The sequence below is a fragment of the Nelumbo lutea genome, chromosome 2 (assembly GCF_056320005.1).
Source record: "Nelumbo lutea isolate HS-2025 chromosome 2, American lotus-T2T, whole genome shotgun sequence".
Classification (NCBI taxonomy): Eukaryota; Viridiplantae; Streptophyta; class Magnoliopsida; order Proteales; family Nelumbonaceae; genus Nelumbo; species Nelumbo lutea.
In genome coordinates, this window is record NC_142685.1 from 106,527,214 (window position 1) to 106,599,302 (window position 72,089).

The 72,089-nt window shown below is 37.1% G+C and overlaps 2 protein-coding genes and 1 non-coding gene across 6 annotated transcripts; 2 read left to right on the top strand and 1 right to left on the bottom strand.

Moving 5' to 3' along the window:
* The first annotated feature begins 13,598 nt into the window (after nt 1-13,598).
* On the top strand, nt 13,599-44,032 carry LOC148872550 (putative disease resistance protein RGA4). Of its 4 annotated transcripts, none has more exons than XM_088972279.1 (2): nt 13,599-17,544; nt 43,453-44,032. In XM_088972279.1, exon 1 carries the CDS (start codon nt 13,712-13,714, stop codon nt 17,462-17,464), a length of 3,753 nt encoding a protein of 1,250 aa, XP_088828405.1. In that variant the 5' UTR covers nt 13,599-13,711; the 3' UTR covers nt 17,465-17,544; nt 43,453-44,032. The 4 variants fall into 4 exon arrangements, with proteins under 4 accessions (XP_088828405.1, XP_088828404.1, XP_088828403.1 ...); XM_088972278.1 differs by lacking the exon at nt 43,453-44,032 and adding an exon at nt 34,503-35,504; XM_088972277.1 differs by lacking the exon at nt 43,453-44,032 and adding an exon at nt 17,640-17,897 and having other exon boundaries at nt 13,600-17,544.
* Nucleotides 21,281-24,917, top strand: LOC148872551 (putative disease resistance protein RGA3). The gene has a single exon (XM_088972281.1). The coding sequence runs from the start codon at nt 21,803-21,805 to the stop codon at nt 24,527-24,529; it is 2,727 nt and encodes a 908-aa protein (XP_088828407.1). The 5' UTR covers nt 21,281-21,802; the 3' UTR covers nt 24,530-24,917.
* Nucleotides 44,033-59,411: 15,379 nt separating the features above from the next.
* LOC148872552 (small nucleolar RNA R71) lies at nt 59,412-59,518 on the bottom strand. Its single transcript, XR_016108548.1, has one exon. It is a non-coding gene; the product is annotated as a small nucleolar RNA R71 (small nucleolar RNA).
* Between the last annotated feature and the right edge of the window lie 12,571 nt (nt 59,519-72,089).

Here is a 72,089-nt window from a genome sequence, read left to right on the forward strand (position 1 = left end):
TTTCTAGTTTTGCCCATTAATCTCCAAGGTCCAGGGCAATACTGGAAATCTGGTCCGATTCAAAGATTCAATTGATCTTGCACTGCATATGCCTAGGGTGTCACCTTGGCAGCTGAGACAGGCCACCCCAACCGACTTGTTGTGAACATTCTATACTAACACGAGTCTCATTAAGTGTCCAGTTTAAGGGTATTACACAGAAACATACCAAGGGAACATGAATCAAATATGTACTTTTATTCATTTACAAATATGTACAGTTTTGAAGCTAAGGGCATACAAAACTGTCCAACAGTCTTATCCCTATTGTCTTTAATTCGAGACTCTTCTTCAATATGAAGGTGTTGCTGAATTTGCTCTAATGTTAGTTCTTAAGCTTTGTGTAGAAGCTTCTTCATATAATCCTTCCAAGAGGGTGAAAGTTTTGCAATGATTGCTCCCACTTGGAAGGATTCAGGAAGGATGATGTCAAGGGATCAAATTTTGTTGACTATCACCTGTAGTTCATGAACTTGCTCCAGTATGGGTTTATGGTCGTTCATGGTGAAGTCAAAGTATTTTGCAATAGGATACTTATTTGTACCTGCTTATTGCACCTTGTATTTGAATTCCATGGCCTTCCAGATTTCTTTTAGAGATGTAAGTTCCTTGTAGAAGTTGTGGAGTCGATCTGACAAGACATTCAATATGTGTCCTCGGCACAGAAGTGAGTCCTCTTCTCATTTTTCTCTTTCCTTCTTTAGTTTTTCTGAGTCTTTAATAGTGGATTCAGAAAGTGATTGCAGATTCAGGTCCAGCAGATAGTATAGTTTTAGTGTGGTCAGAAAGAAGATCATCTTGTCTTGCCATCGGCTGAAGTTTGCTCCATCAAACTGGTCCAGTCGAACAAGATGTTGGTTCATCATCTTGATTGAAATAACGTTCTAAAATTGTTGGGAAATGGGGTCATTAAAACTTTGGAGGAGAAGCTCTGAGGCACGTCTAAAGACACTATTTTTAGAACGTTATTTGCCCTCACTCAGTTTCACTGACTTTGCTGTTGGGTTACAAGAAAATCCATTCTCATGATACAACAGAGCCTTGGGCGAGAATTTGTAGCCAAAAAAGTTGAAGAATCTCTTAAATAACCTTCTGTGAGACTGTAGCAGACCGAACTGAAAGAGAGAAAAAAAGTTTATTTCGAAAATGTGTGTTTTTGAAGTCTGATCCATGCTCCTAAAACAGTTTATGAAGAGGTATGAAGAAAAGGTAGGTGCTGGTTCGGAGAAGGCACCTTGAACAGTCACAATTTCAAACATTGTGACTATTTAAAAGGTAGTTAATAATTAATAATTGTTAATTTTTAATTGTGCCTCTTGATCACACTTGATCGAATCGTGACTGTTGATCTCATCAACAATGATCAATGGTCAGCTTCGCACTAGAACCAAAGCTGCCATTCGCGAGCCACGCAGGTGCATGCGAAGTGCGAGCAAAGTGTGTCTCTAAAGCGCTTCATTGCGCCGCACACATGTATGCACGCGCATGCACGCATGTTGTGCATTATCAAACCTCTATACTCTCCTCTACTATTTCTAAGGAGTGTAAATCAGCTCCTATTTAAATACTAAAAACAAAGCTTATAATTTTCCAATGTTGGAGAAGTTCAAAACTAGGTTTTGTAGGAGAAAAGATAATTTTCCAAACAAGTGTGCAGGTGCAATTTCTCATGTAATTGACAAATCAAACCCATTGGATTTAATCTCTTATGAGATCAAAATTCAACAATCGCCCACATTGATCGATCAATTACATAGTTCTCTCTCAATCCAAACTACTATGACATAGTTATGCATACAAAAAGTGCTTATCAACTTGTCAAAGTTATTGGTGGTAAGACCATAAACCAATTACTCTCAAGATAGATGGGAGACACCCATACACAAAAATGTCCAGTCTCTGCAAGAGTTTCAAGTTTCGCTCAACACTGTTATGGCCATGTGCTTCTTTCCTGGTTTCATGAACAATTCCGAGAATAAACCCAAACTCTCATGAGAAGCGGCACCATTTCTATGTTCATATAGGTGAAATTCCATTATGTGTATCATTATTTGACACATTTTAGAACTTCATTAAGAGTTTAATTCAACATCTCATCATAACGGACAGCACTATTTATGTTGTGATGGGAAATTTCTCAGTGTCAGTTTTAACAGTCATATTGTTGTAACTTGTTGTTACCCATTAAACCCAATACTAATGGTTTTTCAGTTCAAGTTGGATTACCATTAAAGGTGACTATGTAAAGGGTTTTAATCTCATTTCTTTGGTTGTCATTCTTACAAATTCTCTAGCCAAGCCCTTAGTAAGAGGATCAACCAAGTTTTTACTTGACCTCACATAGGTTATAGTGATGACTCCATTTTGAATCAGTTGCCTAACAAATTCATGTCTCAGACTTATATGTCTAGACTTACCATTGTATGTACCACTGTAAGCTCTTGACAGAGTTGCCTCACTATCACAGTAAATGGAAATTGGAGGCATAGGACTAGGCCAAAGTTTTATATCCAATAATAAATCCCTAGTCCATTCAGCCTATTTTCTAGCAGCCACCAAGTCTATGAATTTAGATTCCATGATTGAGTGAGCTATACAATTTTGTCTCTTGGATGCCCAAGAGGTTGCACCCCCACCAAGGACAAAAATCCATCCATAGGTGGACTTGTTATCTCCATTACTGGTAATCCAACTTGCATCAGTATACCCTTCTAGTGTAGCTGGATAATCATAGTAAAACAAGACAAGTTCCAATGTTCTCTTGAGATACCCAAGAACTCTCCTAATTGCCTTCCTCTTCTTCCTCCTCTAGTTCGTAATCACTTTATGTTATCCTCAGAACCAATTTATTGGGCTTATTTTTATTATTAGTTAATAGTTGATGTTATTGCCTTTCTTTTATTTTTAATGTTCAACTGTGACAGGTATAGACGAGGAACACCGCTTATTATAACAACTCGAGAAACCACTTGATTTAAATTTGAAACCTCTGATTGTGGACAACACTCGTTAGGGTTCAAGTGCGCTTTGTAGCAGTTGAAAGTTTATCCCTTGATGCATATAATGGTAATAATTTAATTTCTCTATTCATTCACTCGGTCCATACTTCAAAATTTAAAATATATAGGAAAGCATATTAATCATTTATTAATTATTCATTAATTTCTATATTCTTCCCACGGGGAAATTGATGTATGAACACTTCACGGTATGAAATTTGTGAAATCTGCATACATTCCATCTACTGCTTTCTTTTCAATGCTAGCAAAAGAAGAAACACCAAGTTAACTATTAATAATTTCTATGCTATTTCTTGCCTTTTAGTTTGGTTGCATTTTAGTTTCAAATTTAATTAACATGAAACTATAGTTGTTTGGTAATCAATGTTGTGTTAGACATGGAATACAAATTCTTGGTGCATATCCTAAATAACTAAAATAATTCCTCTTAAGATGAACATTTATGAATCCTCCTTTGACTATGTATAAGTAGAGTGTTCCTTGCTTTTGTCAATGTAACAAAAAATGTACTAAATATATCTAAGATTTATTTACTGTATAATCAACTAGAATCTTTTGTTAATTACTTCCTATCTTTGTCTGACTCTGGTGATGCATTTTCTCTTTTGTAAAATGACTAAATCTACCATCAAACCTAGAGGCCTCCATAGACCAAAGAAAGTTCTCCAACATGACAACCACATAGATGGCCTATATTGGTATGTAAACATACATACAAAGTCTTTGTACTTGTAGCTACAGAATAACTGAAGCCACTATATTCTCTATTTGCATAAAGGGACTTCGGCTAAATCTAAGCACCTGTATAAGGTTTCTTTATATCACATTAATGCACTAATTACTGAAAGTCTTAAATAGATTGAGAATAGCAAAATATTTAGCCTGTTTGTTTCTTGAATTTACATCAATGCTCCATCAACAAATATGATGTTAGAAAACTATTCAACCTGTGAGCTCTATGCTATTTCATTTTGTTGATCATTAGATTACTTTTGTGCATTCTGCTTTTTCTTCCTAGTTTTATAAAGTTTTAAATCTTCATTGTTATTTGGAGTCTAGAAATGTTATCATGAAAGTAAGTTTCAGTATATCAATATTCGATCAGTAATTGATGGAATCAATTTCTGGTTCTATGTGTTAACCAAGACAGGCACATAACAGCAAGGTGATTGTAACAGAAAAAAATCTAAACACGTGGCCATTTTGTTAGGCCCACTTGTCCACTTGATTGAAGTCCGTTAGAACTTGTATATATATATATGTATCGACTAATAAAATATTTGCTAGTGATTTCTTCTCTCATTCAATACCATTTACATGGTATCAAAGCCAACCAATTCTGATCTGTGGATTTCTCTCCTTTCGTTGATCCTAGTTTGCATCAACACTCTATTAATAGTGACAATAGAGGCAGAATCAAGCTCACTATGCATAAATAATTCTATTGACATCAGGTTAGATTCGATGAGTTTTCCATAGTATCTTCATCCGTCAAACAATCCAGGACTTATTTTTGTGTCAGATCCACTCATAGGTGATAATTTCCATACCTAGCGGCGTGCAATTGCACTTCGTGCAAAGAATAAGTTTGTTGGCGGTTCTTTACCGCAACTGCCATTGTCTTCAATAGAAGAGGAGATCTGGAGTAAATGTAACTCCATGGCTGCCTCCTGGATTCTCAATTCATTAACAAAAGAGATCCATTATAATGTCACCTCCGGTGGAAATATGGCATGAACTTGAGGAATGATTTATTCAAGGCGGCATTCCATGTATCTATTACCTTGAATAGGATCCTGCCTTACTTTGACAAGGAGATCTTTCTATTTCTACTTATTTTACTCGTCTAAAAATTATGTGGGATGAGCTCAACAATCTCACAAATCTACTTGAATGTAGTGTGATGAAATTCTTCCTTGTCAATTGAAAACAAAGAAAGAACCGGTGTCCGTTGATCAATAGAAGTTCCCGTGTGAAGCATGCCTTAAAGAGTTCCCACTTTCGTACATCATACGTTGTCTTGGCAAGAGCTGAAGGATGACTCTTCCTTTCATCATATGGAACTGAAAGATTGGACTCCACAGACCTTCCAAACTCAGAGTTTCTGAATGCATCTGCAATTTTTGAAACAAAGAGAAACACATATGGTTTCAAAGGATCGGCCCAACAATGTGCTTGACCCTTTCTGGAGGTAACCTGGATATAAGATAGACAGATCCATTTGGGGAGAGAGGCCTTAGATCTTGGAAACTGGCTAAAATATTGAACATAAAGAATAATTCCTCCTATGATGTCCTTCAGATAATAGTATTAAGTCATTAAATAAATCAAATGTCTCAGCTCAGGGGCAGGCTGAAGGAGGGGCATCAAAACAGTACCCTTCATTTGGTGAACAAAATTATGTATGCATTTTACAATTTGGTATGTTATAGAACTATCAAGTCCAGTAGATATTTCATCCATGAACAGGGTTTTCCTTGGTCCAACAATCATTTCTCCTGAAATTACAAGACAACATAATAATAATTTAACATAAATTAATATTCATGAACAAAAATCACTAGTAAGTTTCTCTTTATTTTTATTAATTAAAAATGGATATAGTGGCACCCATGGAAAATTCAGTTTCCATTAGAATAAAAATAGAACAAAGGGCATCTTTTAGCAGGTTGTTTGGATAAATTGAGACATGAAGAATAAAGATTCATGTTGAGTTTTCTCAATGATTGTATGATTTTGAAATTCTAATTTTCTTACCAATGAAAAGAAAGGTTATGTACAATTGAGCATATGACCTTTCAGGTGATTGGTTCTATATAGTCGACGATAAAGCAGATTTTATTGGCTTTCAATAGAATGATGATAGTTTTATACAATAGACAGGTGGGGGAATTCTGGATATGGAGATGGAGACCGGATCTCCCTACATCCAATCGCATCCCATACGTGTATGTTAAAGCGACTGAATGCATGCCTCCACTTTTAAGTGCACAAAGAGTATTTATTCGTAGGAGATCATACGGGATGGGGATGGCTCATATGTCATATGGGTCATAGGACCCTTGCTGTTGTGTACGATTGGCTCCCCACGGAACATTTCAGCATTGGAAAAGGTTGAGGTTGGTCAGTTTTCAAAGGTTCGGAGATGTCGACAAGAAAGAAAGAGCATGTGGGGGAGAGAGGAGAAGAGAGGAGATGAAAGGAGAGAAGGGAGTTACTTCTCTCTCAGAAACCCTAGGTCAAGATTGTATTTTGTTGTCCCTTGGGGAAGAATTGCTCTCCCCCTTTTATAAATTGAAAGTCAAGGTTATCAAGGAAGTTCTTTCTTGTTAGGAAAGAGGATCTTTTCTGTTAGGAAATGAGATCTTTCCTTTTGTTTGAATATTAAGGAATCATTATTAGAGAATCCTATCCCTTCCGGATTCCCTTCGTATGCAACCCTATTATACTAACATGGCATGGGTGACATCATTGTTTAGCAGACATACTTTAATTAAACTCACATGCGTAATTTAAAGATGCACATGTAACCGATATTTATTTCCAATCTATTATGATTCCACAATTCTATAACAGTCTCAGGTTCATGGTAACTCTACATGCGTTCGAAGTTCATCGCAAATCCGCATACATCTTTATAAATCATCACAGATTCGTGTGTGTCTAAGCTTTATCGTAAGTTTATGTATGCCTAAGGTTATTGCGGATTCACGCTAGCCAATGTTCATCGCAACCCGTTTCAAGTATGAGTTCATTGCAATTGTGGATCTGCGATGAACTTTATCGTAAACATGTGATGGGTTATGGATTCATCGCAGGTGTCCGTGTAGTGTTGGTTTGACACCTTTTGTACTCTAATGGTCTTAGTGACTACTATGTACCTACATTAACCCTTGTATATTTGTAAGTGGGGACTTACTGATAAGCATTTTGTTATCGTGCTTGCTTCGAGGTTTGCGATAGGGCAATGAGGAAGAAAATCGTAGAAGTTGTAGCATCCTGATCTTTTCACATTAGGTCTGGTGATTACTCATGTTCTTAGTGAAATGCTCTACGGACTTTGTTGTGGAAAAATTTTATTTGGGTATGTTTGATATCCCCCTTGCTTATTAACAAGTATGAACTTGTCAATAAGCATTGTGGTATTCGACTTAATGTTCTTGGATGGGAATGAAGAGTTTTCATTTATTCAACCCCTATCGTTTTGATAGGATGTCATGTTGACTCATAATTTCTTTCTGACTTCAGAGTTTTTTGAAGGTGCAAGTGATGGAAAACATCATAGGAGCATTTTGTAAGGTATAACTCAATACTTTTCTATACTTTAGCCCCCCATGTTTCTTGATAGAAGTCATTGTATCAAGAGACAAGTGAAATGAATAGTTGGCTATTTTAATGTCTTCTATCGAGAAAACTTAAGTGATAAAATCATGATATTTGAGAAACAACAATAAAATTTCAGAGCTAAATGATAACGCTTTTTTACATATCTTAGAAAGTGATATTGAAAGTGTTTTTAAAAATTACTATATATAATTATTATTATTATATATTTTTTTCATGTACATACTGAGTATAGTCTACCATCAAATATACTTGGTTAAAAACCTAAAGGCTCTAAAAATAAGAAACTTGTATTGTCAAAGATGTCAGCATCACAATAACATCGTCACTAATTCGATGTTTAAAAGGTGCGACTGTTAGTAACAACACTGATAGAAGTGACTAAATCTCATGGCTTTAGCACCAAAATGAGGAAAGATACAACTCTTCAGATAAATAGTTGGAACACCGTCATCTTCCACAATGACTAATTGAACATGTTCAAGGATGAGGTTTCTCTTGAACTACTTTAATTGTAATTGGAATAAGTTGTCCAATAAGCATAACTACAATTCAACTCTTAATTTACAATCAATGACAACCCCACAAGACGTAATTCTATACAGCCATGGACCAAACAAAAATGCAACATCAAGATGATGGTGTAAACTATGAACAAGTTTATCAGAAGAGTATTCAAGCATCGTATGCCTAATAAACTAGATATAAGATCATAATAAATGATACGAAACAATTTGAGACGAAGGGCGGTGGAAATTGGTGTTATTTCGTGATGGACCATAAAAGGTGAATAACATTTGGAAATATTTATTTGGACATGAAATTAAACTTAATGATGTACTCTTTTTTTTTTTTTTGCAATAAGGTAAAATTAAAAGGTCTACCATTAGCAAAGTTGCAACAAAGAACATGAAAATATATCGATAAGAGTTTGGAGTGTCGAATGTGTGTACCTTCGGAGTTGAAGAAAACATGAATGAATTGAAATTGGATGGAAATTCAGGACTATCGCATGTGTGTACCTTTGGAGTCGAAGATGATTTTCGTCCCCCATGAAAATTCAAGACTACCATCTTAACGACTCGATCTGAAGCACTGTGTCTACTAATGATGAATTGGAAATCACTCCGATGGCATCAGTCAAGAACAAAGAATTCCGTAAACAAAATAAAGAATATATACAAAAAGAAAAATAACAAATCTAATTAAGATACCATCGAATTCGGGAGGGTTCCACATATATCAGCTACAACATGGGAGGGCATTGGACTGGGTTGACCTCAAATTGTTTTTGAATAAGAATGATGCTGCAAGAATGTGATATCTCGAATCCAAACAAAAGCACGATAGGGATAGGCTTCAACAACACCAACTTTTATGAAAGAAGAAAAAAGAGGTCGCAAGATTCAAGGGCTGGGAAAAGCCCCCCCTCCCCTTTAAAGCACTATGATGGATCTAAATTTAAGAGATTGAAGATAAAAAGAAAACATGGAGACAATACTAGGATCAAAATATCGATCACAAAGCAATCCAACAACTTCTAGAGGTGGACTTAAAAATGAAGAAAAACAAAGAATTTGATCTAAGATACCGACAATACATTTTAGCTACAAATAACTCGAAAGGCAAGATAGATACGCCATAACAGAGATTCTCAAAAGAAAAAAAAAACGACATAAAAAATGATCACCAGGCAATCTAGCAACTTCCTAAGACAAAAATCAAAACGTAGAAAAACAGAGAAGTGGATTTATGATTAAAAATAAATGAAGAGAATAAAACAGGCAGAGGATGCGTGATAATCGAACAGATAAGAAAAAGGCAGAATTCATTCAACAACGAACTAGGCATCTTCATCGGACTTCTGATGTTCCATTCCATGGTGACAAAGCTATGCCTCTCCATTTGTTGAAGCAGGCAGCAGGGAAAGGAATGATCGAAGAAGAAGAAGAAGAAGAAGAAGAAGAAGAAGAAAGGGAAAAAAGGATAGAGATAAATTGTGATAAGGGTGGGAAGGGTTGTAGTAGTGAGACAGTGCTCTGTATTCAAATGGGATCAAAGAGACAAATCTAGTAGTAGTGGTGGTGGTAAGGAAAACAAATCAGGGTATGGGGAAGGTGTTCGAGAAGACTCCCACTACCGTGAACTTTTGTTGCCATTGTTAATGAAATTTGGGGAACTCCTAGATGCAGCTTTACCGACCAGGTTTCCATATTGGATTTGGTGTATCTAGAGTTCTCAACAATGGTTACAACACGAGGTTGAAGGCTCCTATTTTTTGAGTTGGGGTATGATGGCAACAATCCTATGGTCGTTGTCTAATGATGCCCAAGGAAGATGAAGTTAGAGCGGTGCCTTGTCATGACTGAAATCGATCGTGGGAAGTGGTGACAGGAGACCACACTGGCTTGTCGTCTTGATTACGGCGGCAAATAGGAGGATGGAACAATGTCCCTAAAAATCTCTGCAAATCTTTCCTTCAACCACCATCCTTAACTCTCAGTAGATGAAATTCTCGGAGATTGGAGATGGTAACCAGATATTCTAATGTAAGCACCATGGTAAGGCAATGGTTGGTCAGTCTACGAAGGTCTTGAGATGGTGGCGGGAAAGAGAGGAGAGAAGGGAGTTGCTTCTCTCTTAGAAATCCTAGGTCAAGATTGTATTATGTTATCCCTTGGGGAAGAAGTCTCTCCTCCTTTTATAGAGGGAAAGTTAAGGTTATCAAGGAAGCAACTCTTTCCTGTTAGGAAAGAGGATCTTTTCTGTTTGGAAAGGAGATCTTTCCTTTTGTTTGAATATTAACAGATCATTATTAGAGAATCCTATCCCTTCGGATTCTCTCCGTATACAACCCTATTATACTGATGTAGTGTGGGTGACGCTATCGTTTGGCAGATGTACTTTCATTAAACTTACATGCATAATGTAAAAATACATGTGTAACCGACATTTATTCTTGATCTACTATGATTCCACGATTCTGTAATGGTCTCAAGTTCATGACAACTCTGCATGTTTCCGAAGTTCATTGCGAATTTTTGCACATCTTTATACATCACCACAGATTCATGCGTATCTAAGCTTTATTGCAAGTTTATGTATGTTTAAGGTTTATTGTGGATTTGCACTAGCTGAGGTTCATTGTGACCCATTTCGAATATGAATTCATCACCATTGCGGATCTGTGATGAACTTATCGTAAACGTGTGATGGGTTATAGATTCATCATAGGTGTCATATAGTGTTGGTTTGACACCTTTTGTACTCTGATGGTCTTAGTGACTACTATGTACCTATAGTAGGAAGAACATAACAACATACATGTCAAAAACATCTACACGGAAGCAAACCAACTTATTACGTATTACTTAGATAATATTGGCTAGGAATTGGATGGACAACATCTCTCCCCCATGCATTTGAACGCAATCAATGGACTCCCCCCCCTAGTTTTTCTAGTGCGCTTGTTCTTTTCCTCCCTTATTGTGCAAAACACACTTTAGAATGTTGCATAAGTAGTAATAGTCTATTCTCTACCATACGCCTTTTCTAAATAAAGTTGTATTATCAGCCTTGGTCTACACATTTGTTTACCATTAGGATGCTATCAATAATTTGTATATTTCTAATGAAAGAATATTGGTTTTCAAAGTTTTCATCACCAATTACTCTTTAATTCTCTCTACTAAAACTAATAATGGATAAAAGTGGCTCACTAGTCATCCATCGCGATGTTGGCATCCAGTGCAACCTTAGATCACCTTGGGACTTTAAGTAGCATCAGGTCAGAACTTGCTCGCCAACAGGATGGATTCATGTCACATTGGAGTACTTGAGCTCAATTGGAGACAGCTCGGTGAAGACCGAGCTACAAGGTCAATTGTCACCTTAGAGCGTTTATACAACATAAGCATCAGACGAGTTCCTCGATCTTATAATAGCTGACCTACATCACTCGCTCATTTTGAACCTAGCAGACCATTTAATACCTTTGATATGCTTGGGGGCACGCCACTCATTTAGCAGCAGTTACAAAAGTCTCCCCTGTTTCTTTGGAAAAAGGAAAGTGGTCGACTCAGTGACCATCCTCGAGTGTCCCTAAGATTCGGGGGTTGAGGACCGTTAACTCCAAGAATCTTGGAGACGTTCTGATCGCTCCCCAGAGCTTGTTTAAGGGCAGTCCCTCACCCTCAAATGGTACACTCTCTATTAGCCATTAAACTCTTACTCTATTCTTTGCTTTCTACTTTCAGTTAGATCTCCTGACTTGGCACTAACTTGACGATTGGGCCCTCATGCCTGTGTCCACAACCTGGGCACTCTAACACCATCTCCCTTGCAGAAATATCTTAAGCGATCTCACCCAACTCATCTTTCTGGCAATGACAGGAGCAAATCGAGCAAATCAAAAACCATAGGCACCCTCTAAAAGACTAATTGGTTTGTAGTCTTTTACTTCAAGATTGCTCTTTCTCTAAGGGATAACATCTAAAATGTTAGAGCTAATATTCTAATTAAATTGCAATATTTGTTGTATATTAAATCAAATTTCCAACCAATCATATTAAAGACATCACATAGCCAAATTATTTTTCAATAGTTCATGTAACACAATATGTACTTATCATTAAAGTCTTTAACAACATTAAAGATATCACTGTCACATTTTTCTTTATCGTAATTCATTCACCTTCATGTTATCTTACAACATTTTCCATAGAACGCACCTTTTTTCCTAAAGTTAATTCTTGGTTCATTTAGGCATTGTGTTTGAGAAGCCAGACACAACCTTGGGATTTGGTGTAAATTCAAACTTGTAGAAAGGCAAGCTCTCCAAGTGAATGCTAGTGGGCCCATATATAGCAGATTTGGACTTGCTTTAATTTCATTCATCATTCTCTTTTTCAGAGAATGACTGTTCATCCCAGGGTCAGAATTTTTAAGCCCAAAATAGAGTTTGGGTGAATGCCAGCTCGAAATTAATGCCAATTCACAAGCGGGCACTGGTGTGTAGGGTGGGGGATTTTGACATTTTAAATATTTATAGATCTGTAGTGAAAGTAAAAAATCTGCATTAAGCCTGTCTGAACTTCTCCATTTCTTTTTTTGTAAAAATCTATTATGACCACAGTTAAAAGGCCTTTTACTTATGACTAGTAATTGTAACCCAACTGGGGGTCTATGACAAGTCATCTTTTGGATATCTAGGTATCAAAAATATTGGTCCCTCTTATTTGTTCCCGAACTATAATATGTCCCTATAACCCTATTCTTGAAATATATTACATATAACAAGATGGGAAGGCCTGAACCCATTCCTGGGCCTCAACTTAGGAATTTATTTGGGTTTAAAAGGCTTGACCTCACTGGCTGCATTAATGGGTTCCATCACTGTTGTATTTTTGCATGAATCCATTTTTGGTATCAAGTGTGGTAAAATCGTTGCCTATGCACTATATAATTGTTTTGAGTCTACTAAACCAAAACCCTATTTGAATGGGTTGATTTAAGTATAATTGTTTAAATTGATTTTAACCTTAGAAAAAAAGTTTTTGAAAATTTGGACATTTGCTATGTAGTGTCTAATGGCACTAATGACGCTAGTTTACATATATTAAACAATAATAAACAATCGTAACATTGTAATATGTGCCTTAGACTTATGTAATAAAGACTAGAGACAAAATCGGAGGCCACAAAGTCCTCCCGAATGATGTGTTTGTGGAAAATTCAAAGATGCTGGAACTATCGGCAGCATCATCATCTTATCCAGCTCTCCAAGGTGAGGTGGAGGTGAATGCTGACTTAGTCCAAGTCTTTGAGTTTATTGTTCTATTCCAAGTGATTCTTTAAATTTTTGCCCTTGCACATGGGTTTGGTTGAATGAACCATGATTAAGTCCACAACTGGAGAATCATTTTCCGTGTCTTCTTGACTTGTACCATCCCAGAAAGATGTTATTATTGGCATATTAATTTGGGAGAAGTATCAATCAGCCCAGATCAGAATTCTCTAGCACCAAAGTATGGGGGAATGCATCCTGACCGTGAATTGATGCCAAATTCATGGGCAGGATGTGGTTTATAGGAGGGCTGGAATTCAGAATTCTGCGTCGTGTGTCTTTGTACTTCTCCGTTAGCCAAAAATTTGGGTACACATAAAAGCAATGGATAAGATCAGACTCAGGCCACGCCACAATAAAAACCCAACTCACTCCCCCTGGTAAGGTGTTTTTGTTGTATGCTCTGATCAGTGAGTGGAACGTTGTGACCGCTTGCTTTAGTCTGTTTTCTCTTTGGCAAAATATGGCAGAAGCTGTGCTTTTTGACTTTGTTGGAAACATAGTGGCGAACTTGGCTTCCCAAGCTATTCAAGAGATTGGTCTGCCATCAAATGTCGGAAATGATGTTGAAAAGCTCAAAAACAAACTATCAGCGATCAAAGTTGTGCTTCTGGATGCAGAGGAACAGCAAGCCAACAACGATGCCGTGAAAGATTGGCTGAGAAGGCTCAAGGACGCTGTTTATGATGCAGATGACGTGGTAGATGAATTTGAAACTGAAGCTTTGCGAAGGCAAGTGGAGATCCATGGCAGCAGAAGAAAGGAGGTAAAAAACTTCTTTTCTCGTTCAAATCCTCTTGCATTCCGCCATAAGATGGGTCATAGAATAAAAGAGATGAGCAAGAATCTTGAAGTGATTGCATCAGATATGTCCAGATTCCATTTTAGAGAGAGGTTACATGATACCAGGCCAATTGCAAACATAGAGAGGAAGGAAACCCACTCCTTCATACGTGAATCGACTGTTATCGGGCGAGAAGAAGATAAAAAGAAGATTGTAGAGATTTTATTAAAGGGACCCCCCGACTCCAACTTGGGTGGTGATGATGGTGTTCATCATCATCATCATTATCCAGCTGATCAGAATGTGGCCATCATTCCCATAGTTGGAATTGGGGGATTGGGGAAGACCACACTTGCCCAATTGGCCTACAACGACCAGAGTGTGGCAGATCACTTTCACCTAAGAATGTGGGTGTGCGTGTCTGATGAATTTGATGTGAAATTGCTAACACAAAAAATTATAAGATGTGCCAACCCTTCAGATATAGATTGTTCCAACAAAGAAATGGAACAATTACAGGCTAGCCTTCGAAAAGCTGTGGACGGGAGGAGATATCTACTGGTGCTGGACGACGTGTGGAATGAAGACCAAGAGAAGTGGGATTATCTTAAAAACTTGCTGATGGGTGGTTCCTTGGGTAGTAAAATCTTAGTGACAACCCGTATCCAAAAGGTGGCAACAATCATGGGCTCAGTTGAAACATATCGTTTGCAGGGGTTAAGCGACGATGAATGCTGGGAGTTGTTCAGGCGACGGGCATTTCAGGCGGGAGAGGAGCAAAGGCATCCAAAGCTTGTGGAGATTGGAAGGGAGATCGTCAGGAAGTGCAGAGGAGTACCACTGGCAGCAAGAACACTGGGAAGTTTGATGCGGCTTAAACGCAAAGAAAGTGAGTGGTTGTTCGTGAAAGATAATGAAATATGGAGAATAGAAAAGGAAGCAATCGATGGTGGAGCTAAAGGTAACAAAATCTTACCTTCACTGAGGCTAAGCTATGATTATTTGCCGTCCAAATTGAAGCAGTGCTTTGCCTATTGCGCAATATTTCCCAAGGATCATGAAATAGAAAAGGAGACCCTCATCCAATTATGGATGGCACAGGGGTTCATTCAATCGCAACCGCCTCATGATCAAGGGAGTAGTAGTAGTAGTGAGAGGAGGAGGGTGGAGGAAATAGGTGAGGAGTATTTCAACGATCTACTGTGGAGATGCATGTTTCAGGAAGCAAAAGAAGATGAAGAGGGAAACATAGTAAGTTGCAAAATGCACGACCTCGTGCATGACCTTGCTCAATCAGTCGCAGGGGTCGAGTGTTTTCCGATAGAGAAGGGAGCTCCACCACCTACGATAACTATTCCTAAAGGAGTTCGACACGTGGCGCTTCTTGGCCATGGAAGATATAATAGTACTAACGGCATTGAATTCTGGCCACAATTGAAACTTGCTAATAAGGTGCGGACTCTTCTACGCTTGCCCCATTATTTTTGTTATGGTGGCAGGGCATTGCCAATTGAAAGAATAGTGAATTGCTGTGCTTGCTTACGTGTGTTAGACTTACACGATACAAGTAATAACAGCTTGCAAATAAGTAGCATAGGTGAATTGAAGCACTTAAGGTACCTTGACCTCTCTAATAATCCGCATATTGAGACACTCCCTACATCAATTACTAAGCTCCAAAATTTGCAGACCATGAAACTTATAAATTGTTTTGGTCTTGAAAATTTGCCCAAAGATATTGGAAATATGAAGAGCCTAAGACATGTTGACCTCTCTGGGAACGACGGAATCAAAGCACTCCCTGCTTCTATTACAAAACTAGAGAATTTGCACACTCTAGGTCTTGCTTACTGTTCACTTGAAAATTTGCCAGTTGACATTAGGAGAATCAAGGGATTGGGGTTATGTGGTGAGCATATTAAGCAGTTACATGGGCTGAACCAGCAGCTAAGCGGCCATTTAATTATTAGGGAAGTTGAACAAGTGAGAGATGGCAAGGAAGCAAACTTGAAGGAGAAGCCACACCTTCGATCCTTGACTTTATTATATCTAGGAAAAGGGGATAATGATGATGATGCGTTGGAAGGACTGGAGCCACATCCAAATCTGAAGGAGTTGACGCTAAAAGGGTATGGAGGGATGAAATTTGCTTCTTGGATGATTAAATCCTCGTTGCTCCCAAATCTAGTGAGAATTGAGTTAAAGAATTGTACAAGATGCGAATCTCTAGACTTCTCAGGTCCGCTCCCTTCCCTTGAGGTCCTTAAGCTAGAATTGTTGTCTGCCCTCAAGAGTATTACAAGTAAATTGAGGAAAGGAGATGGATTCTTCCCATCCTTGAAGGAACTCTTCCTCGTGTACATGCCTAAATTGGAGAGTTGGTCAATAATAATGGAAATATTAGATACTGATCAGCAAGTAGTGGTAGTAGAAGAAGAGGAAGAAGAAGAAGAGTCACATAACTCATTATCAGTAGTACTGTTCCCTCACCTTCCCAATCGCTGGATCATAGAGGATTGTCCTAAATTGGAAAGTATTCCTTGGGGTTTGCCGGCACGTGAAAGAGTGGAATTATCTTGGATTGATGCCAAGCCATTGGAGTTAATTCTGAAAAAGAAGAAGAAGGAGGATAAAACCCCCATCCCCATCCCCATCCCATTAATGTTGACATCATCGTCATCATCAACTACAAACTCATCCTCTTCTTCTTCTTCTTCTTTTCGCCTTCCCACTACTGTAACCACCACATCATTGACAATTGACGGCTGCCAAGACTTAGAGTCTTTTCCTTCGGAGGCGATGGAAGGCTTGACTTCTATCCGAATTTTACATATTTCATATTGTAATCAATTGACATCATTGCATCCTCAAGCAGTGAAGCAATACCTGGCCGATCTTAAAGAGTTGAAAATTGAGTATTGTCCAAACTTTCATTCGTTGAAGGGCATCGGAGGTCTTTCTGCCCTAAAAGTTTTGACGATTAGGGATCTGCACCAATTGGTGGAGCTGCCAGAGGAGCTTGGAGACGTCGAATTGCTTGAAGAGCTTTATATTGATGACTGTCCCAAATTGACATCTCTACCTCAAGAAATGAAGCATCCAAAAACAGTACTACGGGAGCTACTAATCGAGCATTGTGCCAACTTTCATTCGTTGGAGGGCATAGGAGGTCTTACAGCCCTGCAAGTTTTGAAGATCGACGATATGCCCAAATTGGTTGCATTTCCAGAGGAGCTTGGAGACATAAAATCCCTTCGGGAACTTCATATTGAAGATTGTCCTGATCTATCATCACTACCTCAAGGTATGCGGCGTCTGACAGAGCTACAGATTCTACGGATTCAAAAATGTCCTAAGTTAAAGAAAAGATGCGCAACCGGTACGGGTAAAGATTGGCCTAAGATATCTCATGTCCCAGATGTGGAAATATAATGATGGTGCTGATGACCTACTGAGAGTGCGTAGTCACTTTACTTTTATCCACAACATCAGACTGACTTCTTCTTCCTCCGGTACGTACGAGTCACTTTATTTCATCTTCACAACCAAACTATTTCGTTGTGCTTCTTTTTGTTAACATTGTTATCTTTATCTTCATTTTTTTTAGTGTTCATCAGCAGGTGTAGGTCAGCAGCACTCTTATTATTACAACCTGACAATTACGTGATGTACGTTCCAACCCACTATTTGTGGTCAACACCTGTTAGGGTTCAATTGTAGACACCTTTACCCAGTTAAACAAGTTTATTCCTTCCATATCAACTAACAACAAATAAATTAATTTTTGTATTTCTATATTCTTTTCGATCCTAGCCAAACAGTAACACCAAGTTAAACATTGATTAACTATTCGTTAATTTCTATATTCTTTCTTGTCTTTTATGAGAAAATTGACAATTTCTTTAGACCTTAGAATTATTTCCAAGGAACAGGGGAGGCCTACAGACAATGGTCTTGCATTTTAATTAGTTTTAAATCCAATTGACATCAACATGAAACCATTGTTGTTTGGTAACCAATATTGTGTTAAACATGGAATACAATCCTCTATGCATATCCTGAATAACATGCATCAACAATGCCCCATAAGATGAATTTTTATCAATCCCCTCCGTTAGAAGTTTCTCAGGTCGGTGTTTTGTTAAATTAACTTCCTCCATCACCCAACTTAATGGAAAGGGGGTCTTTGTTAGAATTTGAATGTTCAGGTGGTCTATGTAGGAATTTGCTTACAATGTATAATCAATTAGGATTTTTGTTTAACCTTCTTATTCCAATTCTGATGATGCATTTTGACTTTCGTTTTTTTTTTTTTTTCTTTTAAGCATTATAACAAAATAAAATGACTACAAACTACCATCAAATAGAAGCCTCCCTAGACCTCTAAACAGAGTTGTCCAACAAGGCAATCACATATAAGGCCTATCTTGGTGTCATAAACGCATGCAAAGTCTTTGCTCTTCTAGATACATAATTAATGAGACTATGTGATCTCTATTTGTATAGTGAGACTTTGACTAAATCCCAAACACATATATAAAGTTTGTTTATATTCCATTAATGCATTAATTATTGAATGTTTTAACAGATATGAATGGTAGAAAATTCAGTCTGTCTAGTTCCAGTTTGCGGTTAAAAAAATGTCCTTACCTTTTTCATCTAAGGCTATGAACTAATGTTTTTAACCCACCGTTGATTCAGCCGGTTGAATCCTTCAAATCATCATCTGGTCAGGATTTTGGGTTCAATTCAGTCAAGACGTGTCAGACGGTAAAAAACCATAAGCTTGGTGAAGAATCATTTGACCTGATCGGTTTGACCGTTGACCTATTTGGCCCGATGACCAGGTCGTGGGTTATAGACTGAATGCATACAAATTTTTGGAAGTCATACATTTGCACTCCGATGTTCAATTGGGGTGATTCTTTTTTGTTTGATTTGGGCAACTATTCGAGATCTATGCATCCCTGTATCCATTGTTGCCTTGCCCCACTATTTTCGTGCAAAAACCCATTTTTGGTTTCAAATGGGAGCCGATAATACTTAATACATATATGCACTGACGTGGCATACTCTAAATTGTTTGACCCAACTGGTTGAAACGGTGACCCATGACCTAGAGGCAAAAATGGTTCGACCTCTGGATTAGTTTTTAAAACATTGTTATGAACTTCACCCAACAAATGATAGACTTAGATCCTCATTCTATATATAATGGACATCAAATCTGAATGATCTCACAGAAAACATGGAACTCATTGAATAAACACAAAATAGCAAGAAAAAGGAGAGCTTGGACTCAATCCCTCTAACTAAACCCTTCCTTATCCTTGACTTCATCGAGCCTTCACATTCTTTTTTGTAGAGCTACAACACCTTCTTTGCTACATAGAAAGAAGCCATTATTCTAATGCTCTCAACTGCATCATTAGCAACTTAACTTGCTTCTTCATACATCTACAGATATTTGAATTTGCATCCTGATAACGAAAATGATTTGAGAGGTTGAAGAATAGATAACTAGAACACCATTTTATTTGTGTTTTAAATCTGTTGACCTTAAAATTGGCCATAAGGTCGAAACTGAGAAGTTGTTGGAATATGGTGTCACCTTAGCTGTTAAGAAAGATCTACAACCAAAAGAGACGTCAGAGGCCTCGGGAGATATCCCAAGGGCGTGGATGCTGACAGTTAAGTCAGTAATGCCAAGGAAAGATAAGGTGAGCCAGAGATCTTAGTGAGGTAAGGTGAAAGCTCGTGTGGAAAGCTGGAGAGATCATGTGGAAAATTGGAGAGATCATAAGGAGAGTTGGAGTGCTCCATGTGATGAGCTAGAGAGTTTCATGTGATGAGTTGGAGTTGTTGCTGCTATTTATGCACGCGTTGTTGCTATTTATGCACGCGTTATCACAGCTTATAATCTGGTCTAGCCCAATCTTAAATTAGTATTTGATTCAAACCATACACTAAGAAAATGTTACTCTTATTGTCAATCAATCAATACCAATAAAGGTGTAAAACAGGCCGTGCCTAATACGGCACAAACCTCCGTCTTGGGCTGGGCCAAGGGTTTGTGGCCCACAGGTCGTACTAGCCCATGGCCCGTGAGGGCTCATGCCGGCACCGCCTACAGTTTCGGCATGGCAGCCTGCATTACATCTCTAATACCGGAACTTAGGAGACTGGTGCTCCAAAGTGTTGATGCAGTGGTGTATTGGTGTGTAGAAATAAGTGGGAATACGTACTGAGAAATTGTGGATGAGTGCAAGTAGGGGAGTCAATTGGACTGGATTTGGTCGAATCCAATCAAGTCCAATGTCAGCCCATTACAAATGGAACAGATCAAATCTAAATTCAATGATATTTTGGACCATTTTAGACTGGTCCTATTCAATATTTTGGACTGTTCAATATGTTCAAATTTATTTTAATTTGGATTGGTTCTAGCTTCTAACCTAATAAAGACTAGAGACCAAATCAGAGGCCACAAAGTCCTCTTGGAATGCTGTGTTTGTGGAAAATTCAAAGATGCTAAAACTGTCGGCAGCGTCGTCATCTTATCCAGCTCTCCAAGGTGAGGTGGAGGTGAATGCTGACTTGGTCAAGTCTCTGAGTTTATTATTCTATTCCAAGTGCTTCTTTACATTATTGCCTTTGCACATGGGTTTGGTTGAATGAACCATAATTAAGTCTACAACTGGCCTGTGTCTTCTTGACTTGTACCATCCCAGAAAGATGTTATTATTGGCATATTAATTTTAGCCAAAAATTTGGGTACACATAAAAGCAATGGATAAGATCAGACTCAGGCCACACCACAATAGAAACCCAACTCACTCCCCCTGGTAAGTTGTTTTTGTTATATTCTGATCAGTGAGTGGAACGTTGTGACCGCAAGCTTTAGTCTGTTTTCTCTTTGGCAAGCAAAGGATGGCAGAAGGTGCGCTTTTTGAGATGGTTGGGAAGATACTGGAGAGCTTGGCATCCGAAGCAATTAAAGAGATTAGGCTGGCACTGAATGTCCAAAATGATATTGGAAAGCTACAAGACAAGGTCACAGCAATCAAAATTGTGCTTCTGGATGCAGAGGAGAAGCAAGCCAAGAACAAGGTTGTGAAACAATGGGTGACAAGGCTCAAGGATGCTGTTTATGATGCAGATGACGTGGTGGACGAGTTTGCAACCCGACTTTTGCTACGGCAGGTGGAAATCCATGCTGGTCGTAGCAGAAGCTTTATATCTATGGGGAAGAAGGTATGTTCAAGCTGCTGTTTTTCTGTTCCAGTCTTTAGCTCTAAGATGGCCCATAGGATACAAAATATCACAGAGAGGCTTGATGGGTTTGAGTGCCAAATACCCGGGTTGAAGTTAGTGGAGAGGTCATATGATACTAGGCCATTTGCCAAGATAAAGAGGGAGGAAACCCACTCCTTCGTACAAGAATCCAATGTTATTGGACGAGACCAAGATAAAAGGAAGATTGTAGAGCTTTTATTAAAGGGACCCCCCGACTCCAACTTGGGTGGTGGTGATGGTGTTCATCATCATCATCATCCAGCTGATCAGAATGTGGCCATCATTCCCATAGTTGGAATTGGGGGACTGGGGAAGACCACACTTGCCCAATTGGTCTACAACGACCAGAGTGTGGCAGAGCACTTCCAACTGAGAATGTGAGTGTGCGTGTCCGATGAATTTGATGTGAAATTGCTAACACAAAAAATTATAAGATGTGCCAACTCGTCAGATATAGATTGTTCCAAAAAAGAAATGGAACAATTACAGGCTATGCTTCGAAAAGCTGTGGACGGGAGGAGATATCTACTGGTGCTGGACGACGTGTGGAACGATAAAGCAGAGAAGTGGAATAAGCTGAAAGAATTGTTAATGGGTGGTTGTGTGGGAAGTAAAATCCTAGTGACAACACGTAGCAAAAAGGTGGCAAAAATCATGGGGACAGTTGGTATCGAAGCATACCATTTGGAGGGGTTGAATGAAGAAGAATGTTGGGAGTTGTTCAAGCAACGTGCATTTGAGCAAGGACATGAACCAGACCCAAAGCTGGTGGAGATTGGAAAGGAAATCGTCAAAAAGTGCAAAGGAGTACCACTAGCAGCAAAATCACTAGGGAGTTTGATGCGCTTTAAAACCCAAGAAAGCGAGTGGTTGTATGTGAAAAATAATGAAATTTGGAGAATAGAAGAAGAATCCCCACTTGGTGATGGTGATGATGATGACGAAGGAGATAGAATTGTAAGAGTACTGAGGCTAAGCTATGACCATTTGCCGTCAAAATTGAAGCAATGCTTCGCCTATTGCTCAATATTTCCCAAAGATCATGAAATAGAAAAGGAGACCCTCTTCCAATTATGGATGGCACAGGGGTTCATTGGATCTTACGAAGGGGTCGACTGTTTTCAGAGGAGGAGGGTGGAGGAAATAGGTGAGGAGTATTTCAACGATCTACTGTGGAGATGCATGTTTCAGGAAGCAAAAGAAGATGAAGAGGGAAACATAGTAAGTTGCAAAATGCACGACCTCGTGCATGACCTTGCTCAATCAGTCGCAGGGGTCGAGTGTTTTCGGATAGAGAGGGCCAGGTATGGAGAGGTGACTCGACCACCTACTATAACTGTTCCGAAAGGAGTTCGACACGTGGCACTTCTTGACAGTGGAGGATATAAAAGAAATAAAGGCATTGAATTCTGGTCAGAATTAAAACTTGCTAAAAAGGTGCGGACTCTTCTACTCTTTCCCTATGTATATTTTGGTGACAGGGCATTGCCAATTGAAAGAACAATGAGCTGTGCTTGCTTACGTGTGTTAGACTTACATAATAGAAGTATTGAGAGCTTGCAAATAAGTAGCATAGGTGAATTGAAGCACTTAAGGTACCTTGACCTCTCTTATAATACGCATATTGAGACACTCCCTACATCAATTACTAAGCTCCAAAATTTGCAGACCATGAAACTTACAGCTTGTGGTATTGAAAATTTGCCCAAAGATAGTGGAAATATGAAGAGCCTAAGACATGTTGACCTCTCTGGGAACGAGGGAATCAAAGCACTCCCTGCTTCTATTACAAAACTAGAGAATTTGCACACTCTAGGTCTTGCTTCCTGTTCACTTGAAAATTTGCCAGTTGACATTTTGGGATTACTGACAAGACTTAGGAGAATCAAGGGATTGGGGTTATGTGGTGAGCATATTAAGCTGTTGCATGGTCTGAACCAGCAGCTAAGCGGCGATTTAACTATGAGGGGAGTTGAACAAGTGAGAGATGGCAAGGAAGCAAACTTGAAGGAGAAGCCACACCTTCGATCCTTGACATTAAAATATGGAGGGGAAGGGGATAATGATGATGATGCGTTGGAAGGACTGCATCCACATCCAAATCTAAAGAACTTGAAGCTAAAAAGGTATGGAGGGATGAAATTTGCTTCTTGGATGATTAAATCCTCGTTGCTCCCAAATCTAGTGAGAATTGTGTTAAAGAATTGTACAAGATGCGAATCTCTAGATTTCTCAGGTCCACTCCCTTCCCTTAAGGTCCTTGAGCTAAAATGGTTGGAAGCCCTCAAGAATATTAGTTTTAAATTGAGAAAAGGAGAAGGATTCTTCCCATCCTTGAGGCTACTCAGACTCGAGTACATGCCTAATTTGGAGAGTTGGTCAATAATAATGGAAATATTAGATGCTGATCAGCAAGTAGTGGTAGTAGAAGATGAAGAAGAAGAGCCACATAACTCATTATCAGTAGTACTGTTCCCTCACCTTCCCTATGACTTTTGCATAAGGGGTTGTCCTAAATTGGAAAGTATTCCTTGGGGTTGGCCGGCACGTGAAAGAGTGGAATTTTTTCTTACTGATGCCAAGGCATTGGAGTTAATTCTGAAGAAGAAGAAAAAGGATAAAACCCCCATCCCCATCCCCATCCCATTAATGTTGACATCATCATCATCATCAACTACAAACTCATCATCCTCTTCTTCTTCTTTTCAACACTTCCTTCCCACTACTCATGTAACCACCACATCCTTGGAAATTAGCTGGTGCTCAGACCTAGAGTCTTTTCCTTGGGAGGCGATGGAAGGCTTGACTTCTATCCGAATTTTACATATTTCATTTTGTGATCAATTGACATCATTGCATCCTCAAGCAGTGAAGCAATACCTCGCCGATCTTGAGGAGCTACAAATTAAGTCTTGTCGAAACTTTCATTCGTTGGAGGGCATCGGAGGTCTTACAGCCCTGCAAGTTTTGAAGATCGATGATATGCCCAAATTGGTTGCATTTCCAGAGGAGCTTGGAGACCTCAAATCCCTTCGGGAACTTCATATTGAAGATTGTCCTAATCTATCATCACTACCTCAAGGTATGCGGCGTCTGACAGAGCTACAGATTCTACGGATTCAAAAATGTCCCAAGTTAAAGAAAAGATGCGCAACGGTAAGGGTAAAGATTGGCCTAAGATATCTCATGTCCCAGATGTGAAAATACAATGATGGTGCTGATGACGTACTGAGAGAATTTTAATTATTAAGTGATTGGAAACTGTATTACTTCTCAACTTTCACATTCCTCACATCACTCCAAAACGGAGAAGCCATGGCGCATCACTATCTCTGTTTTACTTTTATCCACAACATCAGACTTCCTTCTTCTACCTCTGGTACGTATGTAGTCACTTTACTTCATCTGCAGCAGGTGTAGGTCAGCAGCACTCTAATTATTACAACCTGACAATTACGTGATGTATGTTCCAACCCACATCAACTAACAACAAATAAATTAATTTTTGTATTAATTCATTCAGATCTCTTGTTTATGGACAGTCAAGGCTGTGAAATTTATGAATCACGCGCGTGATGTATTCTGTCTACTGCTTTCCTTTTTCAATCCTAACCAAACAGTAGAACCAAGTTAACCTTTGATGATTAACTATTCGTTAATTTCTATATTGATCTTTCTTATCTTTTATGAGAAAATTGACAATTTCTTTAGAGCTTAGAATTATTACCAAGGAACAGGGGAGGCCTACACAAAATGGTCTTGTAGGAATATTCATTGATTAACTATTCGTTAATCTCTTGTTTTGGTCTTTTTTTGTTGCAATATTCATTTTATAGAAGTTTCTCAGGTCGGTATTTTGTTAAATTAGCTTCCTCCATCACCCAACTTAATGGAGAGGGGGTCTTTGTTAGAATTTGAATGTTCAGGTGGTCTTTCTAGGAATTTGCTTACAATCTATAATCAACTAGGATTTTTCTTTAACCTTCTTATTCCAATTCTGATGATGCATTTTGATTTTCTTTTAAGCATTATAACAAAATAAAATGACTACAAACTACCATCAAATAGAAGCCTCCCTAGACCTCTAAACAGAGTTGTCCAACAAGGCGATCACATATAAGGCCTATCTTGGTGCCATAAACGCATGCAAAGTCTTTGCTCTTCTAGATACATGATTAATGAGACTATGTGATCTCTATTTGTATAGAGAGACTTTGACTAAATCCCAACACATATATAAAGTTTGTTTATATTCCATTAATGCATTAATTATTGAATGTTTTAACAGATAAGAATAGTAGAAAATTCAGCCTGTCTAGTTCCAGTTTGCAGTTAAAAAAATGCCCTTACCTTTTTCATCTAAGGCTATGAACCAATGTTTTCAACCCACGGTTGATTCAGCTGGTCGAACCATTCAAATCATCATCTGGTCAGGATTTTGTGTCCAATTCAATCAAGACGTGCCAGACGGTCAAAAACCATAGACTTGGTGAAGAATCATTTGACCTTATCGGTTTGACCTTTGACCCATTCGGCCCAGTAACCGGGTCAAGGGTTGTAGATCGAATGCATACAAACTTTTGAAGGGCATATCTTTGCACTCCGATGTCCGATTGAGATGATTCTTTTTTGTTTAATTTGGGCAACTTTTCGAGATCTATGCATCCCAAGGAGTCATAGGTGCCTTGCCCCACTATTTTCACGAAAAAAAACCCATTTTTGGCTTCAAATGGGAGCCAATAGATGATAGACTGTTTATACATGTAACACATTTAACACATCTAAAACATATTTATACATACATACATATATATATATTATATTACATATATGCACTGGTGTGGCATACTCTAAATTGTTCGACCCAGCCAGTTGGAACGGTGACCCGTGACCTAGAGCAAAAATGGTTCGACCTCCGGATTAGTTTTTAAAACATTGTTATGAACTTCACCCAACAGATGATAGACTTAGATCCTCATTCTATATATAATGGACATCAAATCTGAATGATCTCACAGAAAACATGGAACTCTCACTGAATAAACACAAAATAGCAAGAAAAAGGAGAGCTTGGACTCAATCCCTCTTACTAAACCCTTCCTTATCCTTGACTTCATCGAGCCTTCACATTCTGTTTTGTAGAACTGCAACACCCTTTGCTACACAGAAAGAGGCCATTATTCTAATGCTCTCAACTGCATCATTAGCAACTTAACTTGCTTCTTCATACATCTACAGATATTTGAATTTGCATCCAGATAATGAAAACGATTTGAGAGGTTGAAGAATAGATAACTAGAACACCATTTTATTTGTGTTTTAAATCTGTTGACCTTAAAATTGGCCATAAGGTCGAATATGAGAAGTTGTTGGTATATGGTATCACCTCAGTTGCTAAGAAAGACTTACAACCAAAAGAGACGTCAGAGGCCTCGAGTGATATCCCAAGGGCGTGGACGCTGACGGTCAAGTCAGTAATGCCAAGGAAAGACAAGGTGAGCCAGAGATCTTAGTGAGGTAAGGTGAAAGCTCGTGTGGGAAGATGAAGAGTCATGTGGAAAGATGGAGAGATCATGTGGAAAATTGGAGAAATCATAAGGAGAGTTGGAGAGCTCCATGTGATGAGCTAGAGAGTTCCATGTGATGAGCTGGAGAACTCGTAAGGAGAGCTGGAGAGCTCCATGTAGGGGTGTTAATTCGATTGGATTTGGTCCAATCCGATCTAATCCAATGTGAGTCCATTACAAATGGACCAGGTCCAATCCAATTCAATGAATATTTTGGACCATTTTGGACTATCTAAGACAATGTCTAAACTATTCAATCTGTTCAAATTCATTTTAATTTAGATTGGTTTCAACCAAACCTGGTCCATTGACACCTATATTCTTATCTTATACCAACGGACTAGATATTGGCTTAATCCAACTCAATATGGACTAAGTCCAATCCAATCTAATAAATATTTTGGACCAGATTGGTCCAATCCAATATGTGTCATTGGTCTATCCATTCCTTCCAAATTGATTTTGAACTGGATTGGGTTCAATCCCAAATTAGTCCATTAACACCCTTAGCTCCATATGCCAAGGTGTCTGGTGGGTGTTGTGCATGGTAGTGTAATGCAACATTAAGTTGTGTCCTAATGAATGGGGGTCTCACCTATTTATAGGAGAGGTGTTTCATCCAAGAACCAATGTCCCAACTCGTGAACGAACTTCTTCATCCACCGGCTGTTATACAGTTTTGTATGCCCTTAGCTTCAATCAGAATGATGCACTTTATGAGTTTATTGTAAATGAATAAAAGTGCATATTTGATTCATGTTCCCTTGGTATGTTTCTGTGTAATACTCTTAAACTAGACACTTAATGAGACTCGTGTTAGTTTAGAATGTTCACAGCTGGTGGGTCAGTCTAGGGAGACCTATCCTGATAAGGCTGACACTGTGGTGCCACCAAGTCGGTTGGGGTGGCCTGTCTCAGCTGCCAGGGTGAGACCCTAGGCACATACAGTGTAGAATAAATTGAATCTTTGAATTGGATCAGATTTCCAGTATTGCCCTAGACCTTGGAGATTAATGGGAAAAACTGGAATGTTACACTCGACCCCTAGACTCGATTATGATATTGCATTGGGTGTCGGATTGGGCTGTCTTTGATGTACCAATCAGTGAGATCCTTAGCGGGGGTCAAAACCTGGGTATGTTGGGACAGTCTGAGAATTCATCTGAGTGGGTGATCATAGTGACAGGATCAGCCCCTTTGTCGGACAAAGGTAATGATCGGGGATGCACTCTCACTGATGGAAACCAAGACTGCCGGCAGCCGATTTCAATCGTTGAGATTTGTTTTGCAAAGTATATTTTATATGAGATATAAAAGTATATATATTATGGTTTCTAAAAGGTTTTAATTCTCGGGATCCATATAAGTAGAGAGTGCAACACTGTTCCTTGCAGCCGAGGGAGAGGTCCTCTCTTGTCGGGCAATGTATGATCATTATGGGCTGAGAGGTTAAGTGTAAGACCATTGAGGATAATACCTGATGGGCTAATCTTGCATCTGCCCATAGTCCCTGGGTGTTACAAGGTGGCTTGGCCCAGGGACCACTTAGGGTAAGTGTTGGGCCCATAGAGCCCATTTGATGGGTTTCAGGGGGTGCACTGTCCATAACAGTGTATTCGGTCAGGCCTTGTAACAAAGGTTGGGCCGAACCCATGTGGCTGATGTGTAGATCAATGATTGGGTCCCACGCCATACAAGGAAGCCCAACTGGGCAGCAGTTAGGAAGGTTAAGTGAGCACACTCAACTGACCCTTAAAGAACACTCAGACATCAGGATTAACACCATAGAAGCATATGCGAGTAGCTTGCAACTGACCCCCATGCTGCAATGAACTTGCGACACAATATCACCTCTGCAATGAACTCGCAATACACAAAGCAAAACTGGGATAAACCTGCGGTCCACTAAGCCCAGTTAGTGCTTGGACCTAAAGAAACCCCCACAAGGACCTGTCCAAAGGACCCAAGTTCACCTGAACGTGTGATAAAGCTACACTCGCTACAACATGTGATGAATTCACAACTCGCAAGCCCACTCTTGATGACGGATTAGAAGGAACAGTAGGCGGAGCCCATGGCGAGGCTTGCGTGTGCTCGGACGCACACGGACCCATGACAACAAAGAACCTTGCAAGCTGCCATGTGGAATCGATGAAGTACCAGCCACCGAACGGTGACATCACCATTGCCAAGTAGTAGCACACATGAGTAATGGGGGATCTCGAGAATAAGGAAAGCCAATCCTTGAGAAGATCCTCATGAAACATGTGGCGATACCCTAGTAGCACATCCAATAGTTGATAGCGAATCAAATATTCCCTTCCCCGATACGAAGCGAATATCTTCACCTCCTACCTTTTAGGATCTTGGGATCCCATCCATAAATAGGGATTCTCCTCGTATCAGAGGTCATCTGATACCAAGCAATCTGTTACCTAGTACACTAAGTTATCCCCATTTCCTGCATCCTCAACCCAAAGATCCTCACTTCCCTATCCACGAGACCCTTCTCTATCTTTCATAGAGACCATTCCTCACCCCTACCTTACCCCTCCCACAGATGGTGCACGATCTAGCGGCTCTCACATGGTAGATGACTTGGATGACGAATTGGAAGTTTATTCTATCGGTGGCCGGGCTGAGTTTGGTTAAACTAAGTCTGGCCGAGCTATGTGATTCTGCAAGAGAGAAAGTTAGAGTGCCCAGGTTGCTTTTACCTGGGGTGGGCACTCCAATGCTTAAGTGAATGAAGAGTACTTAAAGATTTTTAATAGATTAGAGAGTGTGAGAGAGTAATTGTGCGTACCTCTTGAAGTGGAAATGCGACCTTTATAGAGGTGTGAGTGGTTGGAGACCTCCTGTAACGTGTCCCTAACTTTCATAGAGCCATTTTTGTTAAGTCGCAAGAGAGTAATGGTGTCAGTTACGTAATCTACATAGAGAGCTAAGGTCCATCGGGTCGAGTCTAATGTGTGTAATGTAGGTAAGTCGGCCTAACTATCAACACATTAATATTTTGGAGAACTCGTTTTGGAAATGGATTGATGTGACAAGTCAGCGAGTGTGCCTTGTATGTCGCCAATAGTACCTTTCTAGCTTGGTGGTCTCTAAGGTAGGTTGCTCCTTGCTCGGAGGTCCTTCAGGTTAGTCAGGCCTAGGTGCCTTAGGTCGGCCTTGGAAAGGAACTACTAGCCAACCTTCCGAGGTGGTCCACTTACTCAATGTCAAGGTGTCACTTGGAAGCCATGTGTCGTGATGCAATTCGGAGGACCAAATTTCCCTTCATCAGTTGCCCCCACTCACGAATCAATGTCAACTTGGCGAAGGGAGTAACTCTCAATATGGTAATTGGTTCGGCTGGTTTGTGAGTTGCTTAGCTTGCCCACTTGATCTGGTTCGAGAATAGACAAGACCACGAAAAATTCAAATTTTAAAATTTTAAAAGGGGCGTGCTAGATGGGCACGCAAAGCTCAAAATTCAAATAGTCCACGCAAGGTGCTGCCTTCTTAGTCGTTGATTCGCTAGTAGCGTGCCTTAGTCATTGATTCTTCTTCCCAATAGACTATAAATAAGGGGTCCCCACCGAGGTCCCACTCACACTATTTTGAGGCTTTCACCAAGGGAAAGAGTGACTAGTTAGAGAAGAGCTCTATTGGAGAATCGTCTTCGTTCGCCTGTCAAGGTCTGTTTGTCACCGACGTTGACTTTCTATTCCCCAACAACTAGTGAGTCACTTCCTTTGTAGCAATGTCTTTTGGTCCTTCTGAGGGTAGGACATTGAATTTTATATTGGTGAGAGGGGAGGTGTCATCATGAGACCAGGAGGGTTCTCAGGCCGAGACCTCGACGTCTTAGCCAAAGGTGGAGGTGGATGCCCAAGAGGAGGAAACCCCATCCAGTCAATCCAAGCTGACTAACAAACACATAGTGGAGTTATATACCGTATGCCAAATACCTAATGAGTTCGATTGTATCCAACCCGACCCAGATCACTTCCCATGGACTCACAGCCGAGGTGAGGTCTGTGTTTTTAAGGAGGCACTAATCGTCAGACTTCATTTTCCCTTGCACCTCTTTATTCCTGCGGCACTTTCATTTTGTTGTGTTCATAGTACGTAGTTCAGACACTTATAGGGCTGATCTCCATGTGTCATCACCTTAATTTTCCTTTAGACTTAGATATCTTCTCCAGGCTATATACTATGAAGAAGGTCCCCCACGTGCCCTATTGTTTTTATCTTCCCTTCTGCCATGGCTACAACCTGATAGATGGCTTTCCCTCTAAGATCAAAGATTGGAAGAATATATACTTCTTCCTTTCTCATTGGACCAGATGGAACATGGATACCATATGGCGAAAGGATTGCTGGAAGTTTAGTGTAGAGTTCAATGAGGATCTACGACTTGAAGTGCAATGCTTCGTGCATTGGCATTTTCAAATAGATAATTTCTTAGCTGAGTATATGCTTATTCAGGTCAACCTGAGCCACGTAGGTAAGTCGGCCAACATGTCTTTTTCATTTTTCTTCGAAATTTAATTTTAGCTCAACTTAGTGATTTAGTCCTAAGGGCCTAATGTCATTCTGATTGGGTTGGTTGTCTATTTACACGATGCTCTACTACTGGCTATTTCACCACTCTTGGTCACTCCACTTTCATGGAAGTCAAGGGATTATTCTTTCCACAAATAGTGATTTAATCCTAAGGGCCTATTGTTTTTCTGATTGGGTTGTTTGTCTATTTATGCAATGCTCTACTACTGGCTATTTCACCACTCTTGGCCACTCGCCACTTTCATGGAAGTCAAGGAAGGAGTTCACTGTATCTCGATCCTCAGAAAAGCAAAATATCATTCTATGGCAGCAGCTACCAGTGAACTACTATGGTTTCATCTGTTCTTTAGTGACTTGGGCCTCCATCACCCTCAACCCATAGAACTCTATAGTGACAACAAAGCTTCTTTACATATATCTGCCAGCCCGGTTTTCCATGAATGCATTAAGCACATCGAAATCGATTGCCAATTCATTAGACATCATCTTCAATCTAGAATTATTACTGCTACTCATTTACCGATTACACTTCAGCCAGAAGACATTTTCATCAAAGCTCTTGGGAAGATCAGTTTACTGCATTGATATCCAAGTTGAGCATTTCAAACCCCATATTAGCTCCAACTTGAGGGGGCACATTACAATATGGAATTAGCGTCCTCTGTTAGTTATCAAGAACCGTGAGTTGTTTTAACTTTTAACCATGTGATTCATTTCAATTTTCTTGATTCTTCTTTCCAGAAACTTCCTATTGTATCTATTGAAACCACGAGATCAGTTAGTTAGTTATCAAGAATCGTGGGTTGTTTTAACCATGTGATTCATTTCAATTTTCTTGATCCTTGATTCCAGAAACTTCCTTTGTATCTATTGAAACCACGAGATGATTGGATTTCTTATGCTCTCATCTCATTTTAGACCAATTATATAGGAAATACTATTTTCAGAGGTTTCTGTGTTTTCTCCAAGAAGAGACCTCATGAATAAGACCACTGAAGCCTTTGCTCTCTTTGGATCAATTACACCCAACTTCTGGGATAAAAAACCCCCTTTCTATCAATATTTCCTCATACCTACCAAAACGATGATCTTGCATCAAAGAATGGCCCATTTCAGATTTATTAGGAGTGAAACCTAACCACGACCAAGAAACAAAGTCTTCTGTCAAACTCAGAGTCCAATCTAACAGTTGATGTGCATTCTGACCTTGATCAGGACTGATTTCTGGTTCATCAATTGGTTGCCTAATTAGTCTGATTTGAACCACCATTTAATGTGGGATCATCTTGTTTGAACTATGAACATTAAAAATAAGAATTGTGAAATGTGAAAATAAATTTAAGGTCAAATAAATAAGATTTTTTTTCTTTCTAATTTGTTTCTATAACAAATGGGAACAAGGTAAAATTCTACAACAGAAAATGTTTGTAAACATTGAATGCTATCTTGCTTCTAGAAAAACAATATAGCATTATAAGTTACTGAGTAGAGGCTAATAATATTTTAAATTTAAGTTCTGTTTTTTAAGGGTAAATTACAAAAAACCCCTTGTACTATGGGGATAGTGATAAATAGCCCCCTGAAATTTCATTTGTGACAAATATTCCCTTGACTGTTTAGTTAAATGACAGAATGCATTAAATTATCAAAATTGCCACCTAAACTTTACTTATTTTCTTTTTCTTTCCCTTTTCTCTTAAACCCTATTTAACCAAAAGTAACCTCCATTTTCTTCAAAGAGAACCAGCTAAAATAACAAGAATAATTTCATTGGCCTAGAAAAACGTTTTTTTAATCTTGATTCATTTCACTCACACAAATGCCTGCTTCACCTTAAGATATAAAAATTATCTATTCCTTTCTCCAATACATCAAGAAAAACCAAACAAAGCCATAAGTTTTTTTCTATCAAAAGGAAACCTCTACCATTTCATGTGATTATTCAATCTAGCTAGAAACCTATAAGGATCTATTGGAGCAACCAAGAGGGCTTCAATGTTATATTTAGAAACCGAATTGAATCATAAATCATTCAAATAAATAAGAAAAGGGTAGCTTGGGGATTTAAAAATTTTAAACAGCTGAATGAAAATCTTTTTCAACATTGACAGAACTCTAATGGAGGGGGTATTTGTTGAAAAGTGAAAGTTCAGTGTGGTCTTCGTCGCAAATGAAAAGGGTATTTGCCATTCACCCCATAGTACAGGGGAGTCATTGTAATTTACCCTTTAATTGTAAAATATTAAAAGATGCTGAACATGTGTCATTAGCTAGCGGATGCATTAAGAAGAAATTAAATTGCAGTGGGCAACTTTCTTCGCATCCATGACTGACGAGTATTTGATGAGGCAACTTGAAAGAGAGAGGATCCAATTTACACTAGAAGACAAGTTAGCTTATTCAAACTCTGATTCATACAAGTTGAGTGAACTGATGGTGGAGTGGCCATAGGCCCTCGTTTAGTCCTCAACATGTTGGAATATCCAATGGCCATGTGACAAGCCACATGTTGATGGTTGATAGTTGATGGTCATCTCCATGCAACACTCTCACACACAATCATTCATTTTAAATAATTGCTATTTATTTATTTTCTATAAAAACAAATTTATTTGATTGCTTATTTGAAAACATTTTCATGCATGGAGATACCAACGTTGTTGGATAATTTGGATCCATATTCCAGCTCTTATTGGGTCAATGGATATCCATTTGACCTAGTGTAGACTGGGTGACCAAGTGGTTAGATCCTTGTTCCAGTTGAGACACTTGTCTCAAATCTGGTGGAGCATAAATTCTAATGCTTATCTCAATTGGTTATTCTGGTAACTGTTGTTCCTAATGTCAAGGAACTTAACGTTGGAGGAGCAACTATTTAAGAGATCTCTCCCAAGTGCTTCAACACAATGAGAAAATCCCTTTACTGAGAAAGGAAAATTATCCTCTCAGCCTTAGCTCTAATCAGATTAAGCTACTCTCTCTCACATATTGTTTGATAGGTTCGTGTCTCGGGTCCGATACTGTGAAGCTGCTCTCATTCTCTTTGAATGCAGGTAAAACCGCCAAAGACTTCAGCCATTCGATTCTACACGCACTTGGATCAACATTGGTATCAGAGCAAGGTTCGATTGGTATAGTGTTCAAAGCATAGGCGCACCTCACCAAATCGTATCTCGTCTTTTAAGATCCGAAGGAGAGGAGAGAGAAAACAAAACCCACTTCGAGGGTTTCCTCTCTACTTCTCAGCCCCTCTGCTCGTTGCTCCCATCTGTGCACTCTCCCATCAGCTTGTTTCCTCCCGTCTGCGCAATCTTCAAGGCAAGGACATAACGACAACGAGGGTTTCGTCTTCAAAAACCCTATTCGAAAATATCACTAGGTGACTGAATCCCCTGTTCGACTGCCCATCTCCAGCGGCTACGACAAGTCCGAGACAACAAAACCCTCGGCTTCGATCCTGCGCTACTACAACCTCCAAAGCACCTATTCGCTTCAGTGACATTTTTTTGGCGGCAGACTCTTATTCCAAATTTTCTCAAGCGAACCTGCTGCTCGAAGAACTACTAAAGCTTCATCCTCTTTTTCTTATTTTTTTTTTGGATCCATCTACAAGATCTAGATCGAACTCGCGACCTTCAAAGAGCAGCGACGACCTCTCTCTCTCGTCAGTAGAAGGGTTACGAGTAAGAGCTCCCCTCAACCATCATTGTCTGTCAATTGAGTTCCCAAATCTGAAGTTTGAGGATATTTCAAATCGGATTGAAGCATATTTTCGAATACCAATGCTACTGTTGAGTTAAAAAGGAGCGGTGGGAGTTAGAGAAATTAATATATTTTGCATGAACAACTAAGTATTCCATTTGCATTTATTTTATTTATTTATTTTTGGCCTTTGAAATTGAATGACAGTCTCGTAAAATACAGTCAACACTGATATTCCATTTGCTTTATTTATATCTAGAATACTGTTGCTATTTTTTTGAATCATGTATGTTACTGCCTTATCCCAAGAACTCAGTAAAACTGAGAAACTGAATGACACCAATTTTGCTCTCTGGAAACATAGGATTAGAAGGATACTTGGTGAAGAAAATGTTGATTATGTTTTAGATAAACCTATTCCTCCTAAACTTGTTGATGATGATTCTTTGACTGTAATTCGTGAATATCAAAAATGGGAAAGGGATAATAGGAAGGCAATAAATTGTTTATTAACCTTTATGGAGCCTGACATAGAAGTTGTGTTTGAAGAACACAATAATGCTAAAGACATGTTTGAAGCCACTAAAGAAACATATAGAAAAATAATTGAAACCTATGTTCAATTGTTAATTGAAAAATATTATGGCTGTGAAATGAGAGAAGAGGATTCTGTAGTAGATCATGTTAGTAAAATGAATGTGATTGCTAAAGAATTGGCAGCCACTGGGAACCCTATTCCTGATAAAATTCAGGTCTCCACCATTCTTAATAGCCTCCCATCTTCTTGGAATTCCGTAGTGACAACTTTGAACCTATCTGGAAGAGAAGTTAACATAAAAAACTTACCTACCTTGTTAGGATTGGAGGCTGAAAGGAAGAGGAAGAAATCCCAACCTTCATCCTTAATGGTTACTCCCAAACCATCTGAAACTTCCCAAATGACCAAAAAACCTAAGGGCAAGTTTTTCAAAAATGCTAATGGGAAGAAATTTAACAAGAAATTTAAATTCTCAAAAGGATTCAAGAAGACTAAGGGTAAGCATTGCTTTAATTGTGAAAAACAAGACTATACAAAATATAACTGCCCAGAATGCAAGAAGAATAAATCAAATAATGAAAAAGGAAAAACTGAAAAGAAAGACAGTGTGTGTAGTCTCTGAATCCTACTTTACTAATTTTGTTCTTTCTGATTGGTGTATAGATTTTGGCTCCTCTAAGCATATTTGCAAAACTAAAGAGATGTTCCTAGAATTGAAGGAAATGAAGATAGGAGAACACAAAATTTTTATGGTAAACAACACCTACACTGATGTGCTTGGAACTGGAAAAGTGAAGATCCCTATAAATGAGAATACAAATTTAATCCTTAATGATGTATTGTATGCACCTAATTTTAGGAGAAACTTATTGTCTGTTCCTCTATTACATGAGGAGGGTTTTGATGTACGTTTCAAGGGAGGAAAGGTGACCATAGGAAAGCATGGTAGAGTTTTAATGCTTGGGAATAAGTCTGATGGATTGTATCATTTGACTATTAATAAAGTTGATGCTCTTTCTAGTTATAATTGTGCTTATCATGTGAATGAAAATGCGTACATATGGCACATGACACTTTGTCACATAAATAAAGATAAAATGATGAGAATGAGCACCAATGGCTTAATTCCCAAAATAGAAATAAATTTTAATTATTGTGAACCATGCCTTAGTGGAAAAATGACTAGGATCCCTTTTAAGAAGGGAAAGAAATCAGAGGAATTATTGGCTATAATACACTATTATGTTTGTGGCCCTTTGAATGTAAAAACACATAGGGGTATGGAATATTTTGTAACTTTTATAGATGATTTCTCCGGATTTGATTTTGTGTATCTGATTAAAAGAAAATCAGAAGTCTTAGAAAAATTTAAAGAGTATAAAACACTTGTAGAAAACCATTTGGGTAGAAAAATAAAAACTCTTAGGAGTGATAGAGGAGGAGAATATTTTTCTAACCTATTTAGTGACTTTTGTACATAAAATGGAATCATACACCAATTAACATGTCCTTCATGCCACAACAGAATGGAATGGCTGAAAGGAGAAATAGGACTTTGGTGGATATGGTAAGATCAATGTTATCTCACTCAAGTCTAGGAACACACTTTTGGGGAGAGGCCCTAGGTACTGCTGTGTATATCCTAAAGAAGATTCCAACTAAAGTTAATAGCTTAACACCCCATGAAATGTGGACTAGTAGAAAACCAGACCTAACTGACACCAAAATTTGGGGGGCTAGTGCCTATGTAAGAGTGCCAAATCAGCAAAGAAGCAAGTAAGATAACAAGAGTCTAAGATGTACCTTTATAGGGTACAATGATAATAGCAAAGGGTATAGGTTTGTTAATTATAAATCTGATGGAACAGTTGAATTAATAGAGAGCAGGGATGCTGTTTTTCTAGAAGATCAAATTGAGGATAATAAACATTTACCCAGCTTATTTGAATTAAACAAAGAAATTATAGAAGCTGATACTGCACCTGATAGACAAGCTTCACCTAATAATGACACCTTAGGTAGAGTTCAAAGAGAAAGATTCCCTTCATCAAGATTAAAAGATTATTATACATCTTTGAATGAAGAGTCTCTTGATGATCCAATTGACTTTGAAGATGCTATGGATGCACCAGATAAAGAAAAGTGGTGTGAAGCTATACAAGATGAGTTAGACTCAATAAACAAAAATCAGGTTTGGGAATTAGTTGTTTTACCCAAGAACAGAAAACCTATAGGGTGTAAATGGATATTAAAGAGAAAACTCAATGCTGATGGATATATAGAAAAATATAAGGCAAGATTAGTAGCAAAAGGGTACACCCAAGTAGAAGGGATTGATTATGAGGAAACTTACTCTCCAGTTTCCAAGTTTACCCCTATTAGAATCCTAATGTCCTTAGTTGCCTTTTTGGACTTAGAGTTATGTCAGTTAGATGTCAAAACAGCTTTTCTCAATGGAAAGCTTAATGAAAAAATATACATGACTCAACCCAAAGGTTATGTAATAGAGGGACAAGAAAATAAGGTGTATAAATTAAAGAAATTATTATATGGTTTAAAACAGTCCTCTAGGATGTGGTATCATACCTTTCATGAAGCAATTTCTAAACTTGGATTTATACATAATCCATTTGATCATTGTGTTTACTCTTTGAATAGTGGGAGCAATTTTGTTGTTCTTTCTTTATATGTAGATGATATTCTTATTACTGGAAATAATATATCCATGATTAATGACACCAAAGATTGGTTGAAAACCAATTTTGAAATGAAAGACATGGGTGATACAAGCTATATACTTGGAATTAAAATAGAAAGAGATAGGAACACTAAAACCTTAACTCTTTCGCAAGAGCATTACCTAAAGAAAATCCTAAAGAAATTTAATATGAAATATTGTAATGGAGTTGAAACTCCAATTTGTAAAGGAACCAAATTAAGTAAAGATATGTCACCCACTAATAATGAAGAAATAGAGAAAATGAAGTATAGACCCTATGCTCAAGCTATTGATAGCTTGATGTATGCCATGCTTTGCACAAGACCAGATATCTCATATGCAGTAGTAGGTCTTGTTAGTAGATACCAAAGTAACCCAAGTAAAATACATTGGAAGACTGTTAAAAGAATATTTAGATATTTGAAGTTAACAAAATACTTCAAATTAACCTATCATGCAAATGATCTAGAATTACTGGGTTATTGTGATGCTGATTTTGCAAGTGACCCGGATGATAAAAAATCCACAACCGGGTACTTATTCCTCTTAGGAGGGGGTGCTGTCTCATGGACAAGCAAAAAACAAAGTTGTGTAGCCAAATTCACCATGGAAGCTGAGTTCATCTCTTGTAGCTCCGCGACATCTGAAGCAGTTTGGATTAGGAGATTCTTGGAAGAACTCCGAATTCTTGATGTGCCAATAGGAGCTGTGAAGATCTTCAATGACAACCAAACTGCCATTGAGACAATTAAAAATGGTGAGATCGGCCATAAAGGGAAACACATAGATCTCCATTACCGGTATTTATATGATGTGTACCAACGGAATGAGATCCTGGTAGAATATGTGCCTACAAAAGATATGATTGCTGACCCTTTGACTAAACCCATTGCAATTACAGATTATGTAAGGCATGTTGAAGCAATGGGGTTGGTCGGCACCCATTCATCTCGGGCATAACTGGCCAAGTGGGAGATGATGGTGGAGTGGCCATAGGCCCTCGTTTAATCCTCAACATGTTGGAATATCCAGTGGCCATGTGACAAGCCACATGTTGATGGTTGATAGTTGATGATCATCTCCATGCAACATTCTCATACACAATCATTCATTTTAAATAATTACCTATTTATTTATTTTCTATAAAAACAAATTTATTTGATTGTTTATTTGAAAACATTTTCATACATGGAGATGCCAATGTTGTTGGATAATTTGGATCCATATTCCAGCTCTTATTGGGTCAATGGATATCCATTTGATCCAGTGTAGACTAGGTGACCAAGTGGTTAGATCCTTGGTCAAGTTGAGACACTTGTCTCAAATCTAGTGGAGCATAAATTCTAATGCTTATCTCAATTGGTTATTATAGTAACTATTGTTCTTAATGTCAAGGAACTTAACATTGGAGGAGCAACTATTTAAGGGATCTCTCCCAAGTGCTTCAACACAATGAGAAAATCCCTTTACTGAGAAAGGAAAATTATCCTCTCAGCCTTAGCTCTAATCAGATTAAGCTACTCTCTCTCACATATTGTTTGAGAGGTTGGTGTCTTAGGTCCGATACTGTGAAGCTGCTCTCATTCTCTTTGCATGCAGGTAAAACCGCCAGAAACTTCAGCCGTTCAATTCTACACACACTTGGATCAACATGAACATCACTGGATGAGGAGAATTGGAAAGTAGATTGCCATCGATGATTTTTAACTTGAGACATAAATGCTTGTTGAAGGAGAAGCTCAATGGCCATCTGCTCTCAAGTACTTATTGACACAATAAAGCCTCATAGTTAATTAGTAGCTTAATGACATTGAGAACATGTAGTATTATGATCTATACTGCAATAGATTCAATAAGAAATTTGTGGTGCTAATAATGGTGGAGGTAGTCTATTATATGGATTGAGGAGGAGGTGATGAAGATGGTAGCGGGGGTGGCTTTTAAATGTTGTAGTGTTGAGGAGGAGGTGGTGAAGATGGTGGAGGTGGGGACTATTGGTAAAGGGGTCACTGTAACTTTGGAGGAGAAGCTCTGAGGCACGTCTGAAGATACTGTCTTTAGAACATTATTTGCCCCCAATCAGTTTCACTGAGTTTGTTGTTGGGTAATAGGCAAATCCGTTCGCAGGATACACCAGAGCCTTGGGCGAGAATCTACAACCAGTAAAGTTAAAGAATCTCCGAAGAAACTTTCTGTGAGATTGTAGTAGACCCGACTGAGAGAGAGAGAAAGTGGATTTTGAAATTATGTGTTTTGAAGTCTGATTCATGCTCCTTAAATAGTTTATGAAGAGGTATTAGGAAAAGGTAAGTGTTGGTTCAGAGAAGGCACCTTGAATAGTCACAATTTCAAACATTGTGACTATTTAAAAAGTAGTTAATAGTTAATGACTATTAGTTTTGAATTGTGTCTCTTGATCACACCCGATCGAATCGTGACCGTTGATCTCATCAACAGTGACCAATGCTCAGCATCACACCAAAACCAAAGCCGCCCTTCATGAGCCACGCGAGTGCGTACAAAATGCGAGCAAAGTGTGCATTTAAAATGCCTCATTGTGCTGCACACAACGCGCACACGTGTTGTGTGGTATCAAACCACCATACTCTCTTCTACTATTTCTAAGGAGTGTAAATCAGCTCCTATTAAAATACTGAAAACAAATCTTATAATTTTCCAATGTGTGACAAGTTCAAAATTGGATTTTGTAAGAGAAGAATTAACTTTTCAATCAAGTGTGTAGGTGCAATTTCTCATGTAACTGACCAATCAAAGATTAAAATCCAACGATCCCTCACATTGATTGATTAATTTAATAGTCACAAGGTGGTAAGACCTTAAACCAATTACTCTCAAGATGGTTTTTCAGTTCAGGTTGGGTTACCATTTCAGGTGACTAAGTAAGGAGTTTTAATCCCATCTCATTGGTTACCATTATAGGTGAGCAAAGTGCTCATCTAAAGCGCTCCATTGCGCCGCACACACGCACGTACATGCGTGCGCGCGGGTTGCACGGTATCAAACCCCCATACTATCCTCTACTATTTCTAAGGAGTGTAAATCAGCTCCTATTAAAATACTGAAAACAAAGCATATAATTTTTCAATGTGGGACAAGTTCAAAATTGGGTTTTGAAGCAGATTTTTGTGCAACTAACCATGAAAAGAAAAAAAGCGAAAATAAGGCAAAATCAATACCTTCTTGTTCTTCACGGCAACAATGTTTCGAGGTCGTCTTTTTTCGTTTATTTCTTTACGTGGGGTAGGGGTGGTTAGTCACCTTGACATATCCCAATCATAATCTCCTAAGCATGGATCAAACAAAATGCTAAGCTGCTCCACGTAGGGCTGTCAACTGGTCCAACCCAATCCGGTCTAGTATGAATCCATTACACATGGATCGGGGTTTAATCCAATTCGATAAATACATTGGACCGTTTGGACCGGTCCAATGTAATGCCTGGATCGCCCGAACTGTGTGAATTGATTTTAATTTAAGTTGGGTCCAATGTAAACCTGATTACCTGATTCATTGACACCTATATTCTTATCGGGCCAGATAATGTTAGTTCAATCCAATCCAGTATTCTACTATATATCAATTACAAATGGGTTAGGTCCAATCCAATATCTATTATAGATCTTTCTAATCCATTCAAATTGATTTTAATTGGGATGGGGTCCAACCGAAACCCAATCCATCGACACTTCTAGCTCCACACAATCTGATCATTGTATTCATAAGTAATTCAACATTTTACCTCATCTAAATCCGGAAATTAAGCTGATGCAAATATATTAATTTGTTTCTAGCTAAAATTTTGTGAAAGCCTGGGGGCTCAATGGTATTTGTATTGCATGTAGAGAAATAAAACGTATTTAAATACCTCACTTAATTTCTTAGCTAGGTTAGAATGTTCGGAAAAGTATGAACTAGCCCATTGCAGATTTTTTATTTTCATTGCATATCTATAAAATGTCAAATATCCCCACTTTATACATCAATGTTCGCCCATGAATTAACATCAATTTTGAACTAACACCTACCCCAAATGTACTTTGAGTCTAAAAATTCTGACCTTGGACTGAATCGTCATTCTCCCTAGAATAATATCTCTATATTTCTCCTATTGTGTAATTGAATTGATTTGATTTATTTGATTGATGAATTTTATTTTTGTGAGCAGTACTCCAACAAGACGAAGTGTTTGATGTATCCCTCAATTCAGAAACGTTGTTGTTGCTATATATGCACGCGTTTCACAGCTTATAATCTGGTTTAACCCAATATTAAATTAGTATTTGATTCAAACCATACACTAAAAAAATGTTACTCTCATTGTCAATCAATCAATACCAATAAAGGTGTAAAACAGGCCGTGTTTGGCTGAGGCCGTGCCTAATACAACACAAACCTCCTTCCTGGGCTGGGCCAAGGGTTTGTGGCCCACAGGTCGTACCAGCCCATGGCCCGTGAGGGCTCATGCAAGCACCGCCTACACTTTCGGCATGGCAGCCTGCATTACATCTCTAATACCATAACTGTAGGAGACTCTGGTGCTCCAAAGTGTTGATGCAGTGGTGTATTGGTGTGTAGAAGCAAGTGGGAATACGTACTGAGAAATTGTGGATGAGTGCAAGTAGGGGAGTTAATTGGACTGGATTTGGTCCAATCCAATCAAGTTCAATGTCAGCCCATTGCAAATGGACCAGATCTAATCCAAATTCAATGAATATTTTGGACCATTTTAGACTAGTCCTATTCAATATTTTGGATTGTACAATATGTTCAAATTTATTTTATTTTAGATTGGTTCTAGCTTCTAACCTAATATGGTCTTTGGACACCCATATTTCTTTTTATCTTCTCTCAATAAATTGGATATTGACTCAATCCAGCCCAATCCAATATAAATTCATTATAGATGGACCAGGTCCAATCTAATCCAAGAAATACCTTGACCATTAAGTTAGTCTAATCTGATTTAATTCAATATATCTTAATGGTCTTTCTAATCCGTCTAAATTAATTTTATTTTGAACAGGTTCAATCCAAAACGGATCTATTGACACCCCTAAGTGCAAAATGCAACTCAACTTGATTGAAATGGAAAGCTACTCTCATGGAAGGCTACTACTCCTCCCATCCTTTTCTTTTCATTTAAAACCATCCTCTTTTTTCTAATGCAGAAAAGACTTTGGTGTGCCATGGAAAGCTCTATATCTTGATTTTAGGGCCCCACCATCTCGTCACCTACGCCTATTTTACATCCAACAACTTGATATTGGGACCCCACCATCTCGTCTCCTACTCTATGGACAGATCAAGAAGGATGCATGGTTCCCAATGTAAAACCGCGTTGGTTGTCTTTTTGACTCAATTTCAGCAGCAGCCAGCGAAATCGAAATTTTCCAAAGGGAAAATGATGATAGACCTCTCATCTCATGGTATAATAGTATAACAGGAGTATCATTAGGGTTTCTATGGCATTATACTAGTTAATTTGGATTTGTAGAATATTGTTGGAGTCCAAATTTGCTTTTCAAAGTGTGTTTCTGACATCAACAGCATTTTCAGCTATGCATTGAAGCAAGGATTAAGGTATCGATACGATACTTCTAATATGGGGCATATTTTATCCATATATATGGGATAAGCTATGATTGAAAATATATCCTATCAGTCATACATATCAGCATGATGTGCCTCCATATTTGGTCATATCATACTATATCATTGGATACGGTCCGATACACACTGATATGGAGGCATATTCATGCCTAGTTTGACAAAACTATATATTGACTACTTTTGGATTATTTTTACTTTTAATAAAAAATAAAAAAATAGTATTACAAAAATTGAAATAAATAATTTAAGATTTATTTTTTCCAAAACATTTAATAAAAACTAAAAATTATAAAAAAATATATTTCATCTACCTTAGATGATTTCTATATTTTATTTTACACAAACTTATATGTTAAAAATGAAAACATAGTTATTATTTGAAAAAATAGAGTTATTACATAAAAATACTAAACAAATAAATTTTTCCAACTTTAATGGAAAACAGAAAATTATAATTATATAAACTGAAATGAATCATTTAAGATTTAATTTCCCCAAAAAAATTAATAAAAACTGAAAATTATAAATAATTTATTTTATTTATCTTAAATGATTTGTTCGTTTTGTTTTACAATTCTATATAAAATAAAAGCATTATATGTTAAAAATAAAATCATATTTATTATTTAAAAAGAATTTTTATTAAATAAAAATACTAAATTAATAAATAATCTCAAAACTTAATAAATATTGAAAATTATAATTATAAAAATTGAAATTAAATGTAATAATTATTGTATGATATTTGAATGTTCTACGGTCCTGGTATTATTTATTGTAATATTTCTCTTCGTATAACCTATTGTATATGCATTTCTCATGTGTTTATATCATATACATAGATAATTGAGCTTTTGATTTAGTATTATTAATGTATTTATGTGATTTGCATGCATTTCCCTAGTTATCTAAGCGTTTCTATATCCTTCATTCGTATCTATGCGTTTTCAAAGCATATTCGTATCCGACTTATCCAATACAATATCCGATACCAGTACTTTGATCCTCGATTCGAAGAATTTTCTGTACCCGATACCCGATTCCAATACCTGATCCCAATTCAATCTAATTCATTTTTAGTTTAATGTAACCAAACTAATTGGGTGGAGCATCTTCTAGCCCATTTCGTTTGCATCTTGGAGCCCTTTTTAGCTTATACTTGTCACTATTGGGTAGGGAATGAGGCAAAATAATGTTTGAGTTATATCATTATGCAATTCAGTTTGGAAGGAATACATATACAAATGTATACAATGCAAATATATACAAATATATTTGGGTTAGTGCATTTAGTTTGCATCTTGGAGCCCTTTTTAGCTTATACTTATCAGGACTGGGTAGGAATGGAGCAGAATAATGTTTGGGTTGGACCCTTATGCAATTCAGTTTGGAAAGAATATAAATACAAATATGTACAGTACAAATACATACAAATATGTTTGGATTTATCCATTTGGATTACACTCTGTATATTCCTATTTGTATTCCTTCAATTCTAAGCCTTAGGCTCAGTTTGGAAGGAGTACAAATGCAAATATGAAGTGTAAAACCTTATATTTTGTATTATTTTGCATGCATTTGCACTATACATATTTTTATTTGTACTCTTTCCAAACCGAGCCTTAAGAATAAACATGAATTGAGGCTTTTTTGTGTCCAAGTATGGCATGCCCAAAAAATCCGATTTTACTTAGGCAATAATTGGTTTCATTATTAAAAGAAACATGTGGTGACACGTTCGACATGTTTTGGAAATATATATTCATGATAATACTAAAAAAAAACTTTGGGTGATAAAACTTTATTTTCATATAAATTTAGGAGGTATTTGACAAGTCTTTTTAAGAAATCTTCCAAAAGCTCAAGACCTTAAAAGACTGATGAGCATTTATGGGTAGATCTTGAAAGACTAAAGACTGATTGGTTGCAATTTTTTTCATAGATCTTAAAAGCAAAAGGACCCAAAGACCATTTGGAAACACATATAGCACAACAAATAATTGTTGAGCATTTAGATGGAAATACACCTTCGAAATGTCATGTGTGGGACCCACTAATGCATTCAAATGTGTATTTAGCACTTATGGGCCCCACCTACACATTGGCTTATGCAAATGTGTGGAGGTTCGCTCATTTAGAAGGCCTATGTGTTCAGATTCCTCGGTGGTGAAATGTGAGAGTGAAACAAAGGTTGTTTTTCTTTTTTTTTTTTTTTCGAATGAAGAAAGATCTCGTAAGTTAAAAAATACTAGAAGCCTCAAATGAAGCTTTTGGATTTTGTACAATTTTCAGCCTCCTCGAGCTTTTTAGGGGGCTATCTTTTTGGCTTTCTATCTTGTGGTTGCCAAACGAAAAAGCTAAATACAAGGTCTTCTGACCTTTGAAAGGCTTGAAAGACCCCTTAAAAAGACTTCCCAAACATCCTCTTTAAATTAATTATGATGTCATATGAGCCAATTCTTTTTACAAAAAATTCTTATAATTGTCCAAATTTCATAAAACAATGTCAAATGAGACCCCCACCAATATAATTTTGGATTTAGATAATTAGGAATATCAAAACATTAAAATTTAAAATAGTTTAATCAATTCTTAAACTAAATGCATTTCTCAAAATTCCTCTATATTCCTATTATGCCCATTTCTAAGAAAAATAGGCAATTCAAATTCTATACTTACCTAAAATTGATAGGTCTACAATGAATTCTCTCTCTCTCTTTCTCTTTCTCTCTATATATATTGACACAAGTTGATTAATGGTCTACATTGTATGTTGGTGGGCCATGCAAACCTACTCATCGCTGGTGATACCATGTCGTTTAGTTGACATTTGATTTGGCCCTAATTGAAACTTGAAAAGTCTCCTAACCTTTGTACTTGGCCCAAATGCCTAATGAACAGTGAATTTACGGATATAGCTGGTACATAAGTTGGCTAGTGAATCAAAGTATCATTATTCGATGCACGCATTCTTTGAATTTATGACTTCAAAGTTATTATGATAACAGTGGTACAAGATCAAAGAAGAAATTTATTAATTTCCCTAAAAAATTAATGATAATGTAGGGTTTATGCATGATTAGATTAAAGAAGAAATTTGCATATAAGTTTATTGAATCTGTAAATATGTAATTTGTTGAATATAATGGTAAGTACAATTTATTAAATGTGAAATTACATTTTATAAAACATAAATCAATAAAAAAATAAATAGACTTTAATGTGTGTGTGATTGGTTGGAATTCCAAGATCCTCTTAACAAATTGGTCCTCATAAAAAATAAAAAAAAATAAAAAAACAGACTTTATATTCATGGGAAGTGTTCCCAATTCCAAGATTCTCCCCAGACGTTATCATACTCGCACATCGGGAACATCACCACATGAATTAAAATATACAAATACGAGAGATGTTTCAAATGAGTTCGGATGTCCTGCACAATTCTCCTTAGAGAACTTTTTGTACATCAAATTAGAGAGTGTCATGTCAGCACTCTCCCATACTTAAATTTTACATGTGCCAGTGAGAGCAACAGATGTTTCAAATGTCCTCCCACTCTCGTTACAAAACTGAATATCACCAAGCAGAAAAAACCTCGAATAGGAGTTCTGACTTCAAAGAATCGAGCACTTGAAGTTGAAACACTCTTTGTAAATTTTACTTCCACCCAAATGATTCTGTCAGCTCAAACTCTTAAAATCCAGTATGTTTGGGTCAGTAGACATTAAGTACAGAGCCAGACTTTCATTCAAGAATCTCATATAGCTCGGTTGTTTGTTCCCTGTGGAGGACCGGACTCGACAAGAGCAAACAAACCTTCTTAGTAACAACAAGTAATAGAACACGATACTAGTTGATAATTGTGTATAAGTCAGAGAGTTGTCTCCGCTTCAGGCGTTCAATTTTAGAAGACCAAAGTCGGAATTATTATTGGTGGTTTCTTTATTAGTTTCAGCTCTGTAAATCCTTATTTTTTATTTAAACGAAAATATGCTGAAGAAACCCTAATTCATATTTTTTATTAGTTTGAAAATTTTAATATTTTAAAAGTAGAACGGAAGGACATTTGAAATGTCTGTTTTTCATGCATAGGAATCTCTTCAGAAAGGATTGTTTCAATTGTCTTCTGGGTCGGTGTAGATAGACAAAGTTTTAATAGAACTTGTGAGTTGTTTAGATTCCAAAGGTAGAGATGCTAATAGGCAACGCCTTATGCATAAACTTTGAGTTATGAAAACTCCATGGTTGGGCCACACCCATTGGATGAATTTTGAACATTATACAGAAGTCTAAGATGATGCAAGTATATGTATATATAGCAATAAGATTTTACCAGGTTGATAATATCTATATGAAAATGAAAGAATCCTGTACAATTTTCTACAATGGTTAAAAGAATGGCTATATAAAGGGCTAGCCTCATTTCAAAGTATTCGTCATTAATTAAGTAGTCTTTTGATCTACTCTTCATCATTCTACTTATCTTGAACAAGAGGAGATCGACTTCTGGCTGGATAACCATTTTGAGCTGCCAGACATGGCACTCAGCCTTTGGCAGAGCCTTTTCTATGCCATGGCATTTTGCCTGGCAGCTGACAGGGTTGCGGCTTTTGATATCCGGCTCCCTCCCTTATTTCACAAACCACCGCCACCTTCGTCACCATACCCACCGCCACCATACAACTATAACCCTCCACCACCAACATCTCCTCCTCATTCATACTACTTTAAATCACCACCTCCGCCCCCTCCATCTCCATCCCCACCTCCTCCATACCAGTACTACAAATCCCCTCCATCACCACCACCCTCTCATCCATACTACAACAAGTCTTCTCCACCACCACCTCCATCCCCATCTCCACACCCTCCACCTCCTCATCTGTCACCACCTCCCCCATACTATTACAAGTCCCCTCCACCACCATACCCATCCCTTCCTCCTCGCACACCTCCATACTACTACAAATCTCCCCCACCACCCTCACCATCTAAATCACCTCCATACTACAAGTCTCCCCCACCACCCTCATCACCTTCACCACCATACTACAAGTCTCCCCCACCGTCCTCACCACCTCCACCATCTCAATCACCTCCAAACAATTACAGACCTCCCCGTCCACCACCTAAAACACCACCGTACTACATGTTTCCCCCACCACCCTCACCACATCCACCATCTAAAACACCTCCATACATTTAAACGTCTCCCCCTCCACCCTCATCGCCTCGACCATCTAAAACACCACCATACTACAAGTCCCCCCCGCCATCTTCACCATCTAAATCACCTCCATACTACCACAAGTCTCCCCCACCACCCTCACCACCTCTACCATCTAAAACACCACCATACTACAAGTCCCCACCACCACCCTCACCATCTAAGACACCTCCATACTACTACATGTCTCCCCCACTACCCTCACCATCTCAGCCTCCATACTACCATCATTCACCACCTCCACCCCACTACTAAAAGAGCCAAAATGTAATCCATCTGTTTGCGTCTGCCTCATTATAATTAGTTGGCTTCTACTCATGGTTGCCGCCGGCTCCTTAGATAAATCAACTCTTTCACCAGTCACCACCACAATCTTCTCCTCCTCTCTGTATGACCATAAAGTAATCCCCACCACTACTTACCTCTAAGATACATATATCCGATAACGTTAATATAGATATTTGAAGAAGCAGCCATGTCTCAAGCAAGATTCTAGCGGTTTCATTTGGATCAAAGCCTTGACTTGAGATCAAGTAATGCATATAGTAGTTTCTTGCAGGTCCTTTATTTGCAGTTTACTAAAATAAATAATCGGGTGAAACTAAAAGCCATTTGGCTTCATCTTTGAAAGTCGTTTGGTTTGTTTAGTTTTCCATGGCTTGCAAAATATATAGAACGAAGTGTTCATTCTATAGATGTTAAAGAAGTGGAACTCAGGAAATAAAGTCTGTATTTGAAAAAAAAAAAGAACTCTGAGCTCGCTTTTTTCTTACTGCACTTGATCATATGATTGGGTTTATAGAATTGTATACATAATATCTGCTTTTGTTCGGAAAAGATTATGCAGTGAAGAGAAAATGAAATGGTCTGTGTGTGTCAGATGTATTGAAATCATTGACAAAATGACAACTAATTATTTCTTAATATAATCCAAGTCAACCTCGCGTTAATTAATCGACAAATATATATATATATATATATATATATATATATATATATATATATATATATATATATAAAGATTTAGGATCAGTCGTCAAACCCATTTTATAATATACAGAAGTGATCAGTGCAATCCTTGTAAAGGTTGACCATAGAGGATCATAAATTTGTCTCACTTATCTATAGGACAAAGTACATATAGATAAGCATGGCCACTATGCATGTTCATATCTGTGACATGAGGATCCAAAGATCTCAAGCATGGATTTCTGATGACATAAAGCCCCCATTTTCTTTTTGCGAAGTTATCTAGGTAAATATACTTATTCGGGTAATTATTTCCTGTGAAATATTTATCGGGGGGAATTATATTTATCCATATTCTTTTATTTCCCATCTAAATAAGAAAATGACTGTTTTTAGCCATAAAAAAAGCCATTATTAAAAGGGACAATTGGCAACTTCCAGGGGGTGGAAAAGTTATCCACATGGAAGATGGGATTTCCCCCCCTCAAAATCCAAAACAAAAATGGGCTCAAAGAGAAATCTGAAGAGGGTTTAGTAATCAACTAGTTTTAGAACCTCATTAAACAAGCCCGAAGAGAAATCAGAAAGACATGCATGCATGCACTTAATTTATGATTGAAGCCTTCCCAACCTTTACGTGCTGTAAGCTCAGTTTGGAAGGAGTATAAATACAAATATGTAAAGTGTAAAATCTTGTATTTTGTATTAATTTGTATGTATTTGCATTGTGCAAGTGTGCATATTTGTATAAAATCCCAACTCCAAATGCAGGCATTTCCCATTACAAAATTAAAACTTTGAAGGGAAAATATAGAAGGTTATTCTTTCTTTTTCATGTAAGGTATCTAGCTTTGCTTTCATGAAGTTTAATTAAATCAGTTAATTTTTTGTATAGTAGCCACATGTTCAAACTGGATATTGAATTGCTAGAGCTGGTGGTTCATCAGTCATGAGCTAGCATTTCTCTCATGGCTTGAATTTATGATGTTGGAATTGTTTTCTCCTTTCTTCTTTCAGATTCCCACTTTTACTTGAAACATTACATCAAGATTTCCTAAACTAAAAGGCGGGACTGTAGTATATATCGAACCTATTTTAAGTTTAAATTGTAAGTCTAAGCTAATGTAATTAAACGCATCTCTTTTTTCTACCACCAATGGCATATTAGTTGTTGCTTGTGACGACACTGGTTTAATAAAATTGTGTTCACTGTCTGCATTGGGAAAATTTAATTTTTGTATGTTAAGTTGGCAGTCCAAATGTTTGTAGTTAAGCTTATAAGAATATGATTCATTACTGGACCCTATATTCTATATAATAAGATTTAGGGTTGTTTCTTTTAAGTTTAAATATCAGAATCTTTCTTTGGAGATACTTTGAATCATGCTTTTTTTCATTCTTCATTATTCTTCCTTTTTAGTCTTAGGGATGGTGGTGGAGACTAGCAGTGGTACAATGGAGGTGGGGAGGTGGTGGTGATGGTGGCACAGAGCCTTGTAGTTATATGGTGGCGATGATGGAGATGGAGGTGGCGGTGCTTACTTGTAATGGTTTGTGGGCATTCTAAGTGTGAAATCGGACTTGGTGCTCACACTGTTCTCATAGCCCTTTTTAGCCCTGCATTGGGAATATTTTCCCATAAATAAAAAAGATATAAGTATGAAGATGCCCCAATATACAGCTGAAAATGGCTGTAAGAAGGGAGCACAATTTTGTTTGACTGTATTCTCCCTCTGCAAGTGCTTTGATTGTGGAGGACGTGGAAAATCATAAAATTAAGGTCCTTGAATAGATTTTATTCTCTAACATGTCCCTTTACACGAAAGCCAATTGGGCTTGAAGTATGGACAGCACAAGTCCACTCATACCTTGTGCTGAAACTTAATTAATTATAATGGGGGTGACAAGAATCAAACACTAGATCACTTGGTCAAAGTGGCTCTGGTACCATCTCAAATAACCAACTAACCTAAAAGATTAAGCTGTTAAGTGAGGTCCTTGAATAGGTTTTATTCTCTAACACACCTCACCACCTCAACTCAGCAATTCTGGATAATTTTGATTTTAGACTTCTCCAATAGGAAAGAAACTTGAAACTTGCTGTTCGTTGATGAATTGAAGGCAGAAGTATATAGTGATCCTCTGAACCAGTATATAAGGGTGATCAAATGCATTTGTTTCTGGTAAAAGTTTGGAAAATAAGACCTGAAACAACCCCTTGTTATTTCACCCACAGATTATGTATCATTTTCATGTCTTTCATGCCAAAAACAAGTCAAGAAGGATGTGCTGAAAAAAATAAAGGGTTTGGTAGGTGTGAATAGGGCTTAGTCTTCCTTCTTTCTCTAACTTATATTAAACGCGCCTGATATAATGTAGGTGGTGCCTGCCTAGTGCCTTCAGGTCAACCTTTTTTTATTTTATCTGAATGTTCAAATAGTAATGCTGCATGGAGTCATGGACTAACAGTAGAATAGGTATCTAACATACTTGGGTGACCCATTTCGACGAATTTCATTCTAATTCTAAAAGTGAAATGGTTAGGGGGCTATGTTTGGGAGGACTTTTTTAAGTGTTTAATTAAATAAACACTTGTTTTGGCTGAGAACAACATCAATAAAGCAAGCACTAGTTATTTGCATTCGGAAAATAAGTTTAAATAAGTATTTATTCTTGAATAAGGTCTATTCTGGCCCATTTGAAAATTTTCAAATGTGTTCAAATAAGTGCTTATTTCAAATAAGTTCAAATAAGTCCAAATTTTGAGTTTATTTTTAAGTAAGTATTTCTATTCTGACCCATCTTGATCCATCACATCATTTTAAAAATACCTATACTACCCTTATTTGAAATAAGTGATTTGTCAATAAGCGTTCATGAACACTTATTTATCAAATATGCACTTCTAAACATGAGCTTGCCTTTTGATTTTATTTCTTTTCTTTCGTCTCTTTTTGGGTTGTGTAGAGACGAGAAATGTTAGAGCTAGCTACACCAAAGAATTAGGTCAAAGTCAGATATTTGATCCTTATTTCTGAATCCAACCCAAATGTGGTGATAGCAATTGATTGAAATGATGTCAGTTTACCTTTTTTTTTTTACACTGAACTTTAAATATATATGACCGTTGTATTTTGAAATCACTGTAAAAAGTTGTTTAAGTTTTACATCGATAAAATCGATGTAGTTTTTATATCGATTATTGATGTAAAACTTTAAATGTAATGAGGTTTTATATCTATCATCGACATAAAACTACACTCCATCCAAACTTATGTAAACTGAACCGGAGTATAATTTTACGTCAATAATGATTACACTTTTTTACCAAACATGTACAAAAGCAAACTGAAATAAATTTTATATCGGTTCTTGATTTACATCGCATCTAAATACAGCCTTAGTGTCTCAACTTTTGCTTAAGATGAGGTTCCCTATACTTAAATAAGCACTCAAGTCCAAACATTATTATTATATCAATTATCTTGAGAATGTGATGCCTCATGTGCCTTGGAACATTTAAAAATCCTAAAACTACCTTTTGTATATTTTATGATACCTTTTTTCCCTCTCTTTTATTGAGTCTCTAAAACCCATGTTCATAATTAGAACTATTCATGGACTGGTCTTGGGCTAAGTTTTTGTCAAAATTCTAATGTGCCGAAGCCCAAGCCCGAGTTAGTGTAAAGTTAGGCTTGAAGCCCAGCCCATGAACAGGTCTATTCGTAACCCTTTCTTTCCCATTTTTTCTCAGAGTTGAACAAATTGGGCATTTAAAAAGGATATGTGCATCAACCATGTCAATTTCTGTTATTTTGCAATTTTGATCTCTTAGTTAGTCAAATCATAAATGGGCATTTTAGTAAATTTACCACTCATAATAATGTTGGTTAACAAACTTGCACTTGAATGTTGATTTCTAAAAGTACATGGTACCTCATCATGGAAAGTTCAAGTTGAATCCCTTAAATATAACTACTCCCAAGTAACATGCAGGGTACCTCCTTTTAATTTTCCCTAATCTATACTATATAAAGCAAATGCTTGGCTTGGTTTTGGTGCAAGTTATAAAAAATTAAATTTAATTATATAATGTCAACATATATCTTTATTCTTTACTTGCATAGCACATGCTCTTACACTAGTCTTTATACTCTCTAAGACTCATGCTTTTTTTTGGTAAATCACACACGAATTTTGAATAGCATGACAAGATCAACACTTTAGAATTAGAAGAAGGTTTCTTTCTTTCATCTTGAAATTAGAAGATGAAGGTATATTGTAGTTATATGACATCCCAGTCTCTTGGAAATTGTGTAGCGATCATGTATATTAAATAATGCATTGTTTGGCAAGTCTTTCTTCACAATCTTTTGAAAATTGCAAGATCAGCGTTTGGTATTTTCCCTTTGGTAATAGAAATAAGAAATGACCTAGAGTTGAGTGCCTAGAAAGACCAAAATGGATGAAATTAGAGAACTTGATAAACCAAGATCTTCGTCTTTAACCAAGTCTAGAAAATTTCAATACAAGTTCTAGTCTGATAGCTCTCTATCCACCATTTCTAATAGGGGTGTGAATATTAGCAACGATCTCTCCCTTAAATTTGTTTTTCATATCCCTAATTTTTCTTCAATTTATTGTCCATGTCTAAACTTACAAAAAATGGATTGCAATGTAATATTTTTTCTTACCCATTGTGTCTTGTAGGACAAGTTGATGACAAGAACGATTGGGAGAGGTTATGAAGTTGGAGGCCTTTATTACTTTGATGAAGGTGCCAGCTTTGCCCTACATTTATGAAGCTTAAGTAGGAGCAACAATAAAGGGTCATGAACTAGGGCTTACTTTCGGCATGCTAGCTAGGCTTGATTATGTGTTTTTTCTTTCATGGTGTTTGGAAGCGTGGGCACTTGTGTGGGACCGATTTTCAAGAAAAAATGCCCATGCTTCCAAGACCCGTTTTTCACAAAAAAAATGCTTCTGCGACGTAGGCAGTGAGCAGAACTATGCTGTTTGGTAAGCACCATTTTTCATGTATGTGCTGACAGGTAAGCACCACAAAAAAACGCTTCAAATTTTTTGGTGTTTCATGCATTAGTGGGGTCCCGGTTTTTGAGACATGCCCGATTTTTTAATAATCGGCTGAACCAAACAATGAGATACATGGGCATTTGTTGAAATGCCTATGTGGATCCGGCGTGGCACCATTTTTTTGAAAAAACGACCACAGTTCCAAACATCCCCTTTGATGAAAGAGTTGTTTCAATTAATTTCAACTTAAAGTCTTTTTTGTGAAGTTTGTCAAATTTCAAAGCAACCTAGAAACAATTATCCAATATCTAATAAAGAAATTCTTGCTCATTTTCATTTAGTAAATTTCATTGTTTGGGGCCTTCACCCCTTTTTTCCATGGATGGCTATCACTATCTTATCATTTTTATTTACCACTTCTCAAGGTGTATGTGGATTTATTTATTAAAAAGTAAGGATGAGGTTCTTATAATTTCAATAATATTTTAAAAGATGATTAAAAATAGTATTGAAAAAATGTAGTACATTCTCACAATGTAGTAAGATATTTTAAAACCTCTCTAAATCTGTTTCTTGAAAATAAGGGGGCAATACATCAGTCATCATGTGTCCATACCACTTAACAAAATTGAATTACTAAGAGGAAGAACAAACGCTTATTGAAGACTACAAAGGTTCTTTTGTTTTAGCACAAGGTCTTTAAAAGTTATTGATCACAAGCAGTTCTTACAACTAGCTTCATATCTGATAAAAGGGATGTCATTTAGGATGTTGGGAATGAAACTCCTTTTGTTGTATTATTTTTCTAATCAAAATGAGTTTCCTTTTCATTCTACGAGTCTTTGGTTGTGCTTGCTTCATTCATATCAAGGATCCTACATGAACAAAGTTGGATTCTAGAATTCTTCATGGTGTCTTTCTTCAATATTTGTTTTCCCAAAATGGGTACAAGTGTTATGACCCTATATTAAGAAAGAACTTTGTTACTAAAGATGTCTTTTTTTGAGTCCCAATCATTCTTATCACATTCCTAGAATCATGTTTAAAGGGACTCTAGATGGGTAGAAGAGTAATGTTCTTCTCATTTTGTGGTTCTTCCATCTTTTTCCCTTAATCCTCCAAGGTGCTAACACTTGTCCAGGTGATTATGGTAAGACTCTTGCAAATTCTATGCTCTAAATGTAGGTAATGATGGAATTGCCAACCTTGAGAAACAAAAGGAGTTGAATGCCCTCTATAGAAAGTGAAAAAGGAATCTTCCAACTTGTGAAAAAGGAATCTTTCAAATTTGGATGTTTCCATTTTTCTTCATAAATCTATTCACTCTTGTACTAGTCATCATTCCATTGCAAATCATGTTTCTTACTTTTACTGTTTCCTAAATTTTTCCTTTACTCTTGCACTTTTCCCTATTAGTGTTCCCACCAAGTATTTTGAAGCTATATTTGTTCCAAAATGGAGAGAGGTAATGAATGAAGAAATGATAACCTTGTGGGAAGACAAAAAGTTGGGAGTTAGTTGATCTATTGAAGGAAAAGATTAGTGTGGGGTGTAAATAATAGGTGTTTACGATGAAGAATAAGGAGGATGGATTAATTGAAAGGTAAAAGGAAAGGTTAGTGGAAAAAAGGGTTTACATAAAATGAGAAAATTAATTACAAAGAGCCATTCACTCCTGTTGCTAAGTTGGACACTTTACAAGTCCTTTTGTCCCTATTTCAATTAAATGTAAAAAAGTTTTTTTCTGAATGGTGACTTATAAGAAGAAGTATTTATGGATTCTTCAACTGGTTATGACTTTCTTGGGAATGCATGCAAGTTGAATAAAGAATCTATGGATCTCCAACTAATTATAACTTGCATGGAAAGGCATGCAAGTTGAATAAAGCACCATATGGGTTAAAACAATCCCCACATTCCTAATTTGAAAGGCTATTGATGAGAGTAGAATTTATCATATTTTTATCCCCAATTATTATGTCTTTTATACTAAATTAGCATCTAATTGGATTCATATTTCTATTCAGGGCACGAAAGAAGGCATCAGGAGCAAAGAAAGACAAATCGGATGATTTTTCACAGTTTTGACATCGTTTAGTAATCTGTGCCTAACTCACGTATCCAAACTCCGAATGGGCTGATTCAAGACCCACTAGAAAGATAAGAGAAAAATCCACAACTTTCATGTTTTGGGCTTTCACAGATTCGACCTACATCGAAGTCAAATCCGGGTCCAAAGTAGGGGCAATTTCGTAGGAAGGCCCAATCCGCAACTGAAGCCCAACTTGCAGAAAAGCCTGGCTGAAGCCCAATTCGCAGAGGAGGTTTAATACGAATTCAAGAACAAGAAACTGAGAAGAATCCTTCTAGATCTAAATTCTTGATGTAATCTTAGAGAGATAAGAGGATTGGGTTCATTAGATAAAAAGATAAGATTGGAATTAGGATAGGACTTTCTATTTTTGTAAAGATCAACTTCAAGAGGAAGTAGGAGACCACCCCCTCCCCTTTAATCTATATAAAGGAGGGGGCGGACTAGCTTTAGGCATCACTCAATCACTCACTTCCTGATTTGAATCAAGAAGAAAAGAAGCAATCAACCAAGAATTTCCAAGAGTTCAAGAAATGTGGAGGAGGAGATCAAGAATTCAAGAATCCCCAAGAACAAGGTGGCGGCAAGAAGAGGAGATCTCAGCACCATCGGCGAATTCAAGAGTTCTTTCTTTCTTTTTGTTTGCTTTAATTCTTCCATCATGAATTGATTTGTTTCTTGCTAGGATTGTGGAAAGCCTAACCATGATAATGAATATATTTTTATCTCTATGATTTTTCCAAGATTGTGATTTCCATTTAGTCTATGAATTATTTGCTTAATGCGATTAAGAGTGGCCATCTCTTAATTGATTCGGTGTATATGAATGAATCGGGAGAGGAATTTATATACTTGACCACATAATTCGTGGTGTGAATTAAATGGTATATAGGGATATATACACATGATTCATCTAAATATTTGAGTTTTTCTTGCACTTAATAAATTTCTATTATTGAGAACTCTAGTCGAGGGATCGAGGGGTTACTTGATAGAAATAGGTTTAATATATCTTGGGAAAGAATATTAAATAAAATTGGGAAAAACTTCAGCTTATGGGAATAATAGTTAATCTTGGTTAATCGAACCCATCAATATTCATTACATTGGTTAGGTGGACCAAAGGTCCTAGCGATTTTATCATTTGCATATTCGATTAGTGATCTCCCTTGCTTTTATTTTCTTTGCTCCAGTTTTATTATCAGTAGTTCTTGCTCAATTCCAAATTTTGATTATCCAAATAATTAGGGAAAACTGTGATTCTAATACTTATTTTGTTAAATTCCTGTGGGAATGATATTATTATACTATTTGATAATTAGTACACTTGCTAGGGTTATATATTAATAGCTATCAAGTTTTTGGCGCCGTTGCCGGGGATTTAATCCTAAAATAATATTAGAATTTGTTAACCTTGATTAATTTGGACCCCTTATTTCTGTTTTTATTATTATTCTATTTTCCTTTTATTTCTATTTTTATTTTTATTTGTTTGTTCAAATTCTTGCTGGTTCAGATTTACTAGTGCATGACATGCACTAGACAGGAAGGATTAGTTGAATTCGATCCTGAGATTGAAAGGACCCTTCGCTTGTTGCAAAGGGACAACAAAGGAAAAGCAAGAGAAGAGGTTGTTATTTGCGAACCAGCCATAGAGATTGAAGGAGAGATGGCAGAAGGAAATCGCACCCTCTTGGACTATGCTTGTCCAAACATTGATGGGGCGACTTCCAGCATTTGCAAGCCCACCATCCATGCAAACAATTTTGAAATAAAGCCTGCAATAATTCAAATGATCCAAACTAGTATTCAGTTTAGTGGGTTACCAAGTGATGACCCTAATGCACACATTGTTAACTTCCTTGAAATATGTGATACATTTAAACACAATGGAGTTAGTGATGATGCAATTAGGCTTAGATTATTTCCTTTTTCATTGCGTGATAGAGCTAAAGATTGGCTCAACTCACTCTCTGCAGGAAGTATCACCATTTGAAATGATCTAGCCCATAAATTTTTGGCTAAATATTTCCCACCCTCCAAAATAGCAAAGCTAATTAATGATATTACTACTTTTGCTCAATTTGAGAGGGAATCCTTGTATGAAGCATGGGAAAGATTTAAGGGGATGCTTAGGAAGTGTCCTCACCATGGGATACCAACTTGTTTTAAACTGGGAAAAATGTCATTTCATGGTTAGAGAAGGAATCGTTCTAGGGCATAAGGTGTCCTCCCGAGGCATCGAGGTTGATAAAGCTAAAATAGAACTGATTGAAAAACCACCTCCACCACAGTCATTAAAAGATGTTAGGGGCTTTCTCGGGCATGCCGGTTTTTATAGGCGATTTATCAAAGATTTCTCAAAAATCGCCAGGCCCTTAACAAATCTGCTAGTTAAGGATGTGCCTTTTGATTTCAATGATGATTGTTTGCATGCATTTAACATTCTTAAAGAGAAATTGGGTCAAGCACCGATTGTATCAACTCCTGAGTGGGAACTACCCTTCGAAATAATGTGTGGTGCAAGCAATGATACCTTAGGCGCAGTTTTAGGGCAAAGAAAAGATAAGAAATTCCATACCATTTACTATGCAAGTAGGACCATGAATGAAGCACAAAAAAATTATTCCACTACCGAAAAGGAACTACTTGCAGTAGTATTTGCTATTGAAAATTTCAGATCCTATCTGCTCTTATCTAAAGTTATCATATTCACTAACCATGCTGCCTTGAGATATCTGCTTGCTAAGAAAAATGCAAAACCTAGGCTGCTACGATGGATCTTGCTGTTGCAAGAATTCGATTTAGAAATAAACGACAAGAAGGGTAGTGAAAACATAGTAGCTGACCATTTATCAAGGCTGGATGAAAAGTATGTTGAAAATATTGTTACTTCAGCCTTACATGATGATTCCCAGATGAGCAACTCTATGCGATTAATGGTAATATCGAACCTTGGTTTGCTGATTTGGCTAACTTTTTGGCAGGGAAGGTGGTGCCACTTCACTTGACATATCAGCAGAGAAAGAAATTCTTCTCTGATGTCAAGCATTATTTATGGGATGAACCTTACCTGTACCGGATCTGCGGGGACAGACTGATAAGAAGATGTATTCCCGGGGAAGAAGTGTTGAGTGTTATAAAATTCTACCATGACAGAGAAGCAGGAGGTCACCATGGAACATCAAGAACTGCTTCAAAGATTCTCCAAAGCGGGTTCTATTGGCCATCACTCTTCAAGGATGTCTACACATATGTAAGTGCTTGCGATCATTGCCAGAGGACAGGTAATATCTCCCGACGAAACGAGGTGCCCTTAAATAACATCCTTGTTTGCGAAATATTTGATGTATGGGGCATCGACTTCATGGGACCCTTCCCAAAACCTGTTAATAATTCTTATATACTTGTGGCTGTAGACTATGTGAGCAAATGGGTGGAGGCATGTGCATACCCCACTAATGATGCTCGGGTTGTCATTAAATTCATGAAAAAATTCATATTCACTCATTTTGGGACACCTCAAGCTATCATAAGTGATGGGGGGAAGCACTTCTGCAACAAGCAATTTGAACAACTATTAAACAAATATGGTGTTACGCACAGAATTGCCACCCCCTATCACTCCCAGACTAGCGGCCAGGTAGAAATCTCTAATAGAGAATTAAAACAGATCTTGGAAAAGACGGTTACCACATCTAGGAGGGATTGGTCCTTAAGGCTAAACGATGCACTTTGGGCTTATCATACGGCATTCAAAACTCCAATTAGTATGTCCCCTTATCAATTAGTCTTCGGCAAAGCATGCCATCTACCCATTGAACTGGAACATAGAGCCTACTAGGCAACCAAATTTCTGAATTTCGATTTAAGAAATGTAGGTGATCAAAGAAAGCTCCAAATCAACAAATTAGAGGAATGGAGAAATCAAGCATATGAGAATACCTGGACTTACAAAGAAAAAACCAAAGCATGGCATGACTCCCGTATTGTAAGAAAAGAATTTAAAGGAGATAAAGTGCTGATCTATAATTCTCGTCTCAAGCTATTCCCTGGAAAGCTGAAAACCAGGTGGAGTGGACCCTTTGTAGTGGCTAGAGTATTCCTTCATGGAGCGATTGAACTGCACAATGGTAAGGGCAACACATTCAAGGTAAATGGGCAGTGGTTGAAGCATTATATTGAAGGAGAGCAACCCATCCACCATGGGTCCATTCTCTCCGTGAAACTGCCATGAAAGAAAGGAGAAAGTCAAGCTCATGACTTTAAAAGAGCGTTTGTGGGAGGCAACCCATTAAATTATTTGTTTGCTTTATTCAGTTTTTTTTATGAGTGTGTTTTTTTTTCTTTTCTCTCTCTCTCTCTCTCTTCGTATCTCACATTTGCAGGATCTCAACGAGACATTCAGGGAAGTCATCTTCAATCTCTCTCTCCTTGTTCTTGTTATGCATATTCCATACATTGAGGACAATGTTTATCTTGAGTGTGGGGGAGGATTAAGGGGTTGATAAAATTTTTTTGAACTCTAGTATGCTTTGATCATACTTTTTAACCTTTCCTTTTGAAATTTTTTCTCCTTAGAGACTTGTTTTTGAATTATTGCAAACCACCCTAAATCATGTGCTTAGGCAGGATAGATAAGAAAGGATGTAGGCAAATCTAGCTGAAATTTCTGGCTATGGAAGGCATCTCAGTAGTTTGAATGATCAACGGGGAAGATGCAATACAGATTTGACCCTTGTGAGTAGTTGGTTTCTAACGAACAAACATAGGTTGATTATTCTAGAACTTGTATTGTTAGGCATGTTGAGACCACGATAATGAGTTCATGTATTGGAACGTGATTTTTATCCAAAAAAAAAATTCTGAATAAGTGTGACATGGAGCATAAAATTCACTCACACTAAAAGAATAAAAGGGTGAGATGGAGCATAAATTGCACTCATCCCTAGATCCCAAACCCTAATTCACCTTTTGATGCATTGCACTCATGATAAGTGGTGGAGATGTGATACATAAGCAAGCTTATGGTAATAACATTCCTTGTTTCATCTGAAGAATCATGAGAGGGTATTTTTCTTTTGATTCTTGCTACATGTGATTATGAAAACAAAGAGGGTTTACTCTAGCCCTAAATTATTCATGTGAAGAGATGCCTATCTTCCTTGATTGTCAATCTCACTTTGGGGCATGAGGATTGGCGATTTAAGATTATTCCTTGACAAGTTAAAAAGGAAAAGAAGTGGATGAATGGAAGGACCATTAATATTGCATCAAGGCATGCAATGCCCTGTTGAGAAAAATCCAAAACAATCTTTTAGTTAGCTTGTTCTTGTTTTGATTTTAATTTTGAGTTTTGCCTTGCACGAGGACAGGCAAGAGTTTAAGTGTGGGGGATTTAATGAGAGTAGAATTTATCATATTTTTATCCCCAATTATTATGTCTTTTATATCAAATTAGCATCTAATTGGACTCATATTTCTATTCAGGGCATGAAAGAAGGCATCAGGAGCAAAGAAAGACAAATCAGATGATTTTTTACAGTTTCAACATCGTTTAGTAATCTGGGCCTAACTCGCGTATCCAAACTCCGAATGGCTGATTCAAGATCCACTGGAAAGATAAGAGAAAAACCCACAACTTTTATGTTTTGGGCTTTCATAGATTCAGCCTACATCGAAGTCAAATTCGGGCCCAAAGTCGGGGCAATTTTGTAGGAAGGCCCAATCTGCAGCTGAAGCCGAACTTGTAGAAAAGCCTGGCTGAAACCCAATTCACAGAGGAGGTCTAATACGAATCCAAGAACAAGAAACTGAGAAGAGTCCTTCCAGATCTAAATTCTTGATGTAATCTTAGAGAGATAAGAGGATTGGGTTCATTAGATAAAAAGATAAGATTAGAATTAAGATAGGACTTTCTATTCTTGTAAAGATCAACTTCAAGAGGAAGTAGGAGACCACCCCCTCCCCTTTAAGCTATATAAAGGAGGGGGCGGAACAACTTTAGGCATCACTCAAGCACTCACTTCCTGATTTGAATCAAGAAGAAAAGAAGCAATCAACCAAGAATTTCCAAGAGTTCAAGAAATGTGGAGGAGGAGATCAAGAATTCAAGAATCCCCAAGAACAAGGTGGCGGCAAGAAGAGGAGATCTCAGCACCATGGGCGAATTCAAGAGTTCTTTCTTTCTCTTTGTTTGCTTTAATTCTTCAATCATGAACTGATTTGTTTCTTGCTATGACTGTGGAAAGCCTAACCATGATAATGAATATATTTTTATCTCTATGATTTTTCCAAGATTGTGATTTCCATATAGTCTATGAATTATTTGCTTAATGCGATTAAGAGTGGCCATCTCTTAATTGATTCGGTGTATATGAATGAATCGGGAGGAATTTATATACTTGACCACATAATTCGTGGTGTGAATTAAATGGTATATAGGGATATATACACATGATTCATCTAAATATTTGAGTTTTTCTTGCACTTAATGCATTTCTATTATTGAGAATTCTAGTCGAGGGATCGAGGGGTTACTTGATAGAAATAGGTTTAATATATATTGGAAAAGAATATTAAATAAAATTGGAAAAAACTTCAGCTTATGGGAATAACAGTTAATCTTGGTTATTCGAACCCATCAATATTCATTACATTGGTTAGGTGGACCAAAGGTCCTAGCGATTTCATCATTTGCATATTCGATTAGTGATCTCCCTTGCTTTTATTTTCTTTGCTCCAGTTTTATTATCAGTAGTTCTTTTTCAATTCCAAATTTTGATTGTCCAAATAATTAGGGAAAACTGTGATTCTAATACTTATTTTGTTAAATCCCCGTGGGAACGATATTATTATACTAATTGTTAACTAGTACACTTGCTAGGGTTATATATTTATAGATATCATGTATGTAGGATTTAGGACTATCCACCATATGTGGATGATATGGTACTAAATAGGAATGATTCTAAAAAACTGAAGAGCTTTTCGGTATCTGAGTTTGAAATCAAGGATTTAGGACTCTCGAAATACTTCCTTGGAGTTGAGGTGGCATGGTCAATGAGTATATATATATATATGCTTTAGACTTGTTGAAGGAAACCGGTATGTTAGGAATTAAAGCAATTGATACTCCCATAAAACAAAATCACAACTTGTAAGAAATAAAAGTTAATGATTTTCCAAACAAGGAGAGATATAAGAGGTTAGTAGGCAAATTGATATATTTGCCCCTTACAAGGCCCAACATTGCTTGTGTTGTCCACATGGTAAAGCAATTTATGCATGATCCTAAAGTCTCTCACATGAAGGCAGCAGAGTGGATTCTTAGGTGCCTGAAGATGTGCCCAAGGAAAGGTATATTATTTAGAAAATATGACAAGCTTAAAGTCGAAGCATTTTTTTATGCAAACTAGATAGGCTATATAGGAAATAGAAAGTCCATATATATCAGGTTATTGTATATTTTTTGGAGGGAATTTAGCTACATCGAGAAAGAAGAAGCAAAATGTGATTTTCAAATCTAATGCAGAAGTCAAGTACGAAGCTATAACTCATGGTGTAGCAAGGTTGTTGTAGCCACAAATTCTAATGACTAAATTGGGGATGAAAATTTCTGGTCCTCTCAAGCTATTATAGGATAACAAAGTTGCTATTAATATTGCCCATAATCCAATGCAACATGATTGGACAAAACACATCAAAATTGATAGACACTTTATTTAAGATGGAGTTGTCTCTAGTGAATTGTGCATTCCTTATATTCCTTCAGAGTTGCAGTTAGCTGATGTCTTAACAAAGGGGCTTACTTTAGTGAAGTTTCATAGGCTTCTTTGGAAGCTAGGCATGATAGACACCTATACTTAGTTAAGGGTGAGTGTTATGATCAAGGTTTTAAAAACTGACCCGAAAACCGAACCATTCTAGCTACCAATTTCTAGCTCAGCGATTCAGCCGTCCAGGTCGAACGGTTCAGACGGTTTGCATATTAGGGCAAATGTTTATTTGAGATTTGCCCTAATATGCATACCTCATAAGAGATGTCGGCTAAGAGCAGAAAGAGAACTATTGTCTAAGATAGAAAAAAAGAAAGAAGAAGGAGAGAAGGAGGGAAGAAGAAGGAAGAGGATGAGGATGATTGGATGCTCACCGGCAACAACAAATACAAATATGAGATCTGAGTTCTTGGATCTCAAATCTCAAATCTGAGTTCCCATATCTGAGATCTGAGTTCATGTCTTCTTCTTCTTCTTCTTCTTCTTCTTCTTCTTCTTCTTCTTCTTGGATCTTAAATCTAAGATCTGGAAAAATCTGAGTTCGTGTCTTCTTCTTCTTCTTAGATCTCAGATCTGTGAGATCTGGGAAGATCTGAGTTCGTGTCTTCTTCTTCTTCTTCTTCTTCTTCTTCTTCTTCGTGCTAGATCCCAGATCTGAGTTCGTGTATGATCTCAAATCTGAATCATCAAGTTCTCTCTGTAACTTTATATTGCGAACCGCTGACCGGGTCAAACGAGTCGACGGTTTGACTGTCTGGGTCAACGGTTTTCTGACAAAGTTAACAGGTTTTGACCTAATAACGAATTAGGGGTGAAACAGAATCGGTTGTCTGGACGGTTGTCTGGACGTCGTGTTTTGTCATATTATCTTTATTGTTGTTAGTTAAGTTATCAGGCCTTTGTTTTTGGGCCCAATACTCTTTTTAAGTTATTAACCATCTAGGATCACTAAAAGAGGGTATAATTGTACTTTTATATACTTTTTAATCTTAACAAAATGAATTAGAGCCAAAAATAGATCCATCAATCATCTTTTCTTCTTCAAACACTTGCATATCTGAAAAAAAAAATAGACCCATCAATCATCTTTGCTTATTTTATTACCACTTTTTTTTTTATACGCTCTTAATAACATAAACTATTTTTTGGATTACTTCATTCATTCAATGGTTAAAACTTTACAATAACTTGATGTAAACTTTATCCAATTGGGTTCAGGCATTGTTACTAAGTCAGGGTGTGATATTTAATTAATAGATGGATCAATAACCGGTTAAAAGATCTTGGAAAACCAAACATGGACATTGTTGCTAATAAAGTGATATGCATATGGAAAATATGGAAGGACAGAAATTCATTTTACTTTGATCAAGAAGATATTAATACATTAGACCTCGTAGATGATATTAGAAGACATTCAAAGGCTAAATTAGAAGATAACTTGGTTTATTTTGGCATCCATGTAACCTGAACTTGGAGCTTTTGAGATTAATATTGATAGTGGACTTTTAGTGTAAATACTAAATAAAACTACGTTTGGTTTTCTGGTGCAACTTTTTTGGTAAGGCACCAATAAGGAATCTGTTGGGGGTTGAAGTGTGGTCCATGTCTTACAACCTCTCCTCTTGTGGCAAAGCTATGATTTTTGTTAGTAAGTCGTCCATGAACAAGGCTATTTTTGAATCTGATAAATAACTCGCAGCTTGTGAACAACCTTCATTAATGGTGATGAAATTAAAGTGGGTGTCTCCAAGAATCTTTTTCTTGTGCAAAGATATCAAAGCTTATGTGTAGGAAGATCTATTAGTTTCATTGAATTCCAAGAGTCACCATTGGATGCAAATATCTTCTTTGACAATGAAACTCTTCCTTTATGGTTGTCGGGTGTCTTAGTTAGTGAAATGCTAAGTTTTAGAGTCTTTCCTTCTAGTAGTTATGTCTAGGTTCTGTTGTTTTCTGCATTTGTTGGTTAACTTTTTTGTGTTTGAATCTGTGTTCAATTCAAAGTATATTTTTCAGGCACATTGACTTGTAGTATTTCAGAATAGTACAAAGAAAACAAAAGGAAAGCATAGTAAACAAGTGATCAGTATTTTATTTCGGAGATTTGACACTAGAAGAAATTTAAAATGAATGATATTTAATGATTGAAGAGGTCTCGTTAATGGCCTATTTGGTAAATCATGGAAAGCTTAGGACACCACCATGTTCCCAATGGTTGGGTTTGATTGTAGGGATTTTAGCTCTGTTCCTCTTCTTGACAAGGATTGTACCTTGTATGCTACATAAAACAAAGAGAGAAGAAAAAGAAAAAAAAAAGGAAATTTATGACTTCTCCATGTAACATCTTTATTCCCACATCCAAGATTTGTTGTAAATCAAATCAACGCATGCTCCAAAGACCACTATCCATTATTCTTATTATCCTTATAGGTACTGTAGGAAAAAAGACAAGTGAGGAAATAAATAAGAGAAAGGAAAAAAATAAAAGAAAAATTTGCATATATCTAAACAATATACTTACATGAATTAAATTTAGGTATAATAATTCTAATAGCATATGGAGGGAAGGGGGCTTGTACTAGTATGCATGAGGTGGAGGTGGTGGTGATTTATAGTAATATAGAGGGGGTGGTGATGGTGATGGTGGGGGTGGGGACTTGTAGTGGTAAGGAGGAAGGGGTGAGGGTGAAGGTGGTGGTGGCGATTTATAGTGGTAGGGAGGAGGAGGAGAAGATGAAGGTGGTGGAGGTGACTTGTAGTAGTACGGAGGGAGAGATGATGGAGAGGGTGGAGGTGGGGACTTGTAGTAGTATGGAGGAGGAGGTGATGGTGAGGGTGGGGGGTGGTGATTTGTAATAATAGGAAGGAGGAGGAGATGGAGAGGGTGGTGGTGGTAACTTGTAGTAGTATGGAGGGGGTGGTGAAGGTGATGGTGGAGGTGGGGACTTGTAGTGGTAGGGAGGAGGTGGAGACGGTGATGGTGGTGGTGGTGACTTGTAGTAGTATGGAGGAGGGAGTGAAGGGTATGGTGGTGGTGGTGATTTATAGTAGTATGGAGGAGGAGGTGATAGTGAGGGTGGAGGTGGTGACTTGTAGTAGTAGGGAGGTGGAGGAAATGGTGAAGGAGGTGGAGGCGACTTGTAATAGTATGGTGGAGGAGATGGTGTAGGTGGTGGAGGTGATTTGTAATGGTATGGAGGGGGAGGTGAAGGAGAAGGTGGAGTTAGGGACTTATAATAGTAGGGTAGAGGAGGTGATGGTGACGGTGGGGGTGGTGATTTATGGTACTAAGGGGGCGGTGGAGATAATGATGGTGGTGGTGGTGATTTATAATAGTATGGAGGAAGAAGAGGAGGAGATGGAGAAGGTGGTGGAGGGGATTTGTAATGATATGATGGGGGTGGGGATGGGGATGGGGGAGGTGGGGACTTGTAGTAATATGGAGGAGGTGGAGATGGGGATGGTGGCGGTGGTGGTGACTTGTAGTAATATGCAGGCGGGGGCGGTGGTGGTGACTTATAATGATATCGATACACCTGTTGTGGAGGTGGAGAAGCATAAACATAAGGCTTGTCATCGTCTGCCGCTACATTGATGGCTAACAAGCAAAAAGCCAAAGTATACACTAGGCACGGCAAAAGCCTTGCCATTTCAGGCAACTTGAAATGGCCGCCGGTGGGCCAATAGCCTCCACAACTCTCTCGACTAAGCTAATGCTACAACTATCTCATTTGGGGATCGAAATACTACGTACTTCTTGATGAATTGAAATGGGATCCAACCCCTTTATATAGTGATCCTCTGAATCATTTTTTTCTTGTTTTAATGAAGTGAGAATTTTTCCAACCTGAACCCAATCTTATACAATTGATATAATCTATATATAAAATCTCACTTTGCCTAAAAGATTTGAAATTCCATATGCATATCAGCCATAACTAGTCAAGCTCTAAGTTTCTAACTTCTGATTATGCCTCAAACTACTGGGTCTGAGCGTGGGAGTAGATGGGTGTGAGTGGAGTAGTCAATTCTTCTTCCTCGGGTGGAACAGTTCTCTAACACAATTGAGTCTTACCTCCATGTCAACTTTTATTTGGCTAGCCGTCAGAAGTTTCTCAGGGAAATATTAAGGGCACTGACGCGACATCCCTTCACAAACTACCACCACTTTCCTAAGCCGTTTGATCTGAGATCCTGAAAGTATTGACTTTTCAACGAATTAATGCATCTCTACTCTTTGATGATCATTACTAGAGAATGCATGAAACCCAATTGCAACTACTGATAATCATGTTTAATTAAGGATATGGAGCAGTTGGAAGAGTTGAATTGGTGCGAGGGAGATTTAATTTTGGTGGGTTATGTTTATCTCATACACAACTAACATCCATTGAAGATAATAGACGTGAGGTCAATGATGTTTTAAGGGGTAGAAAGGATTGTATGTCCGTATTCTGAAGATATATCAGAATAGTGAGTCAAAAATTGAAGCTTGAATCCAACAATATGGATTGTTTTCTTCTCTTTATTTCAACAATTATATTCTTTATTGTTATACTGAGTAATATATTTCTTAATTAGTGAACTTGCCCAATGGTTGAGCTCGTTTATATATTGTGCATCTTTCTTCAATTTAAAATTTTAATGCAAGAATTACCACAGAATTTAAGATCCAATAAAGATTAGGGCAAATTAGAAATGGTGAATAGTTTTTAAATTTTCATGAGTTATTTCCGAAATCAATCTAATGGTAAGTAGGATCCTTCATTGAATGGGTACCATTTTATAATTGCAGCCTAATGTTGACAATTAATTCTTCCACCTACTTACTGAGTAATCTCAGTCGCAATAAATCTTAATTATGTCAATTGTTTTTGTTTCTGGGGTGGACGGGTGGGGTGGAAGTTGATTACGCCAAGTCTTTCTAAATGATTTTGGGGGAAAAAAAGGAAATTTTATTTATTTTTTATTGATGGGGTTGGGATAACCATGCTTAATTTTATTAGTTGACTATAGTTCATCAACAATAGAAAATTAAAGAGATTTATTTTTCTTTGAGTGTAGTTATATCATTAACTTCTCTCAAATATAGGTTAGATAATTCCACACGACCTTGAACATGATCGGAGAGATTGTCCAATAATAACAATTAATTAAAAAAGATAGGTTTAACAATAACACTTGGAGATCGATGATCTCTTTTTAATAACTAAACCAATTGTTTATTATATTAGGGGTTTCCTTGACGATCAGGTCGTTCAGCTGGCAAGCAAGGTTTATTGCGCTCTAATCTCTAATATAAGTATATATGATCAGATAATTCTTGACAACTTAATATTCCAAGGTTTGGTTTCTCTCCTTTTATCCTTAACTAGCAGTGACAATCACAGGATGCTGTATTTCAACTTTTTCACATATAGAATGATAGAAAAACTCTTTCTTTTCTTTTTTAGTTATTAAGCTTCAAACCTTACCTTTTATATATCTTATATATTATAAGAAGCACATAAATCATCTGATCGTGGTTCATTTGATATCTTATCTATTTATTTGTAGCACAAACCTGAGTTGGGAAAATGGGTTACCTCACATTGTGTATTCCTATAAAGCCAAAAAATGTGTTTAGCATGAGATTAATAATCAAGTAAAAAAAAAAAAAACAATTTCAAAATTGAACTGATGAAGATAACCAAAAACTCGCATTAAGTTCTTTCTTACTACTAGTAATTAAGCACGTGCATTGCACGTGAGAAATTGTTTTATATCAATTACTTGAATTTTAGATATATCATAGTTAAGACAATTGAAAATTAACAAAAGTAACAATATGATCAGAAATAAACACAAATTCTTGTAGTAAATGTGAATGTGCATTGCATGTGGAAATTTTAAATTACAATAACAATTACTACTACTACTATTAATTTTGTTATTATTATTATTATTATTATTAAATTTTTGTATTTCATTTTTGTTATAAACAAAAATGATTTTTATTTTAACAATTATTTTTATTTAGTATGATGAATATATAACATTATAAAAGTTCTCAAATGCAACAAAATTCTATACTTTTTAATTGTTTGTGTTCTGTATTTTTTAAATATTTATTATTCAATTATGACATCATGAATTTTTTCGAAAAGGTGGATCATTGACCCACCATCTAGATAAGAAAATAGCTTTCTTTTATCAATTTTAAATTATATGTCATCTATATTATATAAATTATTTTTAATTATCACACTTCATTTTTATATAATTAATATATAAACTTTTATATTTTGATTACATGTACTTTTTTATTTTTAAATATTTATTATTTAACTATCATATGATCAATAAATCCATTTGACCCAAACCACTAACTCACAACCCAAATAGGAAAATAATTTGATTTCTATGTTGCCACTAAATTTTGTAACATTTCTATCATTGATAAAATTATTTTTTATGTATAATGAATGCATAATATTAGAGATATACCCAATTAATATTTATTTTTATGAATATATAACATTAGATATGTGCCCAAATTTTTTGTATTTTTTATTTTTTTTATTCTTTAAATTTTCTATTTTTTAAAACTTTATTATTTGTCTATGACTTCCTTTCATTTCTAAGTTGATTTTAAATTTGGCTTTCCATTTTCATCATTAATAAAAGGGAGAACAATGGTTCAGCCCAGGGTCAAACTCTTTAGGCCTAAAGTATAGTTGGGGTGGATGCCAACTCAGAATTGATGCCAATTCAAGGGTGGGCATTGGTGTATAGAGTGGGGGTTTTTGACATTTGGAATGGTTATAGATCTGCAGTGGTAATAATAAATCTGCATTGGGCCTATCCATACCTTTCTGTTAATAAAGTACTTCTTACATTTCATATGTATTTTTATTTAGTATAATGAATGTACAACATTAGAGATATGTAAAATTCTTTTTATTTTT

Excerpts from the sequence above, each read along its gene's own strand:
- LOC148872550 (XM_088972279.1), top strand. The coding sequence starts at position 13,712 with ATGGCAGAAGCTGTGCTTTTTGACTTTGTTGGAAACATAGTGGCGAAC.
- LOC148872551 (XM_088972281.1), top strand. The coding sequence starts at position 21,803 with ATGGAACAATTACAGGCTATGCTTCGAAAAGCTGTGGACGGGAGGAGA.